Source organism: Vitis vinifera, chromosome 3 (genome assembly GCF_030704535.1).
Source record: "Vitis vinifera cultivar Pinot Noir 40024 chromosome 3, ASM3070453v1".
NCBI classification, from domain to species: Eukaryota; Viridiplantae; Streptophyta; class Magnoliopsida; order Vitales; family Vitaceae; genus Vitis; species Vitis vinifera.
The window spans coordinates 17453220-17525308 of NC_081807.1; the positions used below are offsets into that span (position 1 = coordinate 17453220).

The 72089-nt window shown below is 36.2% G+C and overlaps 3 protein-coding genes across 4 annotated transcripts; 1 reads left to right on the forward strand and 2 right to left on the reverse strand.

Moving 5' to 3' along the window:
- Positions 1-23207: 23207 nt before the first annotated feature.
- On the reverse strand, positions 23208-23999 carry LOC104878940 (acetyl-CoA-benzylalcohol acetyltransferase-like). The gene has a single exon (XM_010649933.3). It carries the CDS (start codon positions 23997-23999, stop codon positions 23208-23210), a length of 792 nt encoding a protein of 263 aa, XP_010648235.3.
- Positions 24000-26175: 2176 nt separating this feature from the next.
- LOC100251354 (acetyl-CoA-benzylalcohol acetyltransferase-like) lies at positions 26176-27486 on the reverse strand. Its single transcript, XM_002266018.1, has one exon. The coding sequence runs from the start codon at positions 27484-27486 to the stop codon at positions 26176-26178; it is 1311 nt and encodes a 436-aa protein (XP_002266054.1).
- Positions 27487-61810: 34324 nt separating this feature from the next.
- LOC100245203 (disease resistance protein RPV1) lies at positions 61811-68886 on the forward strand. Of its 2 annotated transcripts, XR_009465429.1 has the most exons (6): positions 61811-62530; positions 63060-64140; positions 64274-64582; positions 64672-65982; positions 66061-66683; positions 68054-68886. XR_009465429.1 is itself a non-coding variant. In XM_010649846.3 (5 exons), exons 1-5 carry the CDS (start codon positions 62052-62054, stop codon positions 66631-66633), a joined length of 3753 nt encoding a protein of 1250 aa, XP_010648148.1. In that variant the 5' UTR covers positions 61811-62051; the 3' UTR covers positions 66634-66817. The 2 variants fall into 2 exon arrangements, 1 of the variants encoding a protein (XP_010648148.1); XM_010649846.3 differs by lacking the exon at positions 68054-68886 and having other exon boundaries at positions 66061-66817.
- The last annotated feature ends 3203 nt before the right edge of the window (positions 68887-72089 follow it).

Consider the following 72089-nt stretch of genomic DNA (forward strand, 5'->3'; position numbering starts at 1 on the left):
AGATCCTATGATTCTTGGATCATGATTGATATATATTAGGTATGAGAGATGAGTGACCTTTTTACTAGGGTCTCCGGATCATTGTCTTACCCACCATTCTATCATTGGTGACATGACTTTCCTTTATTGTACTAACATGGGTTGATCATCACTCATTCCACTTTCTCATTGCTTTCTTTTGTATCCCATTATCGCATTCCAGATCTTTGTTCCACCTTTTATTCATTCCCTACATATCGATACCCATTACTGATTTGATACCTTCTTCACATCATTCACATATTTCATTAATGGTTTGACCATTCATCCTTTCTCTCATTTCGTTATCGGCATTCCCTTTGGTTACTTCTAAGTCCATGACTCATGAGATTTTTCTATGCATTACATCTTGTACACGAGGGTACGGGTTTGATTATTGGGTATTTGAGCCTAGTTTCCCTTCATTTCTTTCACCCTATCACCTTGGCCTACGTTACGTCCCGTGTCTTAAGACCACCCTGAGGCTACGAGATCAGACGTTATCTTTGACAGTCTTCACTTGGACAGGTTTTTGGTAGATTGGTTGAAGTTTGGTCGTTACTATGTTCTCTTTTATGGAAGATACTTTTGGAAGCATTTGGTTTCTCTCTTGCTTGGCATATTGGTGTTTGATGGATTTTTGGTTTTGGAGACAGTTCGTTGAGGATATTGGATTCATCCTTTGGTTGTGCATTAGATATCCATACTAGGGCATATTCCCCTTTCATTTGGTTGAGATGAGCCCCTAGTGGAGCACTTTCTTTGAGTCTGGGTATTTTCACCGATCAGAGATCCCTAGTGAGGTATGTTGAGACTATATCAGTTCTACTGGAGCATCGTTGAGCCCCTAGTGGTTCCATTCCCGGAGTACTTCTGAGATAGACTAGTGGATTATTACTGAGTTGGATGCAGTTTTCAGTGCAGTGTATAGACCAGGCATACTGGGGCATATTTCCCCATTTTGAGGTTACCAAATTCCTATCAGATCTAGTCAGGGATTCATCAGAGACATGTTTCTACTTTTGAGATTACCACATTCCTCATCATTTTGGCTATTCATTTGAGATTAGACCTAGAGTGTCTCCCTTGAGGCATTGGTCGATACATCATTCTGACCTCTTAGCGGATTATTGTTGAGCTGAGGATAGTTGATTGATGATATTGGATTCATCCTTTGGTTGTGCATCATATATTCACACTGGGGCATATTCCCCCCTCCTCCGAGATTCTTATCTGTTATTGTATACGATACGAGGATGGATGATCATTGTTAGTTTGTTTGCCTCACGACTTCGACATCCGATGTCCATACTGGGGCATATTCCCCTCTCCATTGTTAGATTTATTCGAGCAGTGATATGAGGATGGATGATTGGTGTCGATTGTTTAGCTTATGACTTTGACATCAGGTCTCATATTGGGGCGTATTTCCCTACTTTCTGAGTATCCTTGAGATTGAGACAGTAACCAGCTTGGTTTTAGATTGAGTACTAGCCCAGAGCTTCCGACGATCGACTGTATCAGGGCCTCCCTACATGGATTTGTTGAGATAGAGATGGATCGCATCAGGTTTCACCCGAGGAGCGTGGGTGGATCCTTTAGCCAGATGTTCATGAGACAGATTTGTTTTCGTCATTGTTACCTTGCAGATCGGATTATCCAGATGAGCAGCATTTTATGCACTTTAAGATTTGCTTTTAGATGAGCCACGATATTCACGCTTTGAGATTCACCTTTTGAGGTTCGTTGACAGAGCAGTTTTTTTCAGACACAGAGGCTTTTTTCAGTTTTGACTTTTCAGAGGTTTGTCATGATGTATTGGTTCTTGACCCATTGCTTCTAGCAGATGATTGGTTTACTGGTTGTTTCAGCAGTGTGAGCACCCTGGATACTGGGGCATATTTCCCTTCTTGGTTTCAGTAGTCCGACCCTTGACATTTTGAGTATATGGCTTTGAGCCAATTTATTTCATGTCCACTTTCGAGTTGGTCTTCTCTATTATTCCCTTCTAGGCCCTAAGCCTCGTAGCCCTGAGTTATTCATTCCTTCTAGACCCCTAGTCTTATAGCCCTGAGCATTCTTTTTCCCTTAGGCCCTGAGCCCGCTAGCCCTGAGCTATCCTTTTTTTAGGCCCTGAGCCTCGTAGCCGTGAGCTATCCATTCCTTCTAGACCCTGAGTCTTATAGCCCTGAGCTATCTTTTTTCCTTTAGGCCCTGAGCCCGCTAGCCCTGAGCTATCATTTCCTATAGACCCGGAGTCTTTCCAGCTCTTAGCTGAGCTTTCATCATTTGGTCGCCCATGAGTGGTTTGACCTGGAGTTTGCGTATCGCATTCTCCTTCTAGCCGATCAGTCATAGAGCCCGGAGCTCATAGCCCTGAGCTATTCATCGACCCAGAGTCATTTTTCATCTTGACCCAGAGTCATTCATAGCACCCCGAGCCCTGAGCTCACGACCCGGAGTCATTTGCATCACTCACATCCCTGAGATGTTACGTTTTCGTCATTCTAGCTACTTGTGAGTGGCCTCGACCCGACACCTTGAGTCGGAAAGTATCCTGATCGGCTATCTATTTAGAGCCCAGAGCTCTCAACCTAGAGTCATTCTTATCTATTTAGAGCCCAGAGCTCTCGACCCAGAGTCATTTTCCATTTTGACCCAGAGTCATTCTATCTATTTAGAGCCCAGAGCTCTCGACCCAGAGTCATTTTCCATTTGGACCCAGAGTCATTTCTATCTATTTAGAGCCCAGAGCTCTCGACCCAGAGTCATTTTCCATTTGGACCCAGAGTCATTCCTTTCTATTTAGAGCCCGGAGCTCTCGACCCAGAGTCACTTTCCATTTCGACCCAGAGTCATTTCCTTTCCATTTAGAGCCTAAGGCTCTCGACCCAGAGTCACTTTCCATTTTGACCCAGAGTCATTCTTTCCTATTTTAGAGCTTGGAGCTCTCGACCCAGAGTTACTTTCCATTTTGACCCAGAGTCATTCTTTCCTATTTAGAGCCTGGAGCCCTCGACCCAGAGTTGTTTTCCATTTACGACCCAGAGTCATTTCTTTTCCATTTAGAGCTTAGGGCTCTCGACCTAGAGTCGTTCATCCTATTTTAGACCCAGAGTCGTTCATCTTGTCCATGACCTATATTCACTCATCTCATTCATGACTTTGAGTCACCCTTTTCACCTCTTTCCATCTCATTGCGACCCCACCTTTTGACCTTATCTTTTCATGTGCTAGGACAAAATCTCTGGTCTTTCTTTAATTCTTCGATATAGTTCACTTCATTTCGCTCATTACTCGTGTTTCTACTCACATTCTCTACACTCGTGATCTATACCGAAGAGGGGCATATTTGTAGACCCTCAATTTTGTCCCTTTAGCACATGTCTTTGAGTTCGTTTTCAGTACTTCAAAATAGTTCCTTGGTGGCCCATGGCTACTCATACCACTTACCTTTTTCTGAGTCACCTCGGAGATTTTGGTCGAGGGATTATCTGACCCATTATTGTGACCCTTGGCAGCCCTATTTTAGACTTAGGCTTTTCGTTCATTTTTAGGATAGCTTTTAGGGTAGCTCATTTAGGCACCCTAGGCCCACTTAGGCCCATTTAGGCATCCTAGCCCATTTAGGCACTTAGGCCCATTTAGGCACCCTAGATCCACTTAGGCACTTAGGCCCATTAGGTCCACCTTGGCCCACTTAGTCTCACCTTGGCCCATTAGTCTTTGCTTTTTGTATGACTTGTATGGTTGTATGACCCATTTATCTCATTTACTTATTTATTTATCTTTATTTTTTATTATTACTAACCACTTTTATTTGATCATTTATTATGGTTTTATTTATTCATTTGTTTTAATTTATTTTCATTATTATCAATCATTTTTTAGTTATTTATTTATTTAGTATTCTTACTTATTTATTTATTATCTTGTTATTTATTCATTTATCTATTATTATCATTTTATATTCTCCGATTTATTTATTTAGTTATTTATTTATTTTATTATTTATTATCTATTTTATTATTTATTTATTTATTTAATTTAATAATTTGAAATTTTTTATGGAAGAAGTCTACCATTGGAGAAGTTTTTGAAAACGGTAAAACTCTTTAAATGATATGCATGGATTGTAGGTGATATGCTTGGATTGGTATTGTTTGAAATTAAAAAAAAAGGAGTTTTTCCGGTGCATAAGATAAAATCTAGAGAGAGGAAGACTCCTCACGTAGAAGGACTGTTATTTGCTATAAAAAAGCTCTAACAGATAGGTAGAAGGGGAGGACTTTCGGCACATAGAAAAAAAAAAAGAAAAGAGAGAGAGAGAGAGGCGGAAAAATTGGATTTTCAGGGAAGACTTTCTAGTGAGAAGCTGTCGGTGGAGAAGAAGGAGAGGGCGGTTGAAGAAATCTCAGACGACAAACCAGTGGGATCTCCTTGCCAGAAGAGGGCGTTCCTCGGTATGTTTGTTGAGAACTCCTTACTTATTGATATTATCACTTTGTTCTGTATCCTCTCTGGTTAGTGTTCTTTTACCATTGTTTTTTTGTTAGGATATGAAAGTGATATTGGTCTTCTCTTCTCTCATATTCTTTTAGTTTCATCTAATCATAAATCTAAACGTAGTCTCAATCACACCACTGGTCTGCGAATCTATCGACTTCAGAAAGAAACCAGGATCCCATTTAATGTCTAGTTTCCTTGTTTATTTTGTTATGGATATCCTGTATTTTGTTTCGTTTACTACTCTACATCTAATATCCCGATCCATGTCCCTGTTTTTGGCTCACATCTTTGAATTTACTCCGGACGTTTGGTTTCGTGTTCTGATTTGCACTTGAGAGAGAGGGTTCAGTACATGACAAGCCATATATCGTGTTAAATGGAAATTTGGATTTTTTTTTCACTGGAGATTTTAGATTTCAAAAATTGGTTTGCATAGGAACTCTTCCCGAAGTCGGACCTTCGACAAGCCATTCAATTCCTAGTCATTCCTAATCTCCAGCGTTCCTCTATCTGAATTTCAGATAGATTTGGTTACCCACTTCCCGAAAACACTAGAAACTAAGTCCACTCCTTTTAGGTCACTGCTTTCTCATCATTCGCGGGATGGGTCTTCCACATCTGCTTGTGTTCCTGTTCCTAACTAGTTCGTTGCGATCTTCTCGTTTTGAAGCCCTAGATGATCAAAGTTTGGTTCCTACTTCGCCATGGTCTTGGAACAGAGAAACTAAACCACCATTCTCTTCATACCTTCCTCGAGAAATTGAACCCACTATGGTGGGTGCTGGGCTGGTAAATCTAGGCAACACAATGCTTTCTTAATGCAGTGCTCCAATGCTTCACGCACACTGTCCCCCTTGTCCAGAGCCTTCGTTCTTGCAATTATGCCATGCCTTGTCATAGTTTGTGTTTCTTCCATTGGTTTCTGTTTATATTAAAGAATGATCCGACTTTGTTAGTTCCATCGTAATATCCAGAAGTTCCTTCTTCTTTCTTCCATGTTCAAGCCTGTTGAAAGTGCATGTATGATACATGGCTTTGAATGATTGCCCATCTACGTGTTTCCCTTCCCCTTGCCATCCTTTTGCTATATCTTATAGCCTTTGTTCATGGTTTGTGGGTCGGGTTGCAAGAACGTCTTATCGTTTGCAATGATTAGCACCCGAGCCATCCTCATTTGGCTGATCAATGTCACTGGGGAAGTCCTTGGAGGGCGGTTGCTACTCTTGATATTACAGGTGATATGGTGGTATTTGTGGGTTTTGTTGAGGGTATTTGGGTTCAGATCGAAACTGCCCATCTGAGGTCCTGGATGAAAGAATCAATCCTGTGTCAGTTGTTTGTCTCAATTATCTATAAGATAGACAAGTGTCCTTATTAGCAACAGGTGAAAGAATGGGTATGCAGATAGATCCAAGCCAAGTTGGAGAGTGGTGTCGGACACGCGCTTGATGAAGGAAACATTGAGGTTCTTGGATATAAACATGGTCCTACCATCAGATCTGATGTGACAACCAATATGTTGTGTCACAAGGAAGAAATATTTGAACCAATACTTCTCTGCATGGCCATGAGAATTCCGAGTATATATACTCCTCGACTGGGACGACGTTCATAATGTTGGCCACGTGTGAACTATTTTTTTTGAAGATTTGAAGCTTAATAGGTTGGAGTATGGGGCAGACCTCTAGCACTGCTAGGTTTGCCTGACACAGGTGGACAGATTGCTTATATGCTGGATCAAGTGCGTGCCTTGGAAAATGAGATGCTTCTTAAGATACAAAAGCAAGGACTTGATGTCATTCCTAAAATTCTCATAGTTACCTGACTTATACCTGATGCAAAGGGGGCCACACGCAATCAGAGACCTGAAAGAATCAGTGGTACAGAACATACACATATTTTTTGAGTGCCATTTAGAACTTGAAAATATGCACATATTCTTTTTTGATCCTTGCTGCCAGTTTTCACTCAACCACTGACCCTTTAATTTCAAAATTCATTTTGACAACTTTAGGATATCTGTAAAAAATTTCCAGAAATTTTATGACTTTCCTCACTTCTTGAACTTGAATTTGAGGTTTTGTTTGAGTTAGAAAGTCATTCTGAGATAGAAGATATAAATGAGTCTTTAGGAGGACTCCGTTTTCACATAGTTCTGGACACCCAAGATCTTTTGGAAAAAATAAAATACTAGAGGACTTTCTAAAATTGATTCAACATTTTTTCTCAATTACAAGCTTCTTGAAATTGATTTTAGACACATAAAATATTAGAAAATATGCATTTTTGAGGGAGATATGATTTTTCAAAGTTGTGCCTACTGCGCATGCTGGAGTTTGTACATCTGATTAGATTTATAGTTTTAAAAATATTTTTGAGTACTATTCGACCCCGAATATATTTTTTATGTGATATAGACATTTTGAAATATGTGTGTGATTTTTTTTATGATTTTATAGGATCATTTATTATTTTTTAAAAATCCATTTATGCACGTCACTTTTCCTTATCTAATCTGGACTTTGTAGAACCTTTAGGTGCCTTTGCGATAATCTGTCTTTTGAATGAGTGTTTGGCTTTCGGTATGTTAATCTAGGTGTGTAGGAGTTGTTTCCTGAAATTTTTTGTAATCAAATTCCACTCTAAACCATTTTTTTAGAAATTGTTTTATGATGCTTCATTTTCTAACCGCATGCTGATGGTTTTATACCTTACTTGAAATTGTTATTATTTTTGGAGTCATTTAATTTGTCTTAGCTCAATTTTGGCTTTGAAACTGTATATTAGATATAATGGATATTTCATATAATTTATGCTTGCCCTAACCAATTTAGTATTTCTCGAGGAATCTTATAAAATATACTTGCTATCCAGGTACGTTCTCTATCCTCTAATTCCAAAATTCTATGAAAATGCATGCTATCATGAGCTATATCCATGCTTTGATTTAATCCTTGGGTGCTTAGATGTATGTTTGACTTGCTTGGATGAAATGCATGTTGCGTGCTATATCTCTATACTAACTTTGATGTCTTGTGATAGCGCTTGAAAAGTCGTTCAGGTACGCACTTCGATTCCCTCTCATGGTTTGTTTTCTTATTAGGCATGCAATATTTGAAATCACCTAGTCTACTTAGGTATCCATGATCAACCATTTAATTGCCACGCTTCCCTTAACTTAGTCAGTAGAGACCTTTTTAGGGCTTAGAGGGGTGCTACCTCCTAAAGGTACCTTCCCAATAAGTAACCTGATCCCCGGACTTAGACTCGGGTTTCTCAAAGACATGCTTTTTCCAAAACTATGGAGTCACTTTTTAGGGTTTTTCTTTCTTGTTTTATTTTCCCTTCAAAATAAAAATAAAATAGGTGGCGACTCCAACTCTTTTTCAAAAATCAATTTTTTTCACAAATAAAAAGCGAGTCTCGCCGATCGAGTGGGGGCGCACGTGAAAAATGCGGGTCCACAGGGGGTAGCCGTGTGAGAAGAATAGGAAGAGAGAGAGGGTGAGATGGTTGGAGAGTAGGAAGAGAGAGGAGAGAGAAAAGATAAAGATAAAAATAAAATAGATATAATAATAATAATAATAATAATAATAAATAATAATAATAGTAATAATAATAATAATAATAAAATAAAAGTATTAGTAATAAAATAAAATAAAATGGTATACAAAATAATAGAAGCTATTAAATGGTGAGCGGGTAAAAAAAAAATACATATAATTGGAATTTAAAATTTATGGACAAAATTTGGCTAAAAATTAATGTAAAAATAAAAATAAAAACAGGACAAATTTTGGGTCTACAGAAGTTTTGTACAGAATAAACATCCTTGGTCAACTTTATATTTGTAGTTGTCTTGATGCCATGATTCCCTCTAAATAATGCTACAACAAAGGCAGAATTGTATTGCCTCTTTCCATCCCTTCTACCAATGGTGCCAGAGAAGTGACGTTGCGATGTGAAAGATAAAGAGAGAAGGTAACTACACCTCTTGAAATGTGCTTTCAAGCCAGCTGGAATTGTACTTTCATGGCAAGGTATATTATTGATGGCAAGAGACGACATATCACCAACTATTGATTATTGATGATAAGGTAATTATTGATTGGGGAGGTACTCCTATCCCCTATTATTGACGACAAGATATGACATATCACCACCGACCATTGATTATTGATGGCAAGGTAATTATTGTTGGGGAGGTACTCCTATCACCTATTATTGACGGCAAGATACGACATATCACTAACTATTGATTATTGATGGTAAGATAATTATTGATTGGGGAGGTACTCCTATCCCCTATTATTGACGGCAAGATATGAAATATCACGGACTATTGATTATTGTTGACAAGGTACGAAATATCACCGACTATTGCTTGTGAGGATATGAAATAGCAATCAATAAAAATAATCATTTGAATTATCCCATCAAATATACAGTTTCAGATTGAAAATCAATATTAATTTTTATTTTTAAATTATAAATAAATAAAAATTACATTAACAATTTAAAAATATATTAATTTAAATTAATACCAACTATCTTTTATATTTTAAAAATAAATGATTTAATGATTAAAAAAGTTATTTAAAATAAACATATTTACTCTTTTCTTTTTCTTTTTATAATAAAAAAACATTTTAAAGTTTTTTTTTTTTTTTTACTATTCTAATCTAAAAGTTTAAATTTTCTTTTAATATTTTTCTTTCCTTATTTTAATAAGATTTTAATCATTACTTTTGGTAATAAGTTATATGAAATATTACAAATTTATCTATTAAGGATTTTTCTTTATTTTTTAATGATTTGAATTAATTAAAAATTTATAAAAATAAGAAAAATAAAAAAAGAGAGGGGATGATATGGTACCCTCCCCATTCTTCATTTCTTTGAAATTTTAAAATAATTTTGAGACTTCATATGACTTCGATATTGTTTAAATGAGTTCATAACACTTAAAGAGGTGTTTAAATGATGCCTAGAAAAATAAACGTAAAAAAAACTTAAAAATTAGAAAGAGCACGAAAAATGTGAGGAATCCTCACATTCTTCATACCTTCTCCATTCTCCATTTCTTTGAAATTTTAAAATAATTTTGGGACTTCATAAGGTTTCAATATTGTTTAAATGAGTTCATTACACTTAATGGGTGTTCACATGATACTCGAAAAAACTTAAAAATTCGAAATTGTACAAAAAAATGTGAGGAATCCTCACATTCTCCAAATCCTCCCCATTCTCCATTTATTTAAAATTCTAAAATAATTTTGGAACTTCATATGACTTTGTGTGGACCCCGCATTTCGATCGCTCGAATGCGTTTCCCACTCGAATGGCGAGCTCGATTTTTATTTTAATTTGAAAAGATGATTTATTTGGTTAAAGAAAATGACTTGGAGTCGCCACTTATTTTTGTTTTATTTTTAAAGGGTAAACAAAATAAGAAAGAAAACCCTAAGTGAGACTCCTTATTTTGGAAAAGGTGATCTACGAAAAACCGGATCAGGTTCGGGGGTCAGGTTACTTATTGGGAAGGTACGGTAAAAACCGTAGCACCCCTCTAAGTCCCTAAAGTCGGGTCTCTACTACTAAAATGAAGCTGATATGGCAATCAATGAGAAAATCAATGAATACTCAAATCAAATCATGCACATATGAGTATCAGAATATGCAATAGAGGATTACTGAAGTGGAAGTGGATGCGTACCTGATCAGCAAACGGCAACGCGCTATCACAAAATGAGATTAGTGCATAGTAATGAACATAAAGTATGTCACTCATGGCACCAAAACAGATAAAGAAGCACCAATAGCACGCATGATATTTCATTCAAAATTCATTTTTATTTTAAAGCAAATTTATTTGATGTAGGGCCCCCACCAAAGCCCGTTTATTTTTGTATGAATTAATTTCGTGAATTCTATCACCAAGAATTACGAAAAATAAATTCACACTTATTTTAAAACATTTTGAAAATCAAAGAAAATTTGAAAGTGGCCCGCCAAAAAGAAAATGGCGACCAAATTTTATTAAAAATGAGATGTTGGTATCTGAAAACCTTAAGGATGGAAAACTTGATGACTTGAAAACATTTAAAAACCAAAAGTTGGAAAATCATTTCAAGCCGAGGTTGGAAATTATTATTTTGGAATCAAAGGGAAAGAGTTTGAAGGGGAGACATGACTCAAAAAAGTGGCCATGCTAGATGTGACCATCCAGTCCATGCATAAGTGGAAGGAGATGAAGAATAATAACCACGGAGATGGGGACAGAGAAGGTGTTGGCAGCATTCCATGAGCTTGTTGAAGCCATTTTGCTAAATACAGAACTGACTAAAGCGACATCTGAAGGTATCCAGCCATAGTGCCCAGATCCATGCCCAAAAGGTTCCATGCTACTCCCTAATTCCTTTCTCTTGCTTCAACATGCATTTCCTTATTTTCAAACCTCCATTTCCTCCCACTTGAATGTTGGCCATCTCAATCTGCATCCTCCTTGTCACATGAATCTACTTTTGCAGGATCACTGCCTCATTCATCAACTTTGGAAGCGGAATCTGCCCATTGCCAATTGCCTTCAAGAAAATCAATCATACTGTACTCAGCTGAACCCATAGCACCATAAAAAGGTATCAATCTCATCTTCAACTTCCTTGTCAAGTTTATCAGACAGCATTCAAGGCATAAAGGTGGCTCAACCCATATCTGGGTCGTAGCAATATCAAATGCACGCTTCAGAACAGTTATAGTTGCGTGAAACCCAGAATTGTTCGGCTGTAAATGACCACTCGGATCTTCTTCAGGCGATGGTAAGCGGGTCTCAGAACCTTCAGATACAAACTCATACTTGTACACTGAAGTAGATGTTGGGAGCAGCATCACAAAAGACTCTTCCATTGCCCTTCTGGACTGGCTTACCTCAAGCTAGGCAACTCAGCTTCGAAGACGAGGAAGGACCCCCTGTGCATGGTTTCTCTGCTTTGGCAACTCAACAAATGAATGGTCCAGATACATTGAACCTAACACACTGCCAGCACCATGAATCAAAGATCCCTGCATTCCACAGTGAGAGGAGTCAGAGTAGAACTTGTCGGCGTAGGAGTCGACGCCGACGATGCATAGGTTCTTTCGTTCTGCTCCCGTTTCTTGTTGTTGCTTCCAGGTGCAACTTCACTTCTTGAAGTTAAAACTGCAACATAGTAAGCTCCACAAGCTATCTCCTCAATAGAACTTTTCATAAGGATGGGTGACTGCCCAACAATGCACTCAGGTTCCATCATTGCAAAGCCTCAACAGACTGCATGCACCATTCGTCGCGTAACTCACGACAAATGTGAGTCTGGTTAATCCCGTAGGAGGACTCCAAGCAGCATGCATAACGTACCTCTTCGGAATATCACCACGAGACCCACTGGTGCCCTCGTCTGAATGCACCTCCGCCTCTCATTCAAGTAATGGGTATTGGACCCATGCATGCATGCAAAGATGGAGGAGTGAAGTGGTGTGAGAAAGGATGTATGGACTTAGCTGCGAGTGAGGTCATGGGTATGGGAGGATGGATGCGGTGAGGACCTTTGAGGATGATGAAAAATGGTGCATGGAGTAAGATAGGCTAAAGTGGAAATGCGTGGTAGAATGGGCATGGGAGTATCATGAGAGAAGTGTGCAGGGACTACATGCATGTGGGGGGCTAGGGAAGTAAAAGATGGGTTCAACAGTGAAACGTATGGGAATGATGAGAGGGAAAGCGGATTAGCAGATGGGGTTAATGAGTGATATGAAGAATGGGGTATGAGAGAAGTTGGTAAGGAGATGGAAAGTGGTGAGAGAGAATGGATTTGATAGGTGGGGGTAGGAAGTGGGTATGAATATGAGTATGAATGGTTTAGTAGGTATGAGACAAATGGGTTAGATAGAAGGTAGAATGGGTGATGTAATGATGGAAGTGAAAAGTCTTATGACCCAGGCGTTTATTCATCCTTGAAGGCACGATGCCCGGGTCATGAACAGATGGATCACACTTCTTGGCCAGTTGACCAGCAACTTAAAGCTATCAACAGATCAATCAAGCCTGTGTTCGCCCATATTCGTGAAGGTCCTAAAATACCATTCACTTGCATGTTCATGTATAGGTCATCGACAAGAAAAGATGGTCAAAACATGGCAGCCACTGCTATGCTACGCAGTCCTAGGGCTGCTGCCACTACTGTTGTCATAGCAAGACCACGAGCGACTTCAAGAGGCGAACCCTTGCCTTTGACTTTGGTACCAAGACGCATGAACAGGGTAGCGTCCCTTCAGCATGACCAGAATGTCCATGAACCTTTGCAACAGATTATACCTTCCCCATTGAATTCTCTACTCTTGAACTCCACTATAACCCTGTACCCGCAGCCTTATGAAATAGGTGCATCAGAAATCTCAAGCTTATGTTCATCCCTTTGAGAGCGCTCTGTCCATTGTGCACCATTCTGCAAGATGTCCTGTTTCCCATTCCAAAAGAGAAACCTGATTTAACAGAGTTCACATCCAACCTGATGGAGTTTTGTGGTAAAAACATTGGTGAAGATAACAAGGTGGGCAGTTGTGAGTATGCTGGTGAAGAGTTCTCTGTTAAACTTGAGTGAGGATAACTGAAGCAAGATGAACTTGAAGAAACAGAGTTACCAATTGTGGCATTTCTATAGAATTGAGGTACATAACTATGCGTTGCTGGTGAGGGGTCAGGACCTAACTGTCCAGCAGCACTCACAGAACTGGCTAGCAGTGGGGTTGTTGAAAACATCATAACCTGCTTATCATGAGGAGCTTTCTGTAGACGACGACATTAGCTATAGGGTCTACTACATTCTGAACCTTCGAAGACAGCAGCAAGGAAACCACAGCTACCAGTCCAATGGCTATCTCTCCTGAGCTTCCCATTAAAGCATAAACCAGAGGCGGAACCACGCTTGTGTATAGACCATATTGAGATGCGAGGTTCACCAGAGTTACATATCCGATGCTCTGAGGAATGCCTAAACTTGCTAGAGTTAAGCCTGCGGCTGTAGATCGAGTTTGCTATGTGGAGGAGATTTGGAGGACACTAGCTCCCACTAATGCTACAGATTCAAACATAGCCTTGTGGACTCTTGAAGAAGCTAATGATTAGCTGGCATGACCAGAAACATCTAAGGAAACCAAGGGTAAAAGAGGTGTAGCCGGAATCTGGATGTTGCCATGCAAAACGATGACCAGTCAATTGCTCTGTAATGAGGTCATTTAACAGAAAGACCCACTGAGCATCATTTCTACGCACAAATAGGATATCAACAAATTCAGAGTGGCATCGTTGAACCAATTGAACGTCCCTTGAACCTCATAGCAGAATCTCATCTCCCAATCATAGTCCCTTCCCATCATATTTGATCTCTGAATGAGTGCACAGCCAGACCCAGATCTACTTTCTTACAGCCCTTACATTGAACGAGGCCCAGAAGCAAAGTATTGGACACAACAAAGAAAAATCCATTGAAAAGGACACAAAAGAAAATGAGTAAAGGTGATTTTCAGAGGTTTCACTTCATGAGTCATCCGTGAACCCTCTGATTAGGTGAGAAAAATCATTTCAAAGGCAACTATGGGCATTCTCCTAGGTATCTCGGAATAGAAGCAAGGTGCATTAAGATCAACAATGGCAAACATGAGTTCAAGATTATATATCAACAAGCAACAAGTGGCCTTCATCATCCACCCCAAGCAAACCAACAAATATCCAGATATCAACAAGAAATGCAGAGGAGTAATAAGAATCCAAACCAAACAAGAAATCAGCTGCATTCATACCTGAGAGAACCATTTTCCGGTAAGGCTCTGTTCATCTCTAAACGCCCTAAGTCCTCCTCCAATGCCGATGAAACCAGCAAGCTTACCTCCCTGTCACTCTCTCACCAGCAGCCTCTAAATCAACTCTCAGCAGTCTTCTCCCTCTGGTTTTCTCTCTGAGCTCCTCTCAATCTCTAGCTAAGCAATGCCCTCAAAAATATCCCTCTCTAAGCTCTCCAAAAACTCACCTCTCTCCCCAGCCTCTCACTAGTTGTCCTCCTCTAACTCAGACTTTTTCTCCTCTTCTCTCTATTCACCTCTACTCCCTTCAAAAACTCAATCTCCCTCATGGAAAACTCTCAGACCAGCCTAAAAAAAACTCTCTGCTCTCCCCAAAAAATCTCTGCAGCCCCCTCTCTAATGGAAAAGCATCTCCCTCTCTGAAAAAAATCCCCAACGACAGCCCAGACCACCTCTCTTGCAGCTGCCTTCTGCCCCTCAACAACCTGCAGCTTTTGCAGATTCCTCCTTGCCAGGTGTCAATCTCTGATTGGCTTTCAAAAACACTGTTCTGATTCCATGATAGCCAATCAGGGATTGACACGTGGCCTCCTAGAAATGCTCCATCTGGCCAAATAAGCTGCAACAAATTCAAAAAGAAAGTGCTCCCAAAATGGGGGTCTACACTTTGATATTGTTCAAATGAGTTGACTACACTTATGGGGTGTTTAAATGATGTCGGGAAAAATCAAACTTAAGAAATACTTAAAAATTAAAAAGGGTATGAAAATGTTAATTAAGAATCTTCACATGCTTCGTACCCTCCCCATTCTCCACTTATTTGATACTTTTAAAAATGTTTTGGGACTTCATATTTCTTGGATATTGTTTAAATGAGTTTATTACACTTAAGGGGTTTCAAATGATGTTTGAAAAAAATAAAACTCTAAAAATATTTAAAAATTAGAATGGACACGAAAAATGTGAAGATTCCTAATTCTCTTCGTCTTTTAAATTTTAAAAATTTTTGAAAAATAAAAATGAATAAAAAATTAGTGAGAGATGTGAAATTCCACATTGTTACTAACTATTATAATTTGTTTTGTATTTTCAATATTTCAACCAATATTTTATATAATTAAATTTAAATTATAAGAATTATTTTATTAATACAAATTTCAATTACATAACTAACTTAGTGTTTGAACAATGTATACTTATTTAAATTATTTTAATTTTTTTACTTTCTATAAATATCTAATTAGACTTACAATTCATTGAAATTATTCATTTTTTTACTTCATAAACCAATTATATTGTTTTTTCGCATTTTCAATATTCATCCAATTTTTTCCACAAATAAGTTCAATTTAAAATAAAATAAATTAATTGACTCTCAATTTATAAATTATGTCATTGATTTTTTTTTTTTACAATATTTAGTTTATTTAATTTTTTTTTCTTCACCTCTTTGGTTTGTCACTTTATATTAAAAAATAAAATAAATTCTAATTTATTTTCTTTTAGAGAATTTATATTTTCACAAATTATTCAATATTTTTCAATTTTTATAAAATAAATCCTCAAATTATATAGTTGGATGTTGTGAAGAGTTAAAACTTTTGTGTTGCTGTGGATCCTGCATTTTAGCTCATGCGTTTTTCACTTGATGACGAACTCGATTTTATTTGAAAAATGATTTTATTTATTAGAATATGACTTGGAGTCACCACTTATTTTTGTTTTATTTTTAAAGGGTAAACAAAATAAGAAAGAAAACCCTAAGTGTAACTTCTTATTTTGGAAAAGACGGTTTACGAAAAATTGGATCAGACTCGAGGGTCAGGTTACTTATCGGGAAGGTACGATAAAGACCGTAGCACCCCTTTAAATCCCTAAAGTCGGGTCTCTACTAATAAAATGAAGCTAATGTAGCAATCAATAAGAAAATCAATGAATACCGTCATGATCATATACTGATAGCGAAAGCATATATGGATGATAGTCTGAGTGAGAAAAGATGCGTACCTGAGCGACTAACCATCATGTGCTATCAAGAGAGGGGGTTAGTGCACAATTTAGGAATAATTTCGAGCATGTCATAGAGTTGAATAAAATCAATCATGCATGGCAAATTAAATCATTCAATCACTCAATCAATCAATTATAAAATCATTTATGTTGGGCCCCCACCCATGCCCAATTTATTTTAGCATGACTTAATTCCATTAATTCCATTATTTGGAATTATGGAATTAAGTTCATGCTTATTTCAAAACGCTTTAAAAACGAGAAAAATGTGTAAAAGACTTGCCGAAGAGAAAATAACAATCTATTTATTGAAAATGAGATTTTGGGAACCTAAAAACTCTAAGAATAAAAAATAAAATATGGAGCTTTGATTATTAAAAAAAAAAAAACAAAATCCAAAAGGTGATTTGAATAAAAGGATTTAGGAAATTATTTTCAAAGCCAATGATGGTGAAACGGAAAAGAAAAATAAAGAAGAGAGAAAAAAAAAAAAAAAAGGTGACACGTGGACACCAAGATTTGCATGCCAAAGGTGGCCATGCATCATTCCAACCAAATCCAAACCCCATTGTTTTTGTTTGATTCAAACCCCGAGAGAATAGTTAGCTGCCTTGGTCCTGATCTTCTAGAATGAGTTGCTTTCTCTTCCGCTACATGGGGTACGCGTGCCCCCTTTCATGGGACAAATAAAGTCTGACAGCATAACCCAGCAAGCCTCTGTCATTCATGTTGAGAGCCTTCTGTGCTGCTTCTGGAGTAGCAAACTCAACATGACCAAAGCTCTTGGACCTCTCGTCTGCATCTGAGGAGTGGCAGGGGTATTGGGAGCTTTCTTCCTAGATTTTGAATCGGTTTACTTCAACACCTACCATTTCCCTATCATTATCATTCTTCTTTGGGGTCTTGGAAGGCTCTTCCTCATCGTTTTCTTCTTCGGATGAATCTTACTCTGAAGGATCCTCCTTTCTCCTCATCAGTCTTCATTCATACCCCAGCTGCAGAATACATTATTCCTCCTCTCCACTTTAATCCAGCTGCATTTAGTAGGCTTTTTCAACTCTCTGGTCCACATCAGCCTCCATATCTCCATGACGCCATCCCATCTAGCATCTACTGCATATAGGTTAGACCTCACTGCATAGTTCCCCACATTGCCAGATTCGATCTTAAAGAGATGATCAGTCACTACTCTTCCTAGGTCAACCTCATGGTGAGTCCTATAACACCTCCCATTTGTACTTGCCATGTACTTCCATAGCAACAGTGTAGAAGACGAGGCAGAGGCAGAAGCTGCTCAAAAACAAGGATGCAAACACTTGGAGATGGTGAATATTTGGGATTCATTGATGAACTAGAGACAATCATAGGAGTGCCAGGACCTCCTCTTGGCAACTAACGCATCAACGCGTTTTGATCGAGCAAGGGACAAAAGAGATTATTGGCACTAGATGAATGCACAAGACCCCGCCAGAAGCACTCGGAATTGAAGTATTAGCTGAATAATCTATGTGAAATACCATTGCAAAATGGCGACATGCATTCACAACAGAGTCGTCCTTAGGATAAAGGAGATCTAGTTCTGCACTGGCAGCAATTATTGTTATCAAAAGAATCTTGAAAACAAATTTCTCCCCTCCATAAGCTGAGTTTTTGTCTTTACACTCAAGTCAGCCTTTATATCTGATGTGTCAGTCCGACGCCAAGAAGTATCCACAGAGGAAGCTAATGAAGTTGACAATTGTCTCTGTATAAATGCCTCTTCGGTAGAAGACATCCATACTTCCATTTTTGGGCATGACTGCTGCTAAAGCAAGGTTGATGCAACGATCCAGAGGCACCAAAAGCGGGGTAGAGAGTTCAAAAGCATGAATTAGACTGAGCCTCCCATCCAGGGTTATCAGCAGATAAGAAACTGAACAACTGAGGCATGTGCGTTATTCCCTCACCAACAAGTGCACTGGCAGTGGCTGCAACAGACATGGCCAATGATTTCCTTAACTTAGCTGCAGCAGCAGCCGCTATTGTAGCAGCTACTGTGGGGGATAGGGAGTCACGTGCATGAACGATATACATGTGGGGGGATAGAGAAATGATGAGTGGGAAATGGGTATTGTGGAATGTGAAGGTTGAGAGGATAACGAGATGGAGGTGACAGTGAATGGAACGTGGTTTAACGGGTATTGAAATAAAGTGATGATGGGTATGGGTGATGATGTAGAGAGAGAAGTGGGTTTGAAGGGTTCGGTGGGTGAGAGTATATACATGGGGGGTATAGTGAGTGGTGAGCATGAATGGTAAGGTGATTTTCTCCGTCTCTAACAAGGCTCAAACCCATGAGGAACTTCAATCAATCAGTCCACCAAAAAGACCCTCATCACTTCATCTGTTTCAGTTTGAGAACCCGTGTAGGCATGTGATGGGCTCTCATCTTTAATCAATTTACGGAACTTGCAAATGCCCTCTGTAGCCATGTCTTTACCAGTATATGTTACATTAAATATCAATAATCTGCTCCTCGGTCTAGATCTTTCAACTGATAGACTTCACACCACGGCTCGTCACGGCTTTTATCTCATGGTAGATATTGACTCCGGTTTTCTCACAGGTTGTGTACTATCACCACTATCCGCTTCAATAGTGGATATCTACCAGAGAACAAAAACCCAACAGCTCTCTGCATCATTTATATTGCGACATGGAGGCAATTCTCAAAAGGTGCTCTTATTATCAGAGCAATACCACCAAAGCGGAAGGACATGACCGGCTCAATAGATCGATATTGTTCACCATTGACAATATTTTTGACAAGATGGGAGATGGCCTTATCATGATTGGCAAAATATCCTCGTTTGTAACATGGTAAAAATACCAATCACCCCAACTGTGATGGCACAAACCTGGCATTCTTCAACATTGCCCTGTCCGTATCGCACCTTGGATTTTGCTCTGTTGCCTGATATGGATACTCATGCATCTCACCAAACCACCCAGATTTATTACTCGAACTTTCTGAACAGGATCCTTTGGAACTGATTGTAACCTTTCAAAGAAATACTAGTGGCTCTAGAACATGGTTTCAGTATAGTAACCTCCATTCCATCTCCAGCCTCACGCGTTCCAACAATGAACTCACAAATTTTAAAATAGCATGTATGGTAGGAGAAAGAACAGGGGTGAAAACAAAGGAGAATCTTAAGAAAGCAACATGCAGAAATGACCAGATGGCAAACAATGTTGAGCCTCATTTCAAGCATTAATCCATGGGCTATGAACAGGGGAATGAAAGAAAAAAAAATCAAGTCAATCCATACGAACCTATGTACATGATAACCTCAAATGAGATCCAGAAAAATGAGATATTAGCAGAGCAAGCATATCCAAGCAGTGAATGAGAGCTAAAACAAACAGAAAAACGCATGAAAGACAATGTGATGGGAAAATATGAACTGAAAATTGACAATGCTCGCACCTGGGAGAGCTCCTCTCTAGCAGAGATGAATGGGAAAACTCATGAGCTCATCTTCATCCTTGCTTCTCTTTCTTGCTCTCCAAGAGACTCCCTCTCAGAATATCTCAAAAAAAAAACAGCAATGAATCCTCACCCTCTGGCTAAGACTTGCCTCTGAAGCTCCCAGAACCTCCTCCAAATCTCTGTCCAAACAATCATGAAAAATCTCTTCCTTACCTTTAACTTGCTCCCCTCAAACCTCCAATGTCTCTACTCCTCTCTCCGTTTTTTTCTTAGTTAACCCAGAAAACTCAATCTGTCTCCTCCCTCAGCTAAACTTGCCCTTCAAGCTCTCTCTCAAGTCACTCTCTGTTTTTCTTTTAGCAAAAACCTCTCTCTCAGGCTAAACCTCTTGCCCTCAAAGCCAGCAGCAAAATCACCTTCCCCCCCTCGTCTCAGGTCCAGACTTGCCCCTCAAGAAAGAATCTTCTTCTAGAAAATATCTCAGCCAACCTCCCAAAAACACTCCTACCTCTGCCAGAATATCCTCTCTCTCATCCGCTCCTCATAACGGTCTGTAATGCCAAAAGAATGTTCCCCTACGTGTCATCCTCTCATTCGCCCATCAACTCCACTAAGCTGATTCTCTGTCCACCACGTGGCTCTTAAGAGCATTCCACCTGGCAAAATGAGCTACAGGGAATGCATGAAAGTGAGGTCCAAAGTGGGGTCTACAGTTGCATTAGATTATTTTTTCTTGGCATAGGAGGTGACTGGTTTGTAACCTATATAGCAAGTTGTGTTTTCAATTTTTTTTTTCAACAACGCTCACATGTGGCAAAATGCTATTGGTGCAAAATTGGGGGTATGGTACTAAAATGTATATTTTGGTACCGTAGCATAACCCAAAAAGGAAACAATAATAGCTACATGAAGTGAAAATGAAAAAAAAATTCATTAAAAAAATAATGAAAATGAAATGATAAATATATGCTTAATAGTAATTAAGGAAGAGAATGAAGTAAATTCTTACTCAAGAAGTTATGAGGTAAGAAAAAACAATAATAATAATAATAAATAAATAAATAAATAAAATTATTGAAAAGTGTTCCAAATTTTTAATTAGTATAGATTCTTTTTATAAAAAATATTATATAAAATATTTTTTAGTTGATATATCATTATAATATTATATTTTCTTATAAAATAAAAAAAATTATTAGAAATATCTTTATAAATATTTTAGATCATAAGAGGAAAAAGTTATAAGATGGAAATAAGCTTATAGAGACCATACAAGATGGATAGAGATGTGAAGGAGAATAGAAGATACTCGGTGGAGTGAGAAGGCTCGTGATAGGGTATGTATACAAAGAATGAGAAAACATAAGATATTTTGGGAATCTAATAATTGTATTTGGTTTTATCATATGTAATGTTTTTTATTGTATAATGGAAAGAATTTCTCTCATCCGTGAATGTAAGCATGTTTAGCCGAACCATATTAAAACCTCGTACATATTTGTGTTGATTGTTTTATTTTATTTTTATTCTTAATCTAACGTTGTTGTTAACATTAAAGTTTCCGCTGACACAACAAAAACTTAATGATGATTGAGACAAAGGGGTATTTGATGAAAAAGCAATTCACAAGATAAATTATAAACTTAAAAATGGCAATTCCCACTTTTGAACTAATTTTGATAACATAAATTATAAACCACAAAATTTTATAATAAAAAAAAAAATCTGACTAACCACTTAAAATAAAACATGGAAATTAAATTTTAAAATTTTATATCTTTCTATTCCATGTTTGACATTTTTACAAAATAAATATTTGATATTAATTAAATCCTTTCCACTTCAAGATGTATCCTTTTTTTTTTTTTAAAATCAAAATTTTATTATTAATTTATTCATATATTAAATTTTCTAAAAAAAAAAAACTGTATTTTAATTTATTTATGAGAATTATATTGAATCAAACTCTATTTTAATTTATTTATGTTTGAAATTGATTTTTTAAAATAAAATCTTCTACTCTTAGGTAAATAACACAATAAAAAAAAAATTCTAAATAAACTTTATGTAATTGATCTATAAGAATTATTTTTTCAATAAATAGTTTACATTAAAAAAAAATGACTGTATTTCTTTAAATAGCTTTCATAAAAGGTAACAATGGTGCCCAATTAGATTAGGTAAAATAGCCTTTTGTTTCTAAAATTTATTTTCATTATTTTTTTATGCAAATTGTTTCTTAAAAAGTTTGAAGAAAAAAAAATTAAAAAGAAAAATTAGAAGAAAAGAAATTTGCTACTGTTTTAATTATTTGGTTATGCATGGAAATGTTGAAAGTAAGACAATTAAATTGTTGAAAAATTAAATTTCCATAATATTTTCTAAGTTTGATATTCCAAAGTTTTCCCTAATATTGCTTTTTTTTTTTCCCTTTTGTTTTTTTAATCTCATTTTCCATATCATCCAACCATAGGAAAATTATTTTTCTTACTATTTTTATTTCTTTCCTTAATAAGACTACAATTAATAGCTAAAAAATTATTATTATTTTAATAAAAGAAAATATGAAAATGTGTGTTTTTTTTCTTATAACTTTAATAATAATATATGAAATCATATAACTAAATGAAGATTTTACTCCACTCAACCTAAGGTAATATCAAATATGTATATTTTTATTTTTATTAATTCTGTACTTGAGAATATAATTATAATTCAACAATAATAAAATTTATGGGTACTTGTGTTTTATCAAGCACGCCTACCTCATTTATTTCCACAACTTCCACAACCACAGATGACTTCAGTTCAAAAGCAAAACCCTAACATGCAGAGGATTAATGGCGTCGTGCTGGTCCACAAGAAGTAAAGACCGTAAGGTTCGCATCACTCTAGAATTGAAGCATGTCATGTTCTTTGAGGCTCACCCACGCTTCAACTCCATCACCGTATTCTGTGTCCTGCAGGCCAACCATTTCTATAGGAATAGCACATCTACTCACCCAGCAGGGCTTCCCCCACCCAAAATCAACTTCATTCAGAGGGAACTTGCACCAGCTAGTGAACATTTGCACATCTACCTCCTCTTTACCTAATTCTTCGTTTACCTCATTAAAGGATTTTATCGCAGTCGCGAACACATCCTCCTAACTTAGTGTTTCTATCCATATTGCGCCACTTACTAAGCCCACCAGATCTGCCAAACTGGGCAACTCCATTTTGCTATCGTCCGCTACAAATCTGGCAGCCGCTAGTCTATAGAGGTTCCCACAACAATTGTCTGGTAAAGCTGGAACAATTTTCCCACGCAAGTTAGTAGAATGGACCGCGAGGGAAGTCCTCAGGTGTCCATGTTTTCCTTGACTTACCCCATGAGAGCTCTCCACATGAGTGATGTCACCACATTAACTCGTGAAACTTGATGCTTCAAGCCGGGACCAGGAGTACTAGTCTCAGAATTGGCTTTGGCTTTGGCTTTGAGCGACGATATGTTGGCCCCATCAAACATGAACCTCATGGTCACAAACTTTTCTGCTCCATGGATCTTTGGGGGAGGCGGGGACTTGAGTGTTGGTAAGTCTTTTGCAGGCAAGAGAGAAGCCAAACTGAAACATGGCAAAATTGCTTCATTTATCCCTTCGCTGCTTGCAGTTGCCCATGTACTAATGAATTTAGATGTCGTGAATCCATCAACAAGGGTGTGGGAAATGCGTACTCCAATCACTAGCCCTCCGCATTCAAGCATGGTGGTTTGAATTGTTATTAGCGGACTTGTGAATTTTCCACCTACGAAATGAATCACCTCCTCTATAATCTCATCTCTCTTGCTTAGAAGTTGAGTGAGTTGGGCATCCACTTTGGCCTCCAAATATTCGGCTCCTTGGTCGTTACACTCAACCGAATGACTATCTTTGATATATGTTCCCGCTAGTGGGTAGAATCGAGTCAAGGTCTCAGACAACGATTTCTCCAAACGTTGGCATCTTTCAACATTTTCAACTTTGCTGCTGGTGCCATGAGTGGGATAGTAGAATACAAAAGCTACTTTGACTTGAGGTACGAGTTGATCAATTGGGGATAGCTTCCAAGTGCGGAGATGGGATGGCGTTGGAGACGATGGTTTTATTAACTTCCTGGATAGGATTTGGACCTCCATTGTTGGGTGGACTACAATCAAATTTTGACACAAAAAGGAAAATTTCGAAATGGGGAAAACTTGGAATAATTAACTGTCAACTGGAATGTTTGGAAAGGCATCTTATGTATATATAGATGAGAAAAAATGGGCATCTTGAAAGAAAGGGTTATTATTATTACCCAATTTGTTATTTGTAACGTCATTTTTTACTAATGCAGTATTTTACATTCTTAAAATACACTCCCTTATTCCTTCCCCCTCTCTTTCCTCTCTCCTCTCCCCTCTCTCCTCCCCAACCTCATGTCCTAATTGCAACACTTATTTTATTTTTTTTTTTATTTTTTTTCCCCAACCCCCACCTCATATTTTAGCATTTTTTTTCTTTTATTTTTATCTTCCTCTTCATCTCTACCCACCCAACCCCCCACCCCACATAAACTTTGGTTTTTTTTTCTTTTCATTTCTTTTATTTTTTCACACTCAATTATTTTTCATATTCTTCTTATATTTTAAAATAAAATAATTTCTTTAAATAATAAATTATAAAATGATTTTTTCACAAAAAGTATATTATGTAAAATGATTTTATTAAACAAATAAATGAATTAGAATTTTATAATTATTATAAGCAAAAATTTATGTCATGAAGAATTTTCTAACTATTATAAACGAAAAGTAATTTAGTAACTATTATAAACAAAAAAAAAAAAATCGATTTTTATAATTATTATAAGCAAAAAATTTAGCCCAACCATCGCCGTCGATGGTCATCGACTTCCATCCCTACTCCAAACCCTAGCCGTCGCCGTCGTTGCAACCTCCCAAGATGCTGGAGCCCCACTCGGGTCGATGGAGCTCCGCCCAAGTCGTCGGTTTTATAAATCTTATTTGAAAATTGTCATCAAATGATTGAATTTTGTAATTCATTATATTTCGTATGTGATTCACAGCCTTAATCAACTAGAATTTAGGTTCAATATGTTGAGAGGAGGTTAGATAGAATTTTTTTATTATTATTATTAAAAATGGTATATGTGAAAAAAAATATGACAAAAAAGTGTTACGTTTAGCACAAGGAATGTTGCGAATAGCAACTTGTAGACCCCAAAATTTGTCCCTTTTTATTTTTATTTTTTAGATTAACTTTGAGCCCAATTTTGTTCTTAGATTTTAAATTCCAATTACATGTATTTTTTTTTTTTTGCCTACTCACCATTTAATAGCTTTTATTATTTTGTATATCATTTTATTTTATTTTATTACTAATACTTTTATTTTATTATTATTATTACTATTACTATTATTATTACTATTACTATTATTATTATTATTATTATTATTATTATTATTATTATTATTATATCTATTTTATTTTTCTCTCTCCTCTCTCCTCTCTCTTCCTACTTTCCAACCACCCCACCCACTTTTTCTCTCTCTTCCTATTCTTCCCACATGGCCTGCCCCTCTCTCTCCCTCCCTCCCCCCCCATTTTTTTCTCCCTATTTTGCCCCTCATTTTTTCCCTCCTCTCTCATCTCTGTTATTTCCTCCTTTCCCCTTACCAAGATATGGCGGATCCCCTCCCCCACTCTGATTTTTTTTTTTCCTCATTTCCCTTTACCGAGACATGGCGGACCCCCCCTCCCCCACTCTGATTTTTTTTTTTTTTTTTTTTGGCCGCCTCCCTGGATTGAAGAGTTTTTTTTTCTCCTCATTTCCCCTTACCGAGACACGGCGGACCCCCCTCCCCCACTTTGATTTTTTTTTTTCTTTTTGGTCGCCCCCCCACCCCACTCTGATTTTTTTATTTCTTTTTGGCCACCCTCCTGGATTGAAGAGTTTTTTTTTTTTTTCTTTTTCCATTTTAGGTTTTTTCTTTTCTTCCTCCATTCCTCTTCTTCTTCCCATGACCAACCCCCCATTTTTTCTTCTATTCCTCCTCTATTCTCCATTTTTTCTTTTTTAGATTATTAAATGAAGATTTTACTCCACTCAACCTAAGGTAATATCAAATATGTATATTTTTATTTTTATTAATTCTGTACTTGAGAATATAATTATAATTTAACAATAATAAAATTTATGGGTACTTGTGTTTTATCAAGCACGCCTACCTCATTTATTTCCACAACTTCCACAACCACAGATGACTTCAGTTCAAAAGCAAAACCCTAACATGCAGAGGATTAATGGCATCATGCTGGCCCACAAGAAGTAAAGGTCGTAAGGTTTGCATCACTCTGGAATTGAAGCATGTCATGTTCTTTGAGGCTCACCCACGCTTCAACTCCATCACCGCATTCTGTGTCCTGCAGGCTAACCATTTCTAAAGGAGTAGCACATCTACTCACCCAGCAGGGCTTCCCCCACCCAAAATCAACTTCATTCAGAGGGAACTTGCACCAGCTAGTGAACATTCGCACATCTACCTCCTCTTTACCCAATTCTTCGTTTACCTCATTAAAGGATTTTATCGCAGTCGGGAACACATCCTCCTGACTTAGTGTTTCTGTCCATATTGCGCCACTTACTAAGCCTACCAGATCTGCCAAACTGGGCAACTCCATTTTGCTATCGTCCACTACAAATCTGGCAACCGCTAGTTTATAGAGGTTCCCACAACAATTGTCTGGTAAAGCTGGAACAATTTTCCCACGCAAGTTAGCAGAATGGACCGCAAGGGAAGTCCTCAGGCGTCCATGTTTTCCTTGACTTACCCCAATGAGAGCTCTCCATATGAGTGCTGTCACCACCTCAACTCGTGAAACTTGATGCTTCAAGCTGGGACCAGGAGTACTAGTCTTAGAATTAGCTTTGGCTTTGGCTTTGAGCGACGATATGTTGGCCCCATCAAACACGAACCTCATGGTCACAAACTTTTCTGCTCCATGGATCTTTGGGGGAGGCGAGGGCTTGAGCGTTGGTAAGTCTTTTGCAGGCAAAAGAGAAGCAAAATTGAAACATGGCAAAATTGCTTCATTTATCCCTTCGCTGCTTGCAGTTGCCCATGTACTAATAAATTTAGATGCCGTGAATCCATCAACAAGGGTGTGAGAAATGCGTACTCCAATCACTAGCCCTCCGCATTCAAACATGGTGGTTTGAATTGTCATTAGCGGACTTGTGAATTTTCCACTTGCGAAATGAATCACCTCCTCTATAATCTCATCTCTTTTGCTTAGAAGTTGAGTGAGTTGGGCATCCACTTTGGCCTCCAAATATTCGGCTCCTTGGTCGTTACACTCAACCGAATGACTATCTTTGATATATGTTCCCGCTAGTGGGTAGAATTGAGTCAAGGTCTCAGACAACGATTTCTCTAAACGTTGGCATCTTTCAACATTTTCAACTTTGCTGTTGGTGCCATGAGCGGGATAGTAGAATGCAAAAGCCGCTTTGACTTGAGGTACAAGTTGATCAATTGGGGATAGCTTCCAAGTGCGGAGATGGGATGGTGTTGGAGACGATGGTTTTCTCAACTTCCTGGATGGGATTTGGACCTCCATTGTTGGGTGGACTACAATCAAATTTTGACACAAAAAGGAAAATTTCGAAATGGGGAAAACTTGGAATAATTAACTATCAACTGGAATGTTTGGAAAGACATCCTATGTATATGTAGATGAGAAAAAATGGGCATCTTGAAAGAAAGGGTTATTATTATTACCCAATTTGCTATTTGTAACGTCATTTTTACTAATGCGGTATTTTACATTCTTAAAAAACACTCCCTTATTCCTTCCCCCTCTCTTTCCTCTCTCCTCCCCAACCTCGTGTCCTAATTGCAACACTTATTTTATTTTTTTTATTTTTTTTTCCCAACCTCCACCCCACATTTTAGCATTTTTTTTTCTTTTATTTTTATCTTCCTTTTCATCTCTACCCACCCAACCCCCCACCCCACATAAACTTTGGTTTTTTTTTCTTTTCATTTCTTTTATTTTTTCACACTCAATTATTTTTCATATTCTTCTTATATTTTAAAATAAAATAATTTCTTTAAATAATAAATTATAAAATGATTTTTTCACAAAAAGTATATTATGTAAAATGATTTTATTAAACAAATAAATGAATTAGAATTTTATAATTATTATAAGTAAAAATTTATGTCATGAAGAATTTTCTAACTATTATAAACGAAAAGTAATTTAGTAACTATTATAAACAATAAAAAAAAAATCGATTTTTATAATTATTATAAGCAAAAAATTTAGCCCAACCACCGCCGTCGGTGGTCACCGACTTCCATCCCTACTCCAAACCCTAACCGTCGCCGCCGCTGCAACCTCCCAAGATGCTGGAGCCCCACCCGGGTCGTTGGAGCCCCGCCCAAGTCGTCGATTTTATAAATCTTATTTGAAAATTGTCATCAGATGATTGAATTTTGTAATTCATTATGTTTTGTATGTGATTCATAGCCTTAATCAACTAGAATTTAGGCTCAATATGTTGAGAGGAGGTTAGATAGATATTTTTTTTTTATTATTATTAAAAATGGTATATGTGAAAAAAAATATGACAAAAAAGTGTTACGTTTAGCACAAGGAATGTTGCGAATAGCAACTTGTAGACCCCAAAATTTGTCCCTTTTTATTTTTATTTTTTAGATTAACTTTGAGCCCAATTTTGTCATTAGATTTTAAATTCCAATTACATGTATTTTTTTTTTGCCCACTCACCATTTAATAGCTTTTATTATTTTGTATATCATTTTATTTTATTTTATTACTAATACTTTTATTTTATTATTATTATTACTATTATTATTATTATATCTATTTTATTTTTATTTTTTTCTTTTCTCTCTCCTCTCATCTCTCTTCCTACTCTCCAACCACCCCACCCACTTTTTCTCTCTCTTCTTATTCTTCCCACACGCCCCCCCCCCCCCCCCCCCCCCCAACTCTTTCCTTTTCCCCCCATTTTGCTCCCTATTTTTTCCCTCCTCTCTCCTCCTTTCCCCTTACCAAGACACGACGGACCCCCCCCCCCCCCCTTCTTCCCCCACTCTGATTTTTTTTTTTTTTTTTGGCCGCCCCCCTGGATTGAAGAGTTTTTTTTCCTTCCTTTTTCTTTCATCTTTTTCCATTTTAGGTTTTTTCTTTTCTTCTTCCATTCCTCTTCTTCTTCCCACGACTAACCCCCTATTTTTTCTTCCCTTCCTCCTCCATTCTCTATTTTTTCTTTTTAGTTTTTCTCCTCCCATTTTCCCAAGAGGGTCGACCCCCATTTTATTTTTTATTTTTTCCTTTTTTTTCTTTCCCCTAAAACACCCAACAGTCGGCTCTCCCATTTCTCTTCCATTTTTATTTTTTATTTTTATTTTTATTTTTATTTTTATTTCAATTTATTTTATTTTATTTTCTTTGTGTTTCCCTAAAAAATCATCCACTAATGCCGGTAAGATCATCGGCCGGGCGCCGTCAGCAAGCCCCAGTCGGCCGACGACCTCATCCCTTTTCTCTCATTATCTCACTTCCCGTATCACTTATTTTCCATTATTATTATTATTATTATTATTATTATTATTATTATTATTATTATTATTATTATTGTTATTGTTATTATTATTATTGTTATTGTTATTGTTATTTTATTTTATTTTAATACTAATTATTGTTTGTGAAATTTGGATTGTTAAATTAATATGAAATTTGGGGTTAATTTGTTTTGGGTAGATTAATACGTAATTTGATTTAATTTATTGTTAGTGAATTAATTTGAAATTTGTTAATTTGGGTTTGTAGGTATATTGTATTTGGTGATTAATTTGGGGATATTTGGATTATATCAATTGCATATTGTTTATTTGGACTTGGACCTATTATTAAGTTATTATTTGTTTGGGCTTATTGGATTAGACTTGAAATATTATTTCTCTTGACCATGTATTTTTTTTTATGTGGGCTTGTTAATTGATGTGAATTTTGGGACCCATAACGTGGGTGAGATTTGTTGGATTATTTGAATATTTGATATGGGTTTGGGCTTGACCCATTTGAATTGTTTAATTTGGACATGGGACAATTGTGGTGTGTATTAAACTAGGCTTAGATTATGAAATATTGAATGTAGGTCTAGTAGAATTTATTTTAATTTATCCAATTTTAGGTTTGGTTGATTGTGTTTGTATTTTTTGTTATTAATTTGGATGTTCTGGGTTAAGACTTATAGTAATTTGGGCTCATTTTAATTGACGAAATTTATGGGACTAATTTGAAATTGGAATTTGGGTTTGAATATTTGTTTGAGATTTTATACATCTTTGGATATTTACATTTGTGCTACTTTTGTTTTTGCATGGACCCCTTCTGCAATCTTGTTGGTTGAGTACGAATTGATGACACGTGGAGCTTGTTGTAAGTTTATTTGGGTACATATTTTATTTCCCACTTTTATTTGATTTTATTTTAATTAGTTCTTATAAATATTTGTTCGTATATATTTATTGAGTGTGTACAGAATTGAAAATCGAACAAATTAGAATTTTTTTTAAATGAGAGGAAGAATTCAGTAAATATGTTCTAATAAAATACTAATTTTAAAATATTCTTTTTAATAAAAGAAAGTTTTTTTTTCATTATTTATAAAAATTCAGAAAAATGCATTTAGAGAAATCCAAAAAAATTGTTTTTAATAGAATTCAAAAAATTGTTTTTAATGACGTTGTTAAAAAATTTCTTTGTTTAATAAAAATTGTCCAAAAATTGTTTTGTAAATAAAGTTGTTCCAAAAATTAATTTTTAATAAAATTATCTTAAAATATTTTTTCAAATGAATTTTATTTTTCCTTAATTAAAATGGGATTAAAAGTGTTTCAGAAATAGAGAATTTAAATCTTTGTTTTTTAATTAAAATTTCTTTTGCAAATAAAGTTATGTCATTTTAAATAATTTATAAAAATCACTCTTTTAAATGAAAATGAATCTAAATACTTTTGTAAATAAAATTGTAAAAATTCATTATTTTCTAGTAAAAGCAAGTAAAAATAATTTTTGTGGCCAAATTGAAATTTTGTAATGAATTCTTTTGATACAATAAGTGTAAATAGTTTTTTTGAAAATTGAATACAACTGAAATTGAGAAAATAAATTGATTCTTTTTTATAAGTAAATAAATGGAAATCATTAATTCAAAATCATTTTTAATAAATCCTTTGAAATTTCTTTAAAACTTTTTTTTAATATCTTTTATTTATTTAATTCAATAAATCATTTTGCATAATTCTATTATTATTTATTTTGTGTATTTTTGTAATTCGATTTCATCATTGTTTTTGTGCATATTAATTTTCATCATGACTTGTATATTGATTATTTTTCTTGGTATCCATAATTAATTAATTAATTGCTACAATTTCCTCAATTCGTTTAGTAGAGGTCGTACGTATACGGGCTTAGAGGGGTGCTACGGCTCACCACCGTACCTTCCCAATGAGTAACCTGACCCTCAGACCCAGATTCGGTTTTTCACAAACCCGTTTTTTCCTTCAGGAGTCACACTTAGGGTTTTTCTTTCTTATTTTGTTTTTCCCTTTAAAAATAAAACAAAAATAAGTGGCGACTCCAAGTCTTCTTCTAAAAATCAAAATTTCACCAAACAAAATAAAAATTGAGCTCGCCATCGAGTGAGAACGCATCGAGCAAAAATACAGGGTCTATAAAATGGCGACTCCACTGAGGATTTTTAGAGGGTCAAACTTGAACTCGAGTTGAGGGGAATGTGGTGTTTGATTGGTTGATCAATGGATACCCCTCTCTATGTGTCTTGGTATGATTGATTGTTGATTACACGTTGAGAGCTTTGGTATGTTTGTCTGTAATACATGTTTGGTTGTTATGTTCATTTATGATGTCGATATGTTGATTACACCGATTGATTCTCTTACCTACTTTAGCATAGTGACTCTTCTTGTTATATGATTATCTTGCTTTCCTAGACATGTATATTCTCATTTTTGTATATCTCATTCATCTTGGCATGATTGATTCTATTTGTTGTATATTATTTTGTTTATCTCGTCATATTGTCTATTCTTGTTATATTCCTATCTTGCTTATCATATTATTGCCTAGCTTGTGTGTAGATATGAGTGATATACTTGTTATTTGCATGATTGCTTGGTGCATAACTGTTATTCTTCTATGTGATGCATGTATTGCTTGTCTGTGCGGGACACACATCTATCCCCTTACCTCCAACTCCCTAGTCTCGATCGACCTTATTTCACTTGATCTCGTATTTGATATGAGACTTGTTACTTTGTTTGCTCTTCGACCGAGCTAGCGGTTAGGAGTAGGGTCTAGCGACGGGCTATACCGATGTTTGGGAGCATTCTGGAGGAAAGCGACACTTTGATGTCAATTGGAGTCCTATCATTGAAGACTTGTATAACCTGAAGCTAGGTTCCATGGATAGTTGTGTGGCCGTTGTGTTTCTTTTTCTACTTTAGCTTCATAGGAATTTCGGATGCACACACACCACTCACCGTGCACTTTAGTCGACTACTGAGTGTTGAGAGTTTTGAGAGGTTTCACCCTGGGATGTCGAGGTAGTGCATGTGTGGAGGTGATGACCACCTTGCATGGAAGCGCCCCATCTATTTGGAGGCATGCAAAGGGTTGCATACCGTTAGAGGGTATGATCGCTTCTGCTAGGGATATTTTAAAGTCCACCCTTATCCTTTTAGAGCCACCTTGACCTTGTAGGTTGAGCCATAGATTCTTCGATTAGGACTCCCTCCCTACACGTGGGTGCATCCAAGGGCCTTTAGAGCCTCTTTGGTCATAGTTTAGATTTAGTATTCCCTCTTTCAGTCTCCAGTTGAGAGTGCACAGAGATTAGTATGTGTTTGAGTTACAATCGGACAGTCCTTCTACACTTTAATGCCTTGCTCATTCCAGTTCAGACTAGCATTTCTTCCATGTTTTCCCTATGCATACCATATCTCGTGCTTCATGCCTTTCAGGATTGGTTCTTCATTCTCAGTGTGGATTTGTCATCTTGGGTCAGAGTAAAGGGGAGATTAGTTTAATTTTTCGAGAGATCAGACATAGATCAATGGGTTGTCACAATTGATCAGTTCACGACTGCCATGGCTTCTATTCAGGAGGCCTTGGCCAGTCTCAGATAGGAGATAGATAGTCAGCAGAGTAGACAACTTGTAGTTCAGGATGAGACGCCTTATGATCCATTGCCACCTTATCTATTACATGGTCATTCTAAGGTTGCCTCACATGCAGTAGTACAGACCATAGTCCTTGAGGATACGCATGCATGGATTGTATTGAGCAGCGTATTAGGCAGTTGAGGGTATCTGACAATTCATCAGTTTGGGATGATCTTAATAGTATACCAATGGCCAATCTACCAGCCAAGTTCAGGATGCTTGACATTAAGAGGTACACGAGCGTTGGTTGTCCATGTATTCATCTTTGACTTTACAGTACTGTGATGAGGGCCCATGGGTTAGACGAGTCACAGATGATCACTATGTTTCCTTTATCTTTGAGTAGCGCAGCCCAACATTAGTTCGCATCTTTGGTGTCCTCACGACGCGGTCATGGGACGACTTGGCCTAGGAGTTCTTACAACAGTTTTCGTTTAACATTGTCGTAGATGTATTGAGGAGAGAGCTCGAGGCTTTGAGACAGAGGATAGATGAGTCCGTTTCATCATTCATCTCCCGCTGGCGCGGGAAGATTGCCGAGATCATTGATAGGCCTCCGGAGAGGGATCAGATACAAATGGTTTTAGGAGCCTACAACCCAGGATTGCCAGGCACGTGGTCGGGGAATCATTCACAGATTTTGGTTTGTTGGTTTTGGCTTTGTACGATGTCGAGGACGGCATCTCGAGAGGATTGTGGACTGATTCTTCCCCTGGTGATGTTAAGAGGAAGAAACCCTTTGAAGAACAGAGGTCAGTTGATGTGAGTGCCATCGGTTCTTCCAGTTAGAGGCCTCTTAGGCACCATTTGCTAGTTCTGTGGCTTCTCGAGACTCATCATTCTTATCCACCTCAACAGTACCGGCCTCGGGCACCTCGTCCGGCTTGTGATCAAACCTACATGCCGTAGACTTTGGCTTTGCCTTATTATGCCGCACAGGGCATTGAAAGACCCCCGGTTTCCTACACGGCCATAGGACAACCATGCTATGCTGCTCAGTTCACTGCGAGACCCACAACGCCCTACCCTAGGGCTAAAGCCCAACAGACTTTTGCCCATTTTGCTTTGAGGACGTAAAGGCAGTTTTCACAGTTAGGCATGCCGTTGAGCTAGGCTATTCGGAAGCTTACAGAGACCGGGTTATTGACTGCTCTCACTCCTAGGCTACCACCTTAGCCTATTCCGCCTCAATTCGGGATGGATCTGCACTGTGCATACCATCAGGGGCCTGGACATGAGACCGATCATTGTACCGCTCTCAGGCATGCCATCCAAGATCTGATCGATCAGGGTTTGGTTCACTTGGGTAAGCCAAGTGTAACCACGAACCCATTATTGGCTCACACTACACATGCAATTCCCCCTTCACGTGCGATTCCCCCTCTGACCGATAGCATGCACTCCATCGATTTTGTCGAGTTTGATGACCGCATCCATATGCTTAGTTGGAATGATTCTGAGCCAGAGCCCATAATGTCATATGAGATTTATGAGATGAGCAAGGTGACTTTGGGACCTCGGATGCCCATTCCTTTCAGACTAGTCTCTGAGGCGGCATCAGTATAGACGGCCACTGTCGAGCCACTGACTTTCCTGTACTACAATGTTCTGACACCGTTTATTTTGATTCTAGATGTCGGTGAGGTTCAAGCTCCATATGTTGATGATGTTCACACCTCCAGTGTACAATATGTTATTCGCGGGGGTAGAGTGGTACGACAGCAGCCCCCCGCAGTCGCTAGACCCTTGGAGGGACGTCCTCCTAAGAGGAGGTCAGGAGAGAGGACGACGAGATTTTGAGACAGTTGTAGAGCACTCAGGACCTCATTTCCATCTGGAGCTTGCTAGCATCTTCCAATACTCATCGAGATGCATTGATTCGAGCCCTGAGCCATATCAAAGTCGAGACTACTACCACCTCTGAGGGATTGATTCATATGGTGACGGCTGGCAGAGCCATATGCATCATATTCTTTGATGACGACTTGCCACCGGAGGGCTCAAGCTATACGTGTCCCCTTTATATATCTGTTGGTTGTTCAGGCCGTCGGGTCCCATCTGTCCTTCTGGACAATGGCTCGGCCCTGAACGTTTGTCCTCTGGCCACTGCCATCGCCCTCGGCTATGCACCTTCTGATTTTGGTCCCTCCACTCAGACCGTTCGAGCATATGACAGTACATAGAGGGAAGTTATGGGCACCTTAGAGATTGAGCTACTGATAGGTTTGACTACATTCATCGTTGTATTCCAGGTTTTGAGGATTCTCGCATCCTTTAACCTGCTTTTGGGCCGACCTTGGATCCATAGAGCCGATGCCATTCCTTCTTCCCTTCATCAGAAGGTGAAGTTCATTCACGATGGCCAAGTCATCGTAGTGTAGTCCGTGAGAGACATGTTTATTTATGTTGAGCTGATACTTCAGATCAGTCACAGTGATGACGACCTACTCCTGACCGGATTCACATTTGACGAGGTGTAGACCCTAGAGATAGAGGATTTCTGCCGAGACTTTGTGGTCATGTCATTTGATCAGCACAGTAGCACGGTGGTGCTCAACATGATGAGGGACATGTCTTATCTTCCCGGCATGGGTTTGGGGCGGCATCAGCACGGGCCCAATGAGTTCATGGCTTTCCCGGATCACGATGTACCATTCGGGCTTGGATTCATTCCCACTGAGGCCGATTATCGATATATGGCCCGATTGCGAAAAGAGAGGGTAAGGGCTCGACTGACTCATACGTTGTTTGATTATCTTGTTCGCCCATACACCTTGAGCTTGACAGGTTACTTCGTGAGGGCATCGGAGCCACACGCGCCATCTGATGGGATCATCGGAGGACTCAGCACCACCTAGGAGGCCGAGCTTCAACACCTCGTCCAGCAGTTACGATTGAATGACGGAGCCCCACGTACTTCGACTTTTGCGTTGATCGCCCCTCTCTCTCCAGATCGCCTGAGCCTTATAACGCTTTGTTTCCCGGATGAGATCGATAAGCACGAGACTTTTGCCGAGATCGGAGACATAATGGACGGAGTCGTGCCACGTGACGAGTACGTTGATGAGATGCTCACGATGAGCTTGAGCCAGATCGAGGAGATGACCCCGCTTGAGCTAGCTTCACCATTCGATCTCTTCGGGGTTTTTGTCCTCGAGATTGCCGAGGAGATCCAGGTTGCCCCTGCTCCGGAGATTGCTAAGGATGTTATAGTTGTTGATGGTTTGTTTGATGGCCCTGTTTCCTTTTATGTTATAGTTGAGGGAGCGTTCGATTTTGTGGACCCATATTTTTCTTTTGATGTTTTATTAGGATTTATCTCCCGTCATGATGATGTTTCTGACTCTTCATCTATGGATTTGAGCATCTTTGAGTATTTGTCTGTCTCTCATGTTATTGCTTTATCCACAGCATCTTCACCCACACCACAAATTTTTGACATTGATGATGAGATTGCGCAACATGACTCAGATGATGACTCATCTTCCGTTTCCGACTCAGACCCCATGGATCAGAGGGTCTCGCTTGCAGTAGGAGACACAGAGATTGTTGAGTTCGGCACAACTGATCAGCCTAGGGAGTTGAGGATCGGATCAGGTTTATCTACAGATGAGAGGGATAGCCTCATCCAGTTGCTCAGAGCATACTTGGATGTCTTTGCGTGGTCCTATGAGGACATGCCGAGCCTTGATCCATCTATCGTCCAGCATCAGTTGCCACTTCTGCCCCATGCTAGACCGGTTAAGCAGAAGTTGAGACGATTGCACCCTTGATTCGACTCATGGTATCTTAGCTTTAAAGGCGTATCAACAAAATTTATATCTTGAATACTATTACTAAAGTAGTCAAGCTACTATAGCATAGTGGTTCTAGGATCGTTCACTGGGAAGGGTTTTCGCAAACACAAGTGATATTCAAATTAGGAAAATAGGTGATTTTCTTATGGATGTTAGCTTTAAAAGAAGATGTAAATGTTTTAGAAAGATTTAAACTAATCTAAGCTAACATTAAAGACTAAAATGAAAGGGTGTAAAAACAAGTTTCTCAAAGATAGGATAGCTATGCTCTGGCTCTTATGCAAATTGGAAATCTTAGGATAGGCTCCTCGCGTTGGGGTTGCAACTATGGTGATGCTTGCTTCCCGAACTGGTATGGATTTAGCAAATCAAGTTTTAATCCTTTAAAATGGCAAAACAGATGGTAGTGAATTTCATCAATGGTTATTCACCTTAGACTTCCTTTGAATGGCTCGTAAGAGATAACTAATGGTTTAAAGCCAAAAGCTTACCAAATATTGGCAACTCAAAGTCATTCCAGGTGATAAACTCACCTTTCAATGGCCATTGAAATTGGTTCTAACGGATTAATGCAAAACTTGGAATTGAAAACCTCACCTTCCAATAGCTCGTAGGAGATAACTAATGGATAGAAATCCAAAAGCTTATCAAGTATTGGCCGTTGGAAGTTGTCCAAAAGAAAATAAAAACCAAACTTTGCATTAATGAACCTTTAATGAAAAACGACTACCTTACCTTCCGGGTGCGAGAAATTTCCGTGGGATTGCATCCAAGCCATCACATAACATCCATACTTTGAGAAACTAAAAGTTTTAGCCAATCATCCTCTGAGGAAAAGCCCTTAGAGGCTGTTTGGCTACTAAGAAAATAGAAACGGGAGAGCTCTGTAAAAATTCTAAGTGTCAAAACGTAACATGTATTCTATATATCAATAATTGTTACAACGGATGCAAGGGGATATAAATAGAGAAGTTTTTCCAACCTTCCTAGCTAATAAATCTTATGATTGGTGGATTACAAGGAGAAGAATGGAAATTTATACAAAAATATCCAAAAGAAAAGATCTCGTGTGGAGTCGGCAGAAACAGGGGAAAATTCGCACCACGCAAGGGGGTGTGCGAATTTGGAAGGTGTTGTGCGAAATTTTCGCACAAGCCTGGAGCAGTTGTCTTCCGAAGGCCGTATCTTCCTCATTTCAGCTCCAAATCGTACACGGTTTGAAGCGTTGGATTCTTGACTTCCTGAGATTTGAAATGGTATATAGCATGTAGAAAATGGGCTTCGGAAAGTTCTCCAAAAGTGCGAAAGAAGACTGCAGCTGCTGTCCTCTGTTTTCCTCTTTGCTTCCCTTTGCTTCTCTTTGCTTCTCTCCTTTTGTTGGCTTGCTTTGGTGTAGCTAAAAGCTTGCTTTAACTTGTCCAAGAAGCTCCTCCATCATTTGGCATGCTTGAATTGATTCATAAGCTGATATAAACATGTAAACTTGCCACAAAATGGTTAAAACCAATTACTAAGGACCTTAATGAATTAATTGGGTTAAATGAATATGATTACTACACAAAGGTGCTTAAAACCATTATAATTAGGTCTAAAAAATAACACTTTTTGGTAGTAATCAACCCTCGTTGGAGTTTGCAGGTGAAAGAGGAGATCCAAAAGCAGCTCAGTGTGGGGTTTTTGTCAATGGTCGAGTACCCGAAGTGGTTGGCCAATGTTTTCCTTGTTCCCAAAAAGGACGACAAGGTGAGAGTCTGTGTTGATTTTCGAGATCTCAACAAAACCAATCCTAAGGACGATTTTCCTCTCCCACACATCGATATTCTGGTTGACAGTACGGTAGGTCATTCGATGTTGTCCTTTATGGATGGGTTTTTCGGGTACAGTCATATCTTGATGGCTCCAGAGGACATGGAGAAGACGTCTTTCATCACCGAGTAGGGTACTTAATGCTATAGAGTCATGCCATTCAGATTGAAGAACGCATGAGCCACCTATCAGAGAGCGGCGACCATCCTCTTCCATGACATGATGCATCGGGATGTCGAGGTTTATGTAGATGACATGATTGTGAAATCCCGAGACAGATCAGATCACATAGCAGCTTTAGAGAGGTTCTTTAAGAGGATCCGATAGTTCATATTGAGATTGAATCCTAAGAAGTGCACTTTCGGAGTGACTTTTGGGAAGCTTCTTAGATATATGGTCAGTGAGAGAGGCATAAAGGTAGATCCGGACAAGATTAGAGCCATCCTTGACATGCCTGCACCGAGGACAGAGAGATAGGTCAATGGATTCCTGGGTAGACTTCAGTACATCAACAGGTTCATTGCCAGATTGATAGACATCTCTAAGCCCATTTTTTGACTCTTGAGGAAGAGTTAACCTACTGTTTGGGATGATCAGTGTCAGCGTGCATTTGAGAGGATCAGAGAGTACTTGTTGTCACCTCCAGTCTTGGCGCCTCCCATACTAGGCCATTCTTTACTCCTATATCTATCAATTTCAAACGTAGCATTGGGATGCATGTTGGCTCAGCTCGATGATTCAGGCAAGGATCGAGCCATTTATTATCTGAGTAAGAGGATGCTAGATTATGAGACGAGGTATGTCATGATTGAGTGCTACTGCTTGGCATTGGTTTGGGCTACTCGCCGACTGAGACATTACATGACCGAGTACTCAGTACACTTGATATCCCGTCTAGATCCTCTGAGATATTTGTTTGATAAGCCCGCTTTGGTCGGTCGTCTCATGAGATGGCTGGTACTTCTAATCGAGTTTGACATCTATTATGTCACTCAGAAGTCCATAAGAGGGAGCATTATGGTAGATCACTTAGCTTCTTTACCAGTTTTCGATGGCAGAGCCATTGATGATGACTTTCCAGACGAGGATGTCGCTGTTGTGACTAGTCTGTCGGGTTGGCGCATGTACTTCGATGGTGCAGCCAACCATTCCAGATATGGGATAGACGTCTTGTTGATATCCCCTCATGGTGATCACATTCCTAAATCTGTTCGTTTGGCATTCTCGGATCGACATCCTGCCACGAACAACATTGTCGAGTATGAGGCTTGTATCTTGGGATTGGAGACGGCCCTTGAGCTCGGGATTAGACAGATGGAGGTGTTTGGTGACTCCAATCTGGTATTGAGACAGATTCAGGGCAAGTGGAAGACTAGAGATGTGAAGCTTAGGCCTTACCATGCATATTTGGAACTACTGGTTGGGAGATTTGATGATCTGAGATATACACATCTGCCTAGAGTGCAGAATCAGTTTGCCGATGCCTTAGCTACTCTAACTTCCATGATTGATATTCCTGTTGATACCACTATTTGTCATTTATTGATCGAGTCGAGATCTGTTCCTGGGTATTGTTATTTGATCAACGATACCGAGTTAAATGATGGTTTTCCATGGTATCATGACATATATCACTTTCTAAGACTTGGCGCGTATCCTGAGGCCGCCACGGCCAAGGATAAGAGAGCATTGAGATAGTTGGCCGCCCGATTCGTGATTTGTGGCGAGACGTTGTATAGACGATTAGCTGATGGGATGTTATTATTGTGCTTAGATCGTGCCTCTATCGATCGAGTGATGAGAGAGGTTCATGTGGGAGTTTGTGGACCACATATGGGAGGGCATATGTTGGCCCGTAAGATCACGAGGACTGGCTATTTTTGGTTGACCATGGAAACAGATTGTTGCTAGTTTGTTCAGAGATGCCCAGAATGTTAGGTACACGGGGACCTCATTCACGTGCCACCTTTCGAGTTGCATGCACTGACTTCACCTTGGCCGTTTTCGGTATGGGGTATTGACATCATCGGGAAGATTTCACCGAAATCTTCTAATGGTCATGAGTTCATCTTGGTTGCCATTGATTACTTCACCAAGTGGGTGGAGGCTGCTTCGTATGCGAGATTGACATTGTCTGGAGTTGCTAGTTTCATCAGATCACACATTATCTATTGCTATGGAGTCCCTCACGAGCTGATTTCGGATAGAGGGGTACATTTCAAAGCAGAGGTTGACACCTTAGTGCAGCGATATGGCATCCGACATCATAGGTCGTCTGCATACAGGCCGCAGACGAAAATGGCAGTAGAGGCCGCGAATAAGAATATTAAGAGGATCTTACAGAGGATGATTGAGATTTCTTGGGGCTGGTCGAAGAAGCTTCCTTTCGCGTTGTGGGCTTATCGGACTTCTTTTCGCACCTCTACAGGAGCCACACCCTATTATTTGGTATACGGTATGGAGGCAGTGCTACCAGTCGAGATCGAGATGGGTTCACTGAAGGTAGCATTAGAGCAACAGATTCTCGAGGCAGATTGGGCTCAGGCTCGATTTGATCAGCTCAATCTCCTAGATGAGAGGAGATTGAGAGCAACCGACCACGTTCGTGCAAATCAGAGGAAGATGGCCCGCTCTTTCAAAAAGCGAATCAAGCCTAGACCATTACAGATAGGTGACTTGGTTCTAAAAGTCATCAGGGGATTGATTAGAGATCCTAGAGGGAAGTTCAGACCCAATTGGAGCGGACCTTATTTCATTAGGGAGTTGATCCCAGAGGGCGCTGCATGGTTGATGGATTTAGATGGAAACCGATTCTCAGAGCCGACCAATGTGGATCAGCTAAAGAGGTACTATGTTTGAGACCATGGTCGCAGGATGGGTGGCCATCATTTCGGTTAGCCATATACTTTGTTATTCCATTTTGATATATAGTCTATTGCTAGCCCATTGAGCCTTGCATGCGCATTATAGTCTTTCTTTCTTATCGCCTTGCTAACATTTTCACACCGGGATAGGGGCCCTTTAGTGTATGCATTCATTGTTTGGGAGCTCCGTGAGCCTTGGACCTAGGGACGTATTCTTCTCATTATCTCTTCTCATCATTGCATCACTACACTCCATTGTATCTCATTGGTTGTGTTATTCATATATTCTTCTTTATTCTATCTACTGCTTGTTTTGCTTCATATTCTTTCCACCCTGAGTGGTGATCCTCCTTAGTTCATTACATGGAGGGTAGTCACATCATTACCACTATTGATTACTACCAAAAAGTGCTATTTTGTAGACCTAATTATAATGGTTTTAAGCACCTTTGAGTAGTAATCATATTCATTTAACCCAATTAATTCATTAAGGTCCTTAGTAATTGGTTTTAACCATTTTGTGGCAAGTTTACATGTTTTTATCAGCTTATGAATCAATTCAAGCATGCCAAATGATGGAGGAGCTACTTGGACAAGTTATGGCAAAGATTTTGGAAGCTCAAATTCATGAAGAACCAAGCTTTGGAGCTCCATAGCCCTTTGCCAAAGTCGTTCAAAGTATGCAAAGGAGAGAAGCAAAGAGAAGCAAAGAGGAAAAGTGAAGCAAAGTGAAAAAATCAGAGGACAGCAGCTGCAGTCTTCTTTCGCACTTTTGGAGCACTTTCCGAAGTCCATTTTTTACATGCTATATACCATTTCAAAGCTCTGGAAGTCAATAATCCAACGCTTCAAACCGTGTACGATTTGGAGCTGAAATGAGGAAGATATGGCCTTTGGAAGCCAACTGCTCCAAGTTGTGCGAAAATTTCGCACGACACAAGGTGTTATGCGAAATTCGCATAACCCATGCGTGGTGCGAATTTTCCTCTGTTTTTGCCGACTCCACTTTAGATATTTTCCTTTGTATTTTGTGATGTAATTTCCTTTCTTATCCTTGTAACTAACCAATCACAAGCTTTTGCTTTTGTAAAGACTATATAAGGGGTGGAAATCACCTCTTGGAAAGATAGAACATGCGTGTTACGTTTTACACATATATATACAGAGCTTTCTCGTTTCTCTTTTCTCTTTGCTATTTTATTTTCTTGGAAGCCAAACAGCCTCTGAGGGCTTTTCCTCAGAGGATGATTGGCTAAAACTTTTAGTTTCTCAAAGTATGGATGTTATGTGATGGCTTGGATGCAATCCCATGGAAATTTCTCGCACCCGGAAGGTAAGGTAGACGTTTTTCATTAAAGGTTCATTAAAGCAAAGTTTGGTTTTTATTTCCTTTGGACAACTTCCAACGGCCAATACTTGATAAGCTTTTGGATTTCTATCCATTAGTTATCTCCTACGAGCTATTGGAAGGTGAGGTTTTCAATTCCAAGTTTTGCATTAATCCGTTAGAACCAATTTCAATGGCCATTGAAAGGTGAGTTTATCACCTGGAATGACTTTGAGTTGCCAATATTTGGTAAGCTTTTGGCTTTAGACCATTAGTTATCTCTTACGAGCCATTAAAAGGAAGTCTAAGGTGAATAACCATTGATGAAATTCACTACCATCTGTTTTGCCATTTTAAAGGATTAAAACTTGATTTGCTAAATCCATACCGGTTTGGGAAGCAAGCATCACCATAGTTGCAACCCCAACGCGAGGAGCCTATCCTGAGATTTCCAATTTGCATAAGAGCCAGAGCATAGCTATCCTATCTTTGAGAAACTTGTTTTTACACCCTTTCATTTTAGTCTTTAATGTTAGCTTAGATTAGTTTAAATCTTTCTAAAACATTTACATCTTCTTTTAAAGCTAACATCCATAAGAAAATCACCTATTTTCCTAATTTGAATATCACTTGTGTTTGCGAAAACCCTTCCCAGTGAACGATCCTAGAACCACTATGCTATAGTAGCTTGGCTACTTTAGTAATAGTATTTAAGGTATAAATTTTGTTGATACGCCTTTAAAGCTAAGCTACCATGAGTCGAATCAACTATCTATCCCACATACATGGTTCAAAGATTCTTAGTTTGAGAAGGTCATCTTGTCAGAGAGAGTTTTTGTTACCTTAGCGTTCGAGAGCGTGTCTATCCATTATTGATATCATCTTTGGGGTTTATGTTGTTCATGTTCAAGGTGTGTACATTTGTATATATGTAAAAAAAAAAAAAAATTGAATGAAAAAAAAAAAAAAACCGCATGTGTGTATTATTTTCTATCATTGAGTGTGTATATGGATGTTCGAGGGTCACTTGATTAAGTATGTTTGTTGACAGGAGTTCGTATGTGAGCTTTTCAAGACCCTCCATGCTTTGTATTCATTTTTATTGTATATTTTGAGAGTGAGATGAGTGACCTTTTCTTAGGAACTCTGGGTCATTGTCCCTTCCATCATTACGTTCATTGTTGATGTGACTTCACTCCATGTCTGATTTGAGTTGATCACTACTCCTCTTTGTGTTATTTATTTTATCATCATCCTCGTTTTCGCTTCTGATTCATCATTTTCACTTCATGACTTAGTTTTTTCTTACAGCATCCATCTCGGGTTTGATACTCTCTTCGCATCATCATTACACATATCACTATCAGTTCATTTTGCTTCATTTGTCTCCTCGTCGACATCATATTCATGTTAGGCATCCTCGGGTCCATGGCTCACGGGATTCACTATACATGTTGCATTTCATATATGAGGGCATGGGTTTTTGATTATTGGGTATTTGAGCCTAGTTTTGCTTCATTTCTATCACCCTATCACCTTGACCTACGTTACGTCCCGTGTCTCAAGACCGCCCTAAGGTCATGGGATCAGATGTCGTTTTCGACAGCCTCTACTTGGACAGGTGTTTGAAATCTGGTTGATATTTGGATGTCATCATGCTTCTTCTTCTGGGAGTCGCCTCTTTGATGTTTACATCTGATTCAGTTGTGTTTGGATTACCGGGATCATGCGTTTGATGATGGATGATTTGATGTCACCTGATTTTTTGATCTATCACATATTCGATGTCATACTGGGGCATATTCCATTTCGGGCAAGATTTACAGATCTTCACGGAGTTGCACGCTCATCCCCACTTGCGAGATATACACTGAGACGATGGTCTATTTTCTATTTTTATGATGATCCCTCAGTGGAGCCTCTGTGGAGTCATTCAGTCAGACCCACATTTCTCGGTATTTGGTTGCTGTCATGCTTCTTATTCCGAGAAATGTTCCCTAGATGTTTGGATTTGATTTGGATCACAGAGATCACATGTTCGATGATGGATGATTCCATGTCACCTGATTTCTGACCTATCGTACATTCGATGCCATACTAGGGCACATTTCTGTCCTGGATGAGAGTTATAGATCTTCATGGAGCTGTGTGACCCCCACTTACGGGATGATCATCGAGACGATGACTTGTTCGCTATTTTTACAATGATTCCTCAATGGAGCCTCCCTTGAGCCATCCAGCTAGGCCCGCACTTCTCGGCACTTAGATGCCATCATGCTTCTCCATCCGAGAGGTATATCTTGGATCTGTGGGTATGATTCAGTTATGGGTTCGAATGACCAGGATCGCATAGTTGATGATTGATGATTTGATGTCATTTGATCTTTCCGACCTGTCACACATTCGATGCCATACTAGGGCATATTCGCCCTTTCGGTCAAGATTTGTAGATCCCCACTGATTCGCATGATCATCCCCAATTATGAGATACGCGCCAGGTTGATGATTCGATTTCATTTTATCCTGATTCTCCATTGGAGCCTTTATTGAGTCTTTCAGTCAGGCTCATATTTTTTGATATTGTCGTGATTCTTGGGTGAAGTTACTCCAGGCGCATAGGTTCTCACAACACCATTTCAGTGGAGTACATGTCAGATTTTTTATGCATCCCCATGGAGTTATTCTTGAGTTATCAGGACAGATCGGGTACATCTAATGCCATGCTGGGGCATATTCCTTCATTTAGCTATGGAAATGATTCTTCTCTCACATATTTGTTACAGTTTTCATCACTCAGCCGAGAGATACTGTATTTGCTTTACTGGTCACTATTCCTGTGATTTTCATCGAGATGAGCTTTTGGTGGAGCATGAGATTCAGGTTGTGATTGTCTCGCTATCCATGACCCCGCAATAGATTGTTTTGGTGAGATCGTGGTAGTTACCTTAGCGGATTATTCTCTTGAGACTCCCTAGTGGATTACCCATTTGAGATGAAGATGGATTCCTCTAGCAGAGCATTTCGAGATAGAGACGTCTGACTCATTATAACATCTCGTTAGGCCTTGTGATCCAAACGGATGGGTTACGAGACTATGTTTATAGTCGATTTGATCATTCCGACTTGCTAGCAGAGCATCTCTTGAGGCTCATGGAGTCTCTTTTATACCTTCTCAGAGGATGGAGAGTTGTGGTGGCACACTACATTAGGGTGTATTTCTCTCCCTCATCATTTCCTTGCCATTTGGCATTCAGAGTCGACGTCCATTCTCGGATACAACATACAAAGTGGTCCATTTTCATCTTGGCATTTAGAGCTACCATGTCTTCTCAATCACGACGTTCAGAGTCGTCTTTCTCAGCCTGACATTCCTAGTTATTAGTCTAGTTGGGCATTCAGATCCGTTGTTTCTGCTTGGCATTCATAGCTATTATTTTTAGTTTGGTGTTTAGAGCCACCGTTTCTTCGCAATTTGGCGTTCAGAGCCATGTTCCTAGTTCGACATTCAGGGTCATTATATCATTTTCAATTTGGTGTTCAGAGCCACCACCTCCTTTCAGTTTGGTGTTCAGAGCCGTATTTTCATTTTGGCATTCAGAGCCGCATCTTCAGTTTGGCGTTCAAAGCCGCATTTTCATTTCGACATTAGAGCTAGCACTTTTTTCGTTTGGCGTTCAGAGCCGCATTTTCATTTCGACATCCGAGCTACCACTTTTTTCGTTTGGCGTTTAGAGCTGCCATTCATTTTTTGTTTGGTGTTCAGAGCCACATTTTCATTTCGACATCCAGATTCTTGTTTTTTTTATTCGACATTCAGAGCCACATCTTTATTTTGGCGTTCAGAGCCGCATCTTCAGTTTGACATTCAAAACCGCATTTTCATTTTAACATCAGAGCTACCACATTTTTCATTTGGAATTTAGAGCCGTTGTTCATTTTCCGTTTGGCGTTCAGAGCCACATTTTCATTTCGACATCCAGGTCCTTGTTTTTTTGTTCGGTGTTCAAAGCCACATCTTTATTTCGGCGTTCAGGAGCCACATCTCCAGTTTTAGCATTCAGAGTCATCATCAATTCTCAGTTTTGGCCTTCAGAGCCATCATCGGTTTTCAATTTGATGTTCAAAGTCGTATTTTTAGTTTAGGCGTTTGGAGCCATCACTTCTCAGTTTGGCATTCAGAGTTATCATCACTTCTCAGTTTGACATTTAGAGTCGCATTCTCAGTTTTGACGTTCAGAGCCATCATCACTTCCCAGTTTGATGTTCAGAGTCGCATTCTCAATTTTGGCGTTCAGAGCCATCATCGGTTTTTAGTTTGATGTTCAAAGTCGTATTTTCAGTTTCAACGTTCAAAGTCATCACCGCTTCTAAGTTTCGGCGTTCAGAGCCATCACTTCTCAATATCGGCGTTCAGAGTCATCCTCATCGCATTTTCAATTTCGGCGTTTAGAGTCATCATTGTCGCTTTTCAGTTTCGGCGTTCAGAGCCATCATCGCTTCTCAGTTTGATGTTCAGAGTCACATTATCAGTTTCGATGTTTAGAGCCATCATGACTTCCCAGTTTGACGTTCAGAGTCGCATTCTCAGTTTTAGCTTTCAGAGCCATCATCGATTTTCAGTTTGATGTTTAGAGTCGTATTTTCAGTTTCAGCGTTCAAAGCCATCACTTCTCAATATCGGCATTCAGACCTATCCTCATTGCATTTTCAGTTTCGGCGTTCAGAGCCATCATTGCTTCTCAATTTGACATTCAGAGTCGCATTCTCAGTTTCGGCGTTTAGAGCCATGATCACTTCCCAGTTTGACGTTCGGAGTCGCATTCTTAGTTTTGGCGTTCAGAGCCATCATCGATTTTTAGTTTGATATTCAGAGTCGTATTTTTAGTTTCGGGGTTTAGAGTCATCATCATTCCTGAGAACAGTTTGACATTTAGGGATGTCAGTTCTCAGTTTAGTGTTCAGAGCCATGCTTTCAGTTTGGTGTTTAGAGTCGTATCTCTGACTTGGCGTTTAGAGCCATCATCCTATCACGATTGGGCATTCATTGCCACATTTTCCACGTTTAGAGCTACATTCCTAGCGTTCAGGGTTGTCAGTTAAGTTTGGGAATTTAGAGCTTCGTCTTTAGTATTCAGTGTTATCAGTTTTTTTAGTTTGGCATTCAGAGCCATGTCTTCAGTTTGGTATTTAGAGTCATCATGTCTTTCTTCAGTTAAGTGTTCAAATCCACCATATATATTTCAATTCAGTGTTTAGAGCTGCATTTCCATTTTGGCGTTTAGAGTTGTTGTTTGTTTCAGTTTCACATTTGAAGTCATGTTTGTAGTTTGAAATTCAGAGTCATTGTTTAGCTTGGCATTCAGAGCCGTCATTAGAGCCATCATATCTTTAGTTTGGCGTTCAGAGCCATCGTTCACAATTTGGCATTCAAAGCCGTTGTTCACAGTTAGCGTTCAGAGCCACCACATTTCCACAGTTTGGAGTCCAAAGTCATCGTTCATAGTTAGGCATTCCGAGCTATTGGTCATCTTGACATTCAGAACCATTATATCTTCAACTTGACATTTAGAGCCATTAGTTAGCTTGGCATTCAGAGCCATCATATTTTTAGTTCGGCATTTAGAGCCATTGGTCAGCTTGGCATTTAGATGCCACCATATTTCTTCAGTTTGGCATTTAGAGACATTAGTCAGCTTAGCATTTAGAGCCACCATTTTCCTTTAGTTCAGTGTTCGGAACCGCATTCCTAGCATTTAGAGTTGTCATTCTCTGTTAGTTCGGTGCTCAGAGCCACATTGCTAGCATTTAGGGTTGCCATTTTCTTTTAGTTTAGCATTCATAGTCATTTTCTTCACTTTAGATGTTTAAAGCCCTAAGCTCGCAACTTAAAGTCGTTCTTTCAATTTAGAGCCCTGAGCTCACGATCTAGAGTCGTTCATTTCATCTATGACCCAAAGTCATTCTTTCTGTTGAGCTCACGACCTAGAGTCGTTCTTTTTATTCATAACCCAGAGTCATTCTTTCCATTTAAAGCCCTGAGCTCATGACTTATAGTAATTGTTCTCATTTAAGACCTAGAGTCTTTCCAGTCCTAAGCTAAGCCTTCATCATTTGGTCGCCCATGAGTGGCATGACTTGGAGTTTACATATTGCATTCTCTTTCTAGTCGATCAGTCATAAAGCCTGAAGCTCATAGCCTTGAGCTGTTCACCTAGCCTTGAGCCATTCATTGTAACCCTGAGCTACTTATTACGTCATGACCTAGAGTCATTCATGGCATTCCAAGCCCTGACCTCACAACCCAAAGTCGTTCCTATCCTTCACATCCCTGAGATGTTTCATTTTCATCATTCTAGCAGCCTGTGAGTGGCCTCGACCTGACACCACGAGCCGGAAAGCATCTTGTTCGGCTATCCATTTAAAGCCTTGAGCTCACGACCCAAAGTTATTCTTCTCATTTATGACCTAGAGTCATTCTTAGCATTTAGAGCTCTCAGTTCACGATCCAGATCCATTTTCACCATTTAGGCATTCAAAACCACCATTTTTCTTCATAGGCATTCAGAGCTATCTTTTTCAATTTTAGGCGTTCAGGGTCATTTCTTTCATCAGTTTTAGGCGTTCAAAGTCGTATTCATCAACTTAAGGCGCTCAGAGCCATATTTTCCAATTTTAGGCGTTTAAAGTCATCTATCCCAGTTTAGGCGTTCAGAGCCATCTCTTTCGGTTTTAGGCATTCAGAGCCATGTCTTCAATATAGGCGTTCAAGGCCATTTCTCCCAGTAGGCATTTGGAGCCACTTTCATCAGTTTTAGGCATTCTGAGCCATCTCTTTCAGTTTTAGGTGTTCAGAGCCATGTCTTCAGTTTGACATTTAGAGTCATTATCTTCTTCAGTTTGGCGTTTAGAGTCGTGTCTTCATTTTGGCATTCAGAGCCATTGTCCATTTAGGCATTTAGAGTTGCCATGTTCCTTTAGTTTTGGCATTCAAAGTCGTTGTGCATATTCATTTAGGCATTCAGAGCCTCTTTGTTCTTGTTTTAGTTTAAGAGAGCCCATGTCACACTGGGACAAATTTGGTGGTCTTTCTTGTTTTTCGGCAAAGTTCACTTCGTTTCGTTTGTGTATACACTCACTTTACTCATGAACTCTACCGAAGAGAGGCATATTTGTAGACCCCAAAATTTATCCTATTTTTTTTTATTTTTACATTAACTTTGAGCCCAATTTTGTCCTTAGATTTTAAATTCCAATTACATGTATTTTTTTTTGCCCAATCACCATTTAATAGCTTTTATTATTTTGTATATCATTTTATTTTATTTTATTACTAATACTTTTATTTTATTATTATTATTACTATGATTTTATTATTATTATTATTATTATATCTATTTTATTTTTATTTTTTTCTTTTCTCTCTCTTCTCTCCTCTCTCCTCTCTCCTCTCTCTTCCTACTCCCCAACCACCCCACCCACTTTTTTTCTCTCTTCCTATTCTTCCCACAAGGCCGCCCCCCCACTTTCCTTTTCTCCCATTTTTTTTCTCCCCATTTTGCCCCCCCCCCCCCCCCCCCCCCCCTCCTTCCCCGGATTGAAGAGTTTTTTTTTCTTCCTTTTTCTTTTCTCTTTGCCCATTTTAGGTTTTTTCTTTTCTTTCTCCATTCCTCTTCTTCTTCCCATGGCCAGCCCCCCATTTTTTCTTCCCTTCCTACTCCATTCTCCATTCTCCATTTTTTCTTTTTTAGTTTTTCTCCTCCTGTTTTCCCAAGAGGGTCGACCCCTATTTTTATTTTTTATTTTTTCCTTTTTCTTCTTCCCCCTAAAACACCCAACAGTCGGCTCCCCCATTTCTCTTCCATTTTTATTTTTTATTTTATTATTTTTATTTCAGTTTATTTTATTTTATTTTATTTGTGTTTCCTAAAAAGACCATCCACTACTGCCGACAAGATCACCGGCCGGGCACCGTCGGCGAGCCCCAGTTAGCGACGACCTCCTCCATTTTCTCTCATTATCTCACTTCCCGTATCACTCATTTTCCATTATTATTATTATTATTGTTATTGTTATTGTTATTGTTATTGTTATTATTATTATTGTTATTGTTATTGTTATTGTTATTGTTATTGTTGTTATTTTATTTTATTTTAATAGTAATTATTGTTTTTGTGAAATTTGGATTGTTGAATTAATATGAAATTTGGGGTTAATTTGTTGTGGGTATATTAATACGAAATTTGATTTAATTTATTGTTAGTGAATTAATTTGAAATTTGTTAATTTTGGTTTGTGGGTATATTGTATTTGGTGATTAATTTGGGGATATTTGAATTATATCAATTGCATACTGTTTATTTGGACTTGGGTTTTAAGTTGTTATTTGTTTGGGCTTATTGGATTGTGCTTGAAATATTATTTTTCTTGACCATGTATTTTTTTTTATGTGGGCTTGTTAATTGATGTGAATTTTGGGACCGATAATGTGGGTGGGATTTGTTGGATTATTTGAATATTTGATATGGGCTTGGCCCATTTGAATTGTTTAATTTGGACATGGGACAATTGTGGTGTATATTAAACTAGGCTTAGATTATGAAATATTAAATTTAGGTCTAGTAGAATTTATTTTAATTTATCCAATTTTAGGTTTGGTTGATTGTGTTTGTATTTTTTGTTATTAATTTGGATGTTCTGGGTTAAGACCTATAGTAATTTGGGCCCATTTTAATTGACGAAATTTATGGGACTAATTTGAAATTGGAATTTGGGTTTGAATATTTGTTTGGGATTTTATACATCTCTGGATATTTACATTTGTTCTACTTTGTTTTTGCATGGACCCCTTCTGCAATCTTGTTGGTTGAGTACGAATTGATGACACGTGAAACTTGTTATAAGTTTATTTGGGTACATATTTTATTTCCCACTTTTATTTGATTTTATTTTAATTAGTTCTTGTAAATATTTGTTCGTATATATTTATTGAGTGTGTACAGAATTGAACATCGAACAAATTAGAAATTTTGTTTAAATGAGATGAAAAATTCAGTAAATATGTTCTAATAAAATACTAATTTTAAAATATTCTTTTTAATAAAAGAAAGTTTTTTTTTTCATTATTTATAAAAATTCAGAAAAATGCATTTAGAGAAATCCAAAAAAATTGTTTTTAATAGAATTCGAAAAATTGTTTTTAATGACGTTGTTAAAAAAATTCTTTGTTTAATAAAAATTGTCCAAAAATTGTTTTGTAAATAAAGTTGTTCCAAAAATTAATTTTTAATAAAATTGTCTAAAAATATTTTTTCAAATGAATTTTATTTTTCTTTAATTAAAATGGGATTAAAAGTGTTTCAAAAATAGAGAATTTAAATCTTTGTTTTTCTTTTTAATTAAAATTTCTTTTGAAAATAAAGTTATGTCATTTTAAATAATTTATAAAAATCACTCTTTTAAATTAAAATGAATCTAAATACTTTTGTAAATAAAATTGTAAAAATTCATTATTTTCTAGTAAAAGCAAGTAAAAATAATTTTTGTGCCCAAATTGAAATTTTGTAATGAATTTTTTTGATACAATAAGTGTAAATAGCTTTTTTGAAAATTGAATACAACTGAAATTGAGAAAATAAATTGATTCTTTTTTATAAGTAAATAAACGGAAATCATTAATTCAAAATCATTTTTAATAAAATCCTTTGAAATTTCTTTAAAACTTTTTTTTAATATCTTTTATTTATTTAATTCAATAAATCATTTTGCATAATTCTCTTATTATTTATTTTTTGTATTTTTGTAATTAGATTTCATCATTGTTTTTGTGCATATTAATTTTCACCATGACTTGTATATTGATTATTTTTCTTGGTATCCATAATTAATTAATTAATTACCACAATTTCCTCAATTCGTTTAGTAGAGGTCATACGTATACGGGTTTAGAGGGGTGCTACAGCTCACTACCATACCTTCCCAATGAGTAACCTGACCCCCGGACCTAGACTCGGTTTTTCACAGACCCGTTTTTTCCTTCAAGAGTCACACTTAGAGTTTTTCTTTCTTATTTTGTTTTTCCCTTTAAAAATAAAACAAAAATAATTGGCGACTCCAAATCTTCTTCTAAAAATCAAATTTTCATCAAACAAAATAAAAATCGAGCTCGCCATCGAGTGAGAACATATCGAGCAAAAATGCGGGGTCCACACACCCCTCTTATTTTAAACATCCAATACAGATATTTTCATGTAATCTAATTTTAGAATTAGGTTGTGGGAGTACATAGTATAGTAGAGATTGAATTTTTTATTTATTTTTTATTTTTTTATATAAAAGGGTTGAATGATATGTTTACTTATTTTAGATAAGAACAAGCTGTTAAAAATTATATAGGCTATTTGGTTTTAAAATATTTTTCTAGTTTTTTTTATTTTTTAAAATAATTTTTATTTTCTATATTGTCACTTTTTGAAAATACGTTTAATTAAAACATGAAAACTATTTTTAAAAATTAATAAAAATTGAAAACCTTGTTTACTATTTTTTTACATGAAAAATAATAAAAATAATTAAATTTCATTTATTGATTATTCTTTTTTTATTTTTCCATTAGTTATTTTAATATTAAAATAAAAAATATAATATGTTCGCAATTAAACAAAGAATTGGCCAATTGTATGTTTTTTTGTATTACTGTCTTTTACATGAAAAATAATTAAATAACTAAATTATATATATATAATAATAATAATAATAATAATAATAATAATAATATCATGAATAATATAATAATATGTAATATTTATTGATGACAATGATGATAATAATAATAATATAATTAGTATTAATGTATGGTATATAAAATATAAAAGATAAAAAATTAAAAAAAAAAGTTGAATGAGAATAAAAGAAAAAGATAATCAAAGTGCATAATTAAAATTATAGAATGACTAACTACCCTTTAAAAATCATCAATTCAATTTTGAAAATAATCCTATTTCTACTTTACCTTTCAAAATTTCAAGAACAAAAGATAAACAAAGTCTCATAATTTACAAAGATATTAGATGAGTTCAACAATAATTAAATTATACAAATCACTCTCTATCAATATGTGAAAAATATATAAGATTTTTAAAAACCTAAGAGAAATTTTTATTTTTTGTATAAGAGTTTTTACATTAAAAATTATATATATATTAAAAAAAAAATCTCAAAATCACATTAGGTTTTTGTTAAATTAATTATTCTAAAGCAAATATAAAAATTAGGGAAAAGTGGGTTTTGACTCACTAATAGGAAAATATATGGAAAAGAGAATCTCAATTTTTTAAAATTAGTATTATCTTCATCTATTTAAAAATAATTTGAAATACATGCATTTTTAATTAGTCATATGATTATTCCCTAAAATGTCTTTTTCAATTATTATGTCATCAACATAAACTCTCCACATAAATATTTCCCATCCTTTTAGATATGTTCTTTATTATTATTATTATTATTATTATTATTATTTGAGTTTTTTTCCTTTAGAAACAAACATCGGTAGGAACAAGTTGATTGTTTTTTTTTTTTTCATAAACAAGCATCCCATAACAAATGTGAGATAATGTGGACATTAGAAATAATGAAACTTGGTAGACTGTAGATGAGTTTGAGTTTTGCTGAAAATAAGATTTATGGTTTTTTCCGTGATCTCTTTAGGATCTTTTTCATTATGGCAAGTTGAGGTTAATTTCGAGGACTTTGGTTGTTTGAGATATTTTTTGTTATTAGCTTCACCTTATAGGATGTTTGTTTTTGAAGGGAAAAAAGGCTAAATAATAATAATAATGATGATGATGATAATAGTAATTGAGAAAATAAAGGCTATGCTTAAAAGAGAAAAACACCCAAGAGAGGGGTGAATTAGGTTTTTCAAAAACTTTTTCAACACAACAAATTCAAGCACAATATAATCAAGAAATAAAGAGATAGAGTTAGAGAATTCAAACTCGAATTTTTTTGTGGTTCAGTACTTTCTTGTCTACGTCCACTCTTCTCAATCTCCTAACCGAGTGAGGGTTCCACTACCTTGAAGCTTCAATCAAGCTTCCAATCCTTTACACTTGGATTCCGGCTCTGATGGGCTCTTACACAATCTCTTCAAGATTCAAACCTCTTGAAAGCTTTAACACTCAAGTTTTACAAGAAAGAATCCCTCAACCTAGCTCAAAGATAGCTCAAATATAAAACAAAACTAGAATGACTCACAAGGGTGCACTAAAAGATATGCAAATGATGGTTTAATGCACTAAGAAAGAAATGAGAGTTTTTAAACTAAGAACATGTAGGTAGACAATTGATTACAAGTGTTCTCTATATCATAAATGAAGTGGAGCTCTCAATTTATAGGTTTCTAAGCTCGGGAGCCAAAAACAACAAAAGACAGCCTCGACCGGTCGAGCTGGGGATTGATCGGTTCACTAGCCATTGGAGCATTTAATGCTTTGGCAGGTTATCGTTGCCTCGACATAATCTCGACCAAAGGTCAATAGGAAAGGAGAGAACCTCAACCGGGAAGAGGAAACTACTAGATGAGAGAGAGTGTTTTTAACAAGGGCAATCAATTGGCCAGAGCCTCGACCAGTTCAACCTTTTGGCCTCGAAAACCTATCCTTTTCAATTCCTTTCTTTTCTAACACTTAGGCAAAGTCTTTAGGTGAATTAATATGCAAATTTTAAAACGTTTTGCCTAAGGTACATTTGATAAAACTCGGGTTTTAATGAAATCGAAATTTTAAAGAGTAAACCGAGTTTTCAAAGATGCATGAAAAGGTATGACAAAACTTAAGTGCACCCATGCATTCATCTTACAATCGTTTCCTATGATCAAAAGTCTTCCAATAGTCTCGATCTTGTATCCATTTGGTTTTTTGATGAATGATTACTACTCAAAAAGTGATATTTCATAGTTTGTAATTAACTCTTTTAAACACTTTTGAGTAGTAGTTATCACCTTTTAACCCAATTGGCATGTTAAGGACCCTTGCAATCAATTCTAATCAAATTGTGTTAAGTTTTGGTGTTTTGATAGCTTTTTGATCACCAAAGCAATCCAATATTGAGGAGAGTTCTTTGGAATCCATAAGCAAATCTAGAATACAAGGAGTATGGGATCCAGCTCATTCCACCCGGGGTAGGAATTCCATCCGGCTGCCGCCACTTTCCACCCGGATGTATCACATCCGGAATTCTACTACCGCCGTCATTCCATCTGGATGTCTCACATCCAGAATTCTGCCGCTACCCGCCATTCCATCCGGATGTCTTACATCCGGAATTCAGGAGCCGGATGGGAGAGGAGGGCGTTTCAACTTCTCCAGATATACGTATCCGGATCCTCTAATAGCGCTCACCCGGAGAGTTTCGCAACCATTTTTCACAGTGCCGCGGTGTTCTCCTGAAGCTTCCCGATATGTGTGACCGACATCTTTAGATATTTTTCTTTAGATATTTGATGTCTAAATCCCCAAAGTCTCCTTGTAACCCACCTATCATAGGATTCCTTAGTCTTTAAGTAAGTACAAAGGGGTGAATAACCTCTTATAAATAGTTTGTAATTTCCTTTACAGAAGGGGGGATCGAACTGGGAGCTTGTTCTCAGGACGCATCCTTTGTACAGTTTTGGGAAGGAAGTAAAATACAGAGCACTTAAGTGCTTTGCTTTATATATATATTTTTGTTTCCTTGTTCTTTTTATTTCTAGCCAATCAAACTCTAAGGATTTTTCCTCAGAGGATGAGAGGCTAGGCTCTTTGTCTCTTGGAGTGAAGAAAGCCGGGTAAATTTCCTCATGCATAAATTGGAAGTTTTGTTGTTTTAGTTTTTAATGAAGAGAAAGTGTGACCCGTTAATGGTTTTTATCTTTTTAGTTAACTTAAAACGCCTTTAAATCACCTGGGCCAACACTTGGTAAGGCAAGTGATCTCCATCCATTGAGATGCACTAGTTTATCTCTTGCGAGCCTTTGGGAGGTGGTTTGAAGGTAGGATTTTCTAGAATAGCCAACACTTGGTAAGCTTTTGGACTCCACGGAGACATCCATTAGTTATCTCTTGCGAGCTTTTGACGGGTAATCCAAGGTTAAAGATCACCTTGAATGGCAAGTGCTAGGTGAGAGGTATGAGCCATTGCAAGGTGCATCAATGAGAGGGATTTAGTGTTTGAAGTCATTAATGGGAAGCATCTGTACAAAACCAATTAGAGAATTAACTATATGTCAATTCTCTAATGCGAGGAAAATAAACAAGTGACCAGAACTCTCCTTTTTGTTCAAGGAATCTGAGCCTAGTGATCTAAACTCCAAGAAACACTTTTCTTTGTAATTAAAATCAGTTACTATTTTTGGTTAGTTTAAAACCAAACCTTTTTCAACTAAAGTTTATGTTTTCTTTTAAATCTAGCCTTGAAATGAAAATCACCAATTCATCTTTGAAGTAATATCAATTGTAAAGTGAAAACCCATCCTAGTGAACGATCCTAGAGCCACTATGCTATAGTAGCTTTGTCTTTGCTACCCTAGTTCATGGTGTAATAGGTTATAAATTTTATTGATTACTCCCTCAATCAAGGAGCACCAGCTGGACATGAATCAGTTGATACACCAAGTGGGCACGAATCAATGAATTTCCAAATTTATACATGAGATTCTTTACCATTCAAATCAATTAGTCACTTAACTATGATTTGTTATCATCAAAATCCAATTAGGAGAACCCTTGAGCTAATAATAATAATAATCATAATATGAATATATATATATATATATATATATATATATATATATATATATATATCCATATTAGTAAATCAAAACCCAATTTTCCCTAAGGTGTTGTTCAAATACCTTATTGTGAGCATACACTCGTTTTCCATTTTTAAAAACATAAAATAGTAATAACTCTAACATAAATGTAATAACTTGTAGAAAATTATCTCAAAAGTATAATAGCTTTTAAAAACAATTTAAAAAATTTGAGGTATCAAAAATATTTTACTAACTCAAATTTTAAAATTTTAAGGATATCAAAAATTTGAATTTTTTATTTTTTATTTTTTTTATATAAAAGAGTTGAATGATGTATTTACTCATTTTAGATAAAACCAAATAGTTAAAAATTATATAGGCTATTTGGTTTAAAAACATTTTTCTAGTTTTTATTTTTATTTTTTAAAATAATTTTTATTTTCTATATTGTCACTTTTTGAAAATACGTTTAATTAAAACATAAAAAATATTTTTAAAAATTAATAAAAATTGAAAACCTTGTTTACTATTTTTTTTTACATGAAAATAATAAAAAGAATTAAATTTCATTTATTGATTATTCTTTATTTTTTATTTTTCCATTAGTTATTTTAATATTAAAATAAAAAATATAATATGTTCACAATTAAACAAAGAATTGGCCAATTGTATGTTTTTTTGTATTACCATCTTTTACATGAAAAATAATTAAATAACTAAATTATATATATAATAATAATAATAATAATAATAATAATAATAATAATATCATGAATAATATAATAATATGTAGTATTTATTGATGACAATGATGATAATAATAATAATAATAATAATAATAATAATAATAATAATAATAATATAATTAGTATTAATGTATGGTATATAAAATATAAAAGGTAAAAAATTTAAAAAAATGAATGAGAATAAAAGAAGAAGATAATCAAAGTGCATAATTTAAATTATATAATGACTAACTACCCTTTAAAAATCAATTCAATTTTGAAAATAATCCTATTTTTACTTTACCTTTCAAAATATCAAGAACAAAAGATAAACAAAGTCTCATAATTTACAAGGATATTAGATGAGTTCAACAATAATTAAATTATACAAATCACTCTCTATCAATATCTGAAAATATATATATATACATATATAAGATTTTTAAAAACCTAAGATAAATTTTTATTTTTTGTATAAGATTTTTTACATTAAAAATTATATATATATATTAAAAAAAAAAATCTCAAAGTCACATTAGGTTTTTGTTAAATTAATTATTTTAAAGCAAATATAAAAATTAGGGAAAAGTGGGTTTTGAATATCAATTTTTTAAATTTAGTATTATCTTCCTCTATTTAAAAATAATTTGAAATACGTCCACTTTTTAATTAGTCATATAATTATTTCCTAAAATGCCTTTTTTTAATTGTCATATCATCAACATAGACTCTCCATATAAATGCTTCCTTTCCTTTTAGATATGTTCTTTTTTATTATTATTATTATTATTATTATTATTTGAGTTTTTTTCCTTCAAGAACAAATATCAGTAGGAAAAAGTTGATTTTTTTTTCCCATAAACAAACACCCCATAACAAATGTGAGATAGTGTGGACATTAGAAGTAATAAAACTTGATAGACTATAGATGAGTTTGAGTTTTGCTGAAAATAAGATTTATGATTTTTTTCCATGATCTCTTTATGATCTTTTTTATTATGGCAAGTTGGGGTTAATTTCGAGGACTGTGGTTGTTTGAGACATTTTTTTTATATTAGTTTCACCCTTATAGGATGTTTGCTTTTGGAGGAAAAAAAGGCCAAATAATAATAAAACAATAATAATGATGATGATGATGATAATAATAATAATACTAATAATAATAATAATAATAATAATAATAATAATAATATATCTAAAAGAAAGGAAAAGATTTACGTGGAAGAGTCAATTGGTGACTAGTAAGAGATGTATTTTAGGAAATAATTATGACTTGTTAAAAACTATATCATAATACATATTTAAAATATTTGAGGTTTATATATATATATATATATATATATATATATATATATATATATATATATTCATATTAGTAAATCAAAACCCAATTTTCCCTAAAAAGGTGTTGTTCAAATACCTTATTGTGAGCATACACCCGTTGTTTTCTATTTTAAAAAACATAAAATAGTAATAACTCTAACATAAATGTAATAACTTGTAGAAAATTATCTCAAAAGTATAATAGCTTTTAAAAATAATTTAAAATTTTTGAGGTATCAAAAATATTTTACCAACTCAAATTTTAAAATTTTAAGGATATAAAAGATAAATCCATATTCTTATGTAAGAGTTCTTACATTTTATATATAACTTACAATAATTTGTTTATGCCGACTTACAATTAATTTTCATTTAAAAAAATGAAAATATGAAGTGTTTTCAAACAAGCACTACATTTGTGTTGTTTTTTTTTTTTGGTTTTTGAAACAAATTAAAAAAAAATAGTAATAACTCTACAAGAATTCTTAAAAACTTAGGGTGGTTTCACAATGTTTTTAAAGTTAAAGAACAATAAATAATTTTTAAAAATTTTCTAAAAAGCAGTGTGCTTGGAAGTTGTTTTTAAAAATAGTATTAAAAAATAAAAAGCAAAAAAATTGTTTGGGTGAGTCGTTTTAAAAAATAATATTTCTATTTTGATTTTGTAAAAAAAATTACAAATTCAAGTTATATTTATATTAATTATAATAATTATATAATTAGTGCTAATGTATGGTATATAAAATATAAAAGATAAAAAATTAAGAAAAATAAAATTAAATGAGAATAAAAGAAAAAGACAAGCAAAGTACATAACCAAAATTATGGGATGACTATAAATTTGAAAACCCTTATTATCTTTTAACATTTCTTTTTTAATCTTTTCTGAAAATCAAACAAATTCTTGAAAAGAAAATTAATAAATTTAATAAATAAATAAAAAGGAAAAAGGCAGGCATTCAAAAAAAAGTTTTGTAGGGGATAAACATCCTTGGTCAAACTTTATATTTGTGGTTGTCTTGATGCCATGATTCCCTCTAATTAAGGCTACAACAAAGGCAGAATTGTATTGCTTCTTTCCATCCCTTCTACCAGTGGTGCCAGAGAAGCTACGCTGCGATGTCAAAGGTAACTACACCTCTTACTAGTCACCTATTTTTCTCTCTGCCTTTTGACATTTGAGCTTCCTCTAATCTTCTTCTTTCTTTCTTTTTATTTTATTTTATTTTATTTTTATTCAATGCACAGTATTAGAAACAGAGGGCGAGACTTCTTGGAATTGCTGCTACTTTCCTCACCTCTTTTTCCTTTTTGGACTGTCAACGTTGGGGCTCCTACTTCTCCTTTTCTCGCCTTTCTTCCCCCTTTCTTTCGGTCTGTCGTATGTTTTTTTTATTGGTACGATCTCCTCGGAGCTCTCATCCCACGCCTTTAATTTTTTATTCAAGGCTATGGTTCTTGGAAAATTTTAGGAAAAATGTAAAGAAAGCAAAAAAAAAAAAAAAATTAAAGATAATAAATTATTTTTATTTATTATCTTAAATTCATTTTAACTTATTAATATAAAGTTTAAATAGTTTTAAAATATATAAGTTTTTAATTAATTTTAATTATATTTAATTTTATTTGAAATATTTTATAGCACAATAAAACATGAAAAAATCATTTTCTTTAATATTTTTTTTCCTTAACATTTTTCGGAAATCAATCATAACCTAAAAATATTTTTAAAACAGCTTTTGTTTGATTTTTTTTTTCTTTAAAAACCTGGTTTTAAAAAATTTACGGTACCATTTAGCTATTGTTTTATGAAAATAATTTTTTAAAACAAAATAAAATATAGATTAATTTTTCAAGGACAAATAAAAATTATTTTCATCTATTTTTAAAAACAAAAAAAAAATTATGTTATTTTTTATTATAGGTAAAATAGAAATAATAATCATTTTAGACTGACTTTAATTCATGAATTTCTAATAGCAAATTATGTTATTTTTTATTTTTAGATTATCTTTTGAAATTAAACTTATTAATAAATGTAAGGAAAAAAAGGCGAGGAAAGTAGCAATTCCAGGAAGTCTCGCCCTCTGTTTCTAATACTGTGCATTGAATAAATAAATAAAAAAGAAGAAGAAGAAGAAGATTAGAGGAAGCTCCAATGTCAAAAGGTAGAGAGAAATAAATATTCAGACTCTAGTAATTTTGACTCTAACAACCCAAAAATTTCTTAGTGTCTTGCAATTTTGGACAAACAACGTCCGCGACTATGGCTCCAACGACAAGCTCAAGAATCTTTTCTCTTGGATGGAGTTGGGACGTCTTTTTGAGCTTCAGAGGTGAAGACACTCGCTTCACTTTTACAGATCATCTTCATTCCGCTTTGCGTCAGAAGCGCATCCGCACCTTCAGAGACGATGAAGGACTTGATAGAGGAGAAGAGATCGGGTCATCAATCTTGAAGGCTATTGAAGAGTCGAGGATGTATATTGTGGTTTTTTCGAACACCTATGCTCATTCAAAATGGTGCTTGGATGAGCTGGCCAAGATCATGGAGTGCAAGATACAAAAGGGGCAGACGGTAGTGCCAGTTTTCTACCATGTGGAACCATCTGATGTGCGAAATCAGACGGGAAGTTTTGGAGAAGCATTTGATAAATACCAGAAGGTCCCGGAGCATAAGTTGATGCGATGGAAGGCGGCGTTGAGGCATGCAGCCAATTTGTCTGGATGGCATGTGCAGCATGGGTATATATGAATCTTTGCTTTCAGCTGCTTTCATCCATTTACAACTATATGAAGTGAATTCTCCATGCTTGTTTATATATTAGAATTTCATTCAGTATTCATGCATTAGAATAATCCTTGGAAACATTAATTAATGTAATATTCAAATGGAAACTTTCAAGAAAAATGAACAACTAACATGGAAAATAATTAATATTTATTAATTTTTAAAATTTAACTACTTTCAAGCTCCTCATCGTTGATCCAAAAAAAGTTGGATACATGTGTGTGTTGAAACAAAACTGATATTTGCTACTAGTAATCAACTTCAATGATTTGGAGTCACTAAACATGGAGCCACGGATGAATTCATTTTACATTTAATAATGGGTGCACAACATAATGAAAATATCACTTCATCAAGGTATCTAATATTTATGCTTGCCATAGTTCAGTTGTGAAGAAAACTAAACATCATCGTCAGTTCTATGCTTTGTTTATTACAATTTCTAAACTCATATAGGTTGTCATATTGCTTTATGATTGGCAGGTATGAATCACAGGCTATTCAGAGAATTGTTCAAAACATTTTAAGTAGGAATCTTAAACTCTTATCTGCTAGTGATAAGCTGGTTGGAATGGAACGTCATCGGAAAGAAATGGCCTCTCTAATATCTATTGACTCAAATGATGTCCGCATGATTGGGATAAATGGAATTGATGGAATAGGCAAGACAACTCTAGCCAAAGCTGTATATAACCAAATTGTTCATCAATTTGATGGTGCTAGCTTTCTTTCCAATTTTAGTAGTCATGAGATGAATTTGCTTCAGTTACAAAAGCAACTTCTTAGAGATATTCTAGGGGAAGACATTCCGAGGATAACAGACATTTCTAAAGGGGCTCATGTAATAAGGGACATGCTTTGGTCTAAAAAGGTTCTTGTTGTTCTTGATGATGTTGATGGTACTGGCCAACTTGAATTCTTAGTTATAAATAGAGCATTTGGTCCAGGTAGTAGAATTATTGTAACATCTAGACACAAATATTTGCTTGCTGGCTATGGACTGGATGCACTATATGAGGTTAAGGAATTAAATTGTAAGGAAGCTATTCAACTCTTTTCTTTGCATGCGTTTCACATGAACAGTCCTCAAAAAGGTTTTATGAACCTATCGAGATGGATAGTAGATTATTGTAAGGGACTTCCAATAGCTCTTGAAGTTCTAGGTTCTCACTTGTTTGGTAAGAAAAAATTTGAATGGGAAAGTGTCCTGCAAAGGCTAGAGAAACGACCTAACAAGCAAATCCAAAATGTGCTTATGAGAGGTTTTCAAGGACTGGATGGTTGTCATAGAGAGATATTCCTCGATGTTGCGTGCTTCTTCAAAGGAGAGGACTTGGATTTTGTTGAACGAATACTTGAAGCTTGCAATTTCTATTCAAAACTAGGAATAAAAGTGCTCACTGACAACTCTCTCATTAGTATTTTGGACAACAAATTACTGATGCATGATCTGATACAAAAAAGTGGTTGGGAAATTGTTCGGGAGCAATATCATACTGAACCTGGCAAATGGAGCAGATTGTGGGATCCTGAAGATGTTTATCATGTATTGACGACAAATACGGTAAGAGCTTAAGTATCTGATCTTATTTAGATTTTAAGGCATTAATTTTCAGTTAAAAAGTTGGTTTATGTATATGATTTTAGTTAGATTTGATGAGTTTTTGCTTTACTTATCCCTTCTTCATGGTTTTTAGGGGACTAAAAGAATTGAAGGCATATTCCTAAACATGTTTGTATCAAATGAAATACATCTTACCTCTGATGCTTTCAAAAAGATGACAAGACTTAGATTGCTCCGAGTCTATCAAAATGTAGAAAATAATTCTATAGTTTCTAACACCGTCCATCTTCCTCATGATTTTAAATTTCCTTCTCATGAGTTGAGATATCTCCATTGGGATGGATGGACTTTGGAGTCATTGCCATCAAATTTTGATGGTTGGAAATTGGTTGAACTCAGTTTGAAGCATAGCAGCTTAAAACACCTCTGGAAAAAGCGTAAGGTATGATTACTGATCCTTTACCAACAAAGTTTAAAGTTCATCAAAGCAAATGTGTGGGAATTTTAATTTTGATTTTCTTTATGTTACAGTGTCTTCCAAAGTTAGAAGTCATCAATCTCGGTAACTCCCAACACCTTATGGAATGTCCAAACTTGTCTTTTGCACCACGTGTGGAGCTGCTAATTCTTGATGGTTGTACGAGTTTGCCTGAGGTGCACCCATCAGTTACAAAGCTGAAGAGGCTTACGATCTTGAATATGAAAAACTGCAAAAAGCTTCACTATTTTCCAAGCATCACTGGATTGGAATCACTTAAAGTTCTTAACCTCTCCGGCTGCTCTAAACTTGACAAGTTTCCAGAGATCCAAGGGTATATGGAATATTTGTTGGAGCTTAATTTGGAAGGGACTGCTATTGTAGACCTTCCCCCTTCAGTGGTGTTTCTCCCAAGACTTGTTTTATTGGATATGCAAAACTGCAAAAACCTTATGATTCTTCCAAGCAACATTTATTTTTTGAAATCCCTGACAACTCTGGTGCTCTCTGGCTGTTCAGGTCTAGAGAGGTTTCCGGAAATCATGGAGGTTATGGAATGTTTACAAAAGCTTCTTTTAGATGGAACATCTCTAAAAGAGCTGCCCCCCTCAATTGTTCATGTAAAAGGCCTTCAGTTATTGAATCTGAGAAAATGCAAAAACCTCAGGAGTCTTCCAAATAGCATTTGCAGTTTGAGATCCCTTGAAACCCTCATTGTCTCTGGCTGTTCAAAACTCAGCAAATTGCCAGAGGACCTGGGGAGGTTGCAATTCTTGATGAAACTTCAAGCTGATGGAACTGCTATAACTCAACCACCTCTCTCACTTTTTCATTTGAGAAACCTTAAAGAGTTATCCTTTAGGGGATGTAAAGGATCAACATCTAACTCCTGGATTTCATCCCTTCTATTTAGGTTACTGCATAGAGAAAATTCAGATGGGACTGGCTTGCAGTTGCCTTATTTGTCAGGTTTATACTCCTTAAAATATTTAGATCTTAGTGGCTGCAATCTAACAGATAGATCGATCAATGACAATCTTGGCCACTTAAGCTTCTTGGAAGAATTAAACCTTAGCAGAAACAATTTGGTTACCGTACCTGCGGAGGTGAATAGACTTTCTCATCTAAGGGTCCTTTCTGTGAATCAGTGCAAAAGCCTTCAAGAAATTTCCAAGCTCCCACCAAGTATAAAATTATTAGATGCTGGGGATTGCATATCCCTTGAATCTTTATCAGTTCTATCTCCACAGTCGCCACAGTACCTATCGTCTTCCTCTTGCCTTCGTCCTGTAACTTTCAAACTGCCGAATTGCTTCGCACTAGCTCAGGATAATGGGGCAACTATACTGGAGAAACTTCGTCAGGTTTAACTCTCTCATGTGTGAATTTGGTATTATATCTTAAAACATTATAATTATTTATTTATTTATCTTTTGATGCAGAACTTTCTTCCAGAAATTGAATACAGTATTGTTCTTCCTGGAAGTACAATTCCAGAGTGGTTCCAGCATCCAAGTATCGGATCCTCAGTAACAATAGAGCTGCCTCCAAATTGGCATAACAAGGACTTCCTGGGTTTTGCTCTATGCTCTGTGTTCTCACTTGAGGAAGATGAAATCATTCAAGGCTCTGGTCTCGTTTGTTGTAATTTTGAATTTAGAGAAGGGCCTTATTTGAGTAGCTCCATCTCTTGGACACACAGCGGAGACAGAGTGATTGAGACTGATCACATATGGCTGGTGTATCAACCTGGTGCTAAACTTATGATACCGAAGTCCAGTAGCCTCAATAAATTCAGGAAGATTACAGCTTATTTTAGTCTCTCTGGGGCATCCCATGTGGTGAAAAACTGTGGAATCCATCTTATATACGCCCGAGATAAGAAAGTGAACTATCAAACAAGGTATACTAGTGCCAAGAGAAGCAGTGATGGAAGTCGTTATTACTGTCTTGAGGAAACACAACCTAAGAAGCTAAGAGGAGGAGAGAACTGTGAGGAAGGATCCCATGCTTGAACTCATCCAAGAATGCTTAAACTCCAAGAATGGCTTATGTCAGCTTATTGGTGAGTCACTTCTCTCTTTCTTCTCATTTCTATATGCAAGTCATTTCATTCTCTGACTGTACATATCTAGTTTATATGCAATTTACATTTTCACTTGTTTATATTTTATTGTTATTCCTTACAAAATTTATTATCTTGCACATATTTGAAGTGCTTGAAAGTTATTCTAATTTTAAAATTTTAAATTTTAAAGTTGCTTTTAGTTTCTTGTTGCATGTTAAGTTTTGCGGTCGTCTCGTTATATGCTTTAAACTTCGTTTGATACTATCGTTAGACCTAAATACACAAATTAAATGGGTGATTTGTAAAAATTTGTACTTATTAATTAATGACTTAAGTTAACTTTAAATTAAATTATTGACTTAAAACTTATTATTTATTTTTTACTTTATGTATGGAGGTTTTTTTTTTTTTTGGTAAAATTTATTCAAAATCATCAAATTGATATATTTATTTTCATTAATTCTAACTAACATTTATATTTTCACTAATTCTAAGTAATAAATTTATTTGTTAAACATTCATATTTTTCAAAGTATTGTAGAGGCATAAATTAACTACAAAGATATTTACTATAAAAGATGAGTTGTGAATGTAGGATCATAGTAGTAAAATATACATTCGCTAAATATGAATAAATGAGGCAAAAATAAGTTAACAATTTTAACTTAATATTTAAAGTTGTGATATTAAATTATTTTATCAAATATGTTTAAACTATTTAATGACTTAAGTCATTAAATTATATTAAGTTATTAAGTTGATTTATCAAACATCATCCAAAAAGTTAAGGTGCATAACACCTTCTCAATCTCTAATTTAGAGTCATTGTTGGGTTAATAAGTTACGGTACTTTACACCTTCTCAATCAGAGGCCATTTTGATTCTAAGCATGACCCATTCAGATTCCGATTCGCATTTGAAAGTTTCAGAACTGAGATAATGGAGGTTTGCCATTTTCATTATATGACAGTTGGTAGTAAGGCTTATCAACTGATCTCATTGCTGCTCTTATACATCAATTCTTGTCATATCATTCTTTCTATTCTTGAGGTTTGAGACAGGTAATATTAATTTCTTGGAGTTTTGACAGTGAATTATGTTCTTATGTCATTGATCTGAGATAATTTTAAACAACCTTTCTGTTTCATCTTTGCATTTTTAGGGCTTTGATCTGGACTGCACTGAAAATCAAAAGTTTTGTATGAAAAAAATATTATTATTAAATCACCAAAATCTACAACCAAGTACGTCTTTTCTCAAAAAAAAAATCACTCTGTTTTGATACGTAGATACTGAGAAATTAAATTTTAGTGGAATAGCCAGTTCTGTTGGAAACGTATGCAATGTAATCTTCTTCTTTCCTGCAGTGGAGGAGTTCCCTGCAGTGGAGAGGAAAACCGTTTTGATCAACTGATTTGTTAGAACAAGTTCAGAATGCATGAAAGGCATATGGTACATGGATTTTCTTCATTGCTTCCACCTAGGCATCAAAATGAAGGTTCTTTCAAGGCCTCTCTAATTTGGTCAACCACCAGCCAAAGGTTGGCCACAATGCCTCTCCCAGGAAAATGATGCCTTATGAAGTAAGGCTTGAAATTGTATGTAGCTGGGATTTGGTGTCAGCCCAAGAAATATATCCAAGATCGAGTTGGCTCGGGATTTGGTATTGGCTCAAGGAGTAAGCTTGAGATTGTGTGTTCTTGGGATTTGGTGTTGGCCTAGGAAGTTTGTCCAATGTTGTTGGTTTGGGATTTTGTGTTACTCAAAAACCACAGAAAAAGGATTAATTTGATCCCACTAACAACCTTGGTAGGACATTATTGCAGAAGGAACATCTTATAATAGAAGTATAATATCTCCAAATGTGGGTTTATAAGGAGGCTTTGAGAGTGAAATACAAAAGTGCTTTTCACTTGTTTATTTGCATAACATGGAATTGCATGTGGACAAGCCTCAAAAACTGATGCCAATGCCATACTTTGATAGCATTAGCATGAAGGCTGATTCTCATACCTCAAACCCCTTTTTTCCTTACCCAAGAAGATGACCACAAAAATTAATTTTCAAGACTCTATGATCTTGATGGCCATAGCTTATACTATTTCAAACCATGGTTGTTATTCAGGAAACCTTTGATACAATTTGAGGCCATCCATAGATTATGATCATTTAGTACTTTAGTTTGTGCCTATAGTAAAAGGCAAAATGAATGAATCAATTCCCAACATGCTCTGATTTAATATTTCATGTCTGTTAATGTGACTTTCATTTGACCTTTATTGGTAGTTCTTTTTGAGTTATTATTAGAATTTGAATCAATGGTAACAATTTCTTTTTTAGTCATTCTGCGTTTGTCTAAAGTCCCCACTCTCAATTACCAACTTGAAGACATATTAAGGCAGATGGATTGGTTGTGCTTTACACATGTTCTTCTTGCTTAATCCATTGAAGACTTCTTGTATATTCCTTGCAATTTACAGAAGACTTCCCAAGTATCCTCCAAACTATAAAATATTTATCATGAAGCCACAACTTTACCCTTAGAATTATTTAGCTCTTTTACCATCTTCCTAACGTTGCCAAGTTCACAACCATTGTTTTCTTATACATGCCTTCATTGATTTGATATCAGTGTTTTGGCATTTTAATAGTGCACACAAACTCTACCAGATGAGAATCAATTATAGCATAAATGGGTTTTTTCTTGTTCCAGTAGTTCCTATTAGCTTTTCGTTGACTACTTTATGCAATTTCAAATGTTAAAACAACTCTAATAGAAAATTTTCGAATTATCCATTTGGGATATATGATTGAATTTATGACCTTCACCAGGAAGGTTATTCATGAAAATATGTCCTATTTCCCCCTTCATCCAATACTCTAGGCACCTAAATTTTGGGTCCAAGCCCATGTGTTCTGATTGAAGCATAAGATTAACTAAATATAAACACAGGACCAGCTATGTACTAATACATAATTTTTTTTGTTACTTTCTCCATCAGAAAACAACTTCTCTAAGCTATATCTTTAGAGAATGATTCATGTTTTAAATTTTTATGTGCCTTTGCATTTGAAATGTTTATCTTATCTTAATTGGATTTCTTTCTTCTTAATTTGATATAATATATTTGAAGCTAGAGACTTTATGACCCATTGGTTGTGATTTATGAAACCCCATTTTCATATTTTTAGATGATTTTCAATTATTTCATTACATGTCATGAGGCACTTCAAATTGGAATCATAATTTAGTCAGGAAATCCCTTGATATATTGGATGGTGTTAAGGAGATTTTGCTCAAACAAGGTTAATTAAACAAACCTAAGAATCACAAAAATACAGCACACTTAAAACATAGATATTACCTGGTTTAATGAAGACCACCTACATCCATATGAAATGAATCTGCAAAGGCTTTATAATTGATCAATGAGATATATGACCATCATTTTTGCTTTCAAGACTCTCTCATCCTTTCCTATTAGAAAGGCATAAGAGCACTACTACTTCTCTTTTATATTCACACAAGAATTTCTCTCTTGTTTAGATTCTTTCTCATAATGATCTAATTCTAACTACCTCTTCATAGCTCCTTGCCTTAAGTGAGCACAAACATTACTCACCACTTCATCATAATCTATGGGATATAAACCTCCCATTACGATGAGACATTAGTGTACTAAAAATCATAGGAATGGTATGTCTTTAACCTTCTAGATCCATATTATTCTATGTAATGTGGGACTATCTTCTAATATATCTTCCAATCTATATCACTCTTTGCATTATTCCTTATCATATAGTCTTCATAAAAAAATTTGACATTTGTATCAACAAATAACGTTCTTATGACCTTAAAATCCTCTTAGATATCCTATAAAATGATATACCTCTTAAGAAAAAGAGGTTTTACATAGTTTATAAGACATATCTCCAAAAGAATCTAGGAAAAGATGAGAAACCTATCCATGATCTCACTATGTCCACCCAAGTTTGATATCTTCATTCCACCTCTCCATTTTGTAATAATGGAGACCCTGGTGCACATGACTAGGAAATAATCTGGTGCTCCAATGGAAAGAATCAAACTTACTAGACATATCACCTTGATCTAATCAAAGTGACTTGGTATATATATCGAATAAGTTATCTGATTTTGCCTTAAGTTCAATGAATGTATCCAAGGCATCAGATCTCTTATCTCCAAACCTAGAGTAATCATCACTAAAAGTGATTAAATACCCATACTCTCCTCATGCATGGACACCAAAAGCTCCATACATGTTAGTATGCACTAACTCCAAACATTCCTTGGTTCTAGTCCTCTTGATCATTTTACCATCTATATAGCATTCGTAGATTGAAAGATCTTCTGTCAAAGAGACTAGACTTTATTAGTCTTTGGATCCTATTTAGATTAATATGACCTAGGTCTAGAAACCAAATGTTTAATTAGTATTAGGTTTAATCCTAAGAACTGACTATTCTCATCACTTGGCAAAGAGATAATGGAATACATATAAAAGAAAAGGATATTACCTCCTACTTACCTGCATAATTAACCTTGCATTTGAAGCTAAGGTAAGTATAATCCCATTTAACCTTCTCACTTGTTGAATATCCTATAAGGACTTACAGGTAGTGGCCCTAGAATCTATCAACCATAAATGGTGAAATCCACCACTAAATACTCAACAATATTGAGAAAATGATGTATGCTTTCCTTTTTCCTTTAGGTAAATTGGGCATTCCTTTTCAAGTGTCTTAAAAGGTCACAAAGGAATCACTTGCCCTTGAGCTTGCCCTCTTATTCCTTCTCTTGAACTTTTCTTATCTGGTATTGTTCTTTTTTATGTTGGTAAAAGAACCTAAAGAACCTTTGACTTCCATATGAACACCCTATAATCTTTGAGAATCTCCTTATCCCAAAGAAAAATGGTAAGGTCTCTAAGATCATATGAATATTGGTGTTCATAACAATCCTAAGAGCAGGTTGTCAAAGTTGACCTACCCTTATCACCAAATAACCATTGCAAACTTGAAAAAGAATATCAAAGTCTCTAGTAATAGACATGTGCTGCTATTGCAACACATTATCCAAAAATCCAAGTATTAGACACTTGGTCTTTTGATTCGTCTAATACCACTTTGATATTCCACTCTTTCCTTTTGCTAGGTTAGTTCATAAGGAATAGCTAGCTCTACCTAAACTAGCTTCTTTACAATTAGTTCTATATCCATAATAAAATTAGTTCAATTGGTTAGTTGAGCTTAGCCTATTGTGAGAAAGAGAATGATAATAAAACCAACATGATATCTATAACAAAGAATATAATCAAGCATATGACATAATTGAGCATTCATAGCAATTGGTAATTAATTTAGTAAAAATGTAGCGCTCTC

Excerpts from the sequence above, each read along its gene's own strand:
- LOC104878940 (XM_010649933.3), bottom strand. The coding sequence starts at position 23,999 with ATGGAGGTCCAAATCCTATCCAGGAAGTTAATAAAACCATCGTCTCCA.
- LOC100245203 (XM_010649846.3), top strand. The coding sequence starts at position 62,052 with ATGGCTCCAACGACAAGCTCAAGAATCTTTTCTCTTGGATGGAGTTGG. Across the intron at positions 62,531-63,059 it reads GGATGGCATGTGCAGCATGG|GTATGAATCACAGGCTATTC; the intron begins GTATATATGAAT and ends TATGATTGGCAG. Across the intron at positions 65,983-66,060 it reads TACTGGAGAAACTTCGTCAG|AACTTTCTTCCAGAAATTGA; the intron begins GTTTAACTCTCT and ends CTTTTGATGCAG.
- LOC100251354 (XM_002266018.1), bottom strand. The coding sequence starts at position 27,486 with ATGGAGGTCCAAATCCCATCCAGGAAGTTGAGAAAACCATCGTCTCCA.